The sequence below is a fragment of the Erigeron canadensis genome, chromosome 5 (assembly GCF_010389155.1).
Source record: "Erigeron canadensis isolate Cc75 chromosome 5, C_canadensis_v1, whole genome shotgun sequence".
NCBI classification, from domain to species: domain Eukaryota; kingdom Viridiplantae; phylum Streptophyta; class Magnoliopsida; order Asterales; family Asteraceae; genus Erigeron; species Erigeron canadensis.
Window position 1 is genome coordinate 15,829,072 of NC_057765.1, and position 72,089 is coordinate 15,901,160.

Genomic DNA, 72,089 nt, shown 5'->3' on the forward strand with positions numbered 1-72,089 from the left:
GATCCCTCAGGATCTCCAAATGGCTTATTAAAACGACGTCCTTTTAAGAAGTCCTCACAGCCCAAGGACATTAGAACCGAAGCACACCCTTCTGGTTCTTCCTAACAAGAACCAAAAGAATCGAGTCCAAAGGGAAACCCACAAGCAACCGTCCCCGAAAGTTCTTTAGGTTGGGGTGGTGAAGGTAATTTGAGTGACCCCGCCCAACTCACATTAGAGTTTGAGTCTACACGAACACCCCTGTAACTTCACAAATCTTACACTCATCTCTTGCACAAACTATTGATATTTCTCAAGTGACACCAAGAGAAACTGAAGTTTCAAACTCTGCGGCCAATGAAGAGGTTCTTGATGATAGCACAAGGATCACTGAGGCATCTCCCGTGTCTGATGTTGCTGGAGAAGAAGCTTCGGCTAAGCCAAATCTTTCTGAAACTGGTAATGATGCATTTGTTTCTGAAGAAGTTGTTGAACCAGTAGCAGGTTTAGGTACCAGTGATCTGAACCTGTGCATGTCTGACCAAACTGCAGTTTTGACTGACCTTTGGGAAGAAGATGAGCCACTTCAGGGGAATTTTGATTCCTTTGCTGACTTTGAGTTTGATGAGGACCTCTTGGAGGAGAATCAGTCGTCTGATTCTGAGCCAACCTTCAACCTCGCAAACGCCCCTCCTCCCCCAGAAATCCAAAATCTTGATCAATTATATCACCTACCGCCAACATCTCGTAAACATCCTTACTTTCCACTAGGCTCAACACCAACTTACATCACCTCACCAACTTTTCAACCACAACTTCAACACCTTCATCCCCAAATTCATCAAATACCCAAGTCCATCAACTATGATGAACCACAAGAAAAGGAGTTGGACTCTTCCACTGAATTTGAGAGTCCAACTGCCAGACAAATTGAAAAAGCTTTAGATGGACTTGGTAATATTCCATTTGTTGCTTATGTTTCTACACAACCGCCCCCTCCTTTGAGTGTAGAAGCACAGTTAGATGAGGGTGGAGAATCAGTCGTCCAAAGTTCAAAACCTTGTTTTCAGGGTGGAGAACTTATCTCAGTCTCTAACTGCCAACATGTTAGAAATCCAAAAATAGTGATAAGTTGTTATTTAGAATAGTGGACTTACTTGTAGTTAAGTTATAGATAAATGATCACTAAGGTTGAGGGGCTAAATGTGATATTTAGCATATGTGAGTATTTAGACTATAAATACCCCTCATACCTTAGAGATTGAGAGTCCAACTGCCAGACAAATTGAAAAAGCTTTAGATGGACTTGGTAATATTCCATTTGTTGCTTATGTTTCTACACAACCGCCCCTCCTTTGAGTGTAGAAGCACAGTTAGATGAGGGTGGAGAATCAGTCGTCCGAAGTTCAAAACCTTGTTTTCAGGGTGGAGAACTTATCTCAGTCTCTAATTGCCAACATGTTAGAAATCCAAAAATAGTGATAAGTTGTAATTTAGAATAGTGGACTTACTTGTAGTTAAGTCATAGATAAATGATCACTAAGGTTGAGGGGCTAAATGTGATATTTAGCATATGTGAGTATTTAGACTATAAATACCCCTCACACCTTAGAAATCATAACCTTGAAAAACTTTTAACACACATTGATTCCAATCAGCCAATTTCCAATCACACACACTTTCTCTGAAAACACACACTCACATTAAGAACACACACACCTCAAATCTGCCATTGATGATGTGAGTTCGGTGAAGAAATCATGATATGACATGTGGTATCATAGCATAATATCATTCTGATATCGATCCATTACTGAATTCAATCACAAATTCATCAAAATTAATAAAAAAAAATTTGTTCGTAAAACGGTCTTCATCTTTCTTCAATTTTCACCTTTCAAATCACATAAAATCACCTTTCAAATCACATAAAAACACAGTTATTTGTTCACTAATAGATTCGTATTAGTTAATAACATAATCCTGTCAAGTCTCAAGTTCTAATTCGATATAAATCTCGAGTTTGAATATTGGCTTTTTAGCGTGAAACTTGGGATTCGAATCTGTTTTGTTTTGGGTTGAATTTTGTTCGTAGATGTGTAGCTGAAGTGAAAACGAGCAATTTGCAATTAATTTCAAGTTCTAATTCCAAGTAATTCGAAAGTTATTGAAGCTTTTTGAAGTCGTTAATGGAGTTTTTTTTGTATAAATCTGCTTTGCTGATGAAGAAGATGATCTCAGGACGATTTGGACTAGGACGATCTCTTTTAGATCGTCTCAGTCATTGAAAGCTTAATTTACATACTTGTGCTTTGTAGCTTGTAGGACGATCGTCTCAAGATCGCTCTAACAAGTGAGATTGTGTGTGGTGAAGTGTTTGTTTATGAATTTTGGTTGGGAACCAAATTCACTATGGCTAACTAATCCGTAAGGATTGGTTTGGTCAATTCAGATACTTGGAAAGTATTTTACACTTGAAAGTTTTGTGACAGAAAGTTAGGACGATCTCTTTAAGATCGTCTCAGATCATTGAACTTAGGACGATCCTCTCAAGATCGTCTCAGTTTCTTTGATAGTTGGTGTGTTTGGTTGTTCATTTGAAGTTGTTGTGATTGGGAATCACACACTTCTTGGGTAACTGATCTTATAGATTGGTTTTGCTCAGATTTTCATTCCTTCCATTACATACTATTACTCTGTCCGATTCTTTCCAAACTACTTAGAAAATTCTTCAAATCAACAATCACCAAGACGATCTTCTCAAGATAGTCTCATTTCTCAAAATCCAAAAACAAACTTCAATTTCAGTTTCATTCCTTACTTAGCCACATTCCACTAAATACTCCAAGACGATCTCTTTCAAATCGTCTCACCTTTCCTTCAATCTAAGACGATCTCCTCTAGGACGATCTCTTCTAAGACGATCCTCTTTAGATCATTTCAATTCCCGTTTTTTCTTCAACTCTTAATTCAATTCAATTTTCAAACCAAATCAATTTCAGATGGCTTCTCGTAAAGCATTGGCATTGGGTTCAGATACAAGACCTCCAGCTATCTACCGTGGTTCCTATGGACTATGGAAGAAAAGATTTATGGACTATGTGGAACGTCAAACAAATGGTCACATGCTTAAAGATTCCATCCTTAATGGACTTGCAGTTCATCGCCATCTAACTACTGGTGTAATACTCACTCTTGATCTTTTGAATGCTGAACAAAAAGATCAAACAACTTCAGATAACAGAGCTAGATCATGCTTATACCAAGATCTGCCAGATGAAATCTATGGCTCAGTTGATTCTTATGATACAGCCAAGGACATATGGGATGAGGTGGCCAGGCAATTGGAAGGAGCTGACATGACTTCGACAATAAGATTGACCAATGTTTCGACTGATTTTGACAACTTCAACAAATTGCCAAATGAATCTCTTGAGGCTGTTTACTATAGGTTCTGCAATGTCATAAATGAACTGAAGAACAACAATGTTAAGAAAACAGAGATTGAGTTAAACATCAAATTCATCTTGAACAGTTTGTTCTTGACCACTTTGTTCTTGAGTTTCATGACCCTCTCTGATATCTCTTATATTCTCCCCCTCGGGTTGATCATTAGGATCTTGATCATCCCGATTTCTGGAGATATCGGCCAGTCGACATTGTTGGTCAAGTTCTCGGATTCTCTTCTGAAGAGCTTCAACTTCAGCTCTATTCTCTTGTTGTGTACCTTGAAATGACATGTATGCAAGGAGTGATTGAAAGATTGATTGTTTATGGGAAGTGAGATGTGGTTCTTCGGATCTCAACCGATTCATGAGTGCAACAATGAGAGTATCGGTTGATAGACCACTGGTGGCAATTCGTCTTGGTGAGCAATCACTTAAGTATTTGGCAGAATCAGATGAGTCGGAAGAAGAGCTGGAAGAATGATGCGGTGAACTAGGATCGGGAAATGATTGAGTAATTGGTGTTGGTGTTGTTGTTGGTGGAATAGTTGGAATTATCGGTGTTGTTTGAATTGGTGATGATGGAATTGTGTTACACGGGGTGGTAATGAAGATGCTACTGGAGTACCAATACGTAAAGCACATCCAGTAAGCAATCTCGGTGGCAGGAAGTTTTCCGGTTAAGATATTTCTAAAAACAAGCAATTCACTTCTTTGACCTTCTTCAACTCCTTCAACAAATTGAGATAACAATCTTTGTGCTTCAATCGGTAATGGAATAGCAGAATCTGGCACATCAGTAGTCTCAAGTGATTCTACTAAGTGACCCGAGGACATCATTACTGTCTCAGGATTTCCTGTTTGTTCAAAATTATGAACAACAGTTGATGATTCGGCTTCACAACCAAAATCTTTTGGGAAATGAAGGTGAATAACTCCGGAGTCACTTAGACTTACCGTTAAGCCTAAAGCACGAAGAGTTGACGCAACTGATTGAGCTTGAAGGAACTCAGACTGTCGCACAGCTAATCTAGCTACTAAGGCGCCTTCGTTCAAAGCTGGCGTGATGTTAGCAATGGAAGGACTTCCAAACAATCCTCGAGAGGGCACAATAGCCAATCTCTCTATGTTTGTTCCGGCAGCATCACGTAGATGTGCAAATGGTATCACAATCGGTGTCATTGGTGTCCTAAGTGGGGTTCTAGACACACGTGCAGAAATGAAGTTCAAGAGAGGAGCAGATGTCTCTTGTGTTTCAACATTCACAGACTCAGAAGGAGAATGGAATGGAGTACGTGGATTTTGCTCATGCAGAAATGAGACGTCAGTCTGTTGAGAGACTTCCGAATGGCTTGCGGAGGTTTGATCTTGCGAGAGTTGGGAGCTCTCGGCTTCTATCCTAGGGCGAACCCGGCGTTTAAAGACGTTTGTAACTACGCGGAGGCCAACGTTTTCTTTTTTCCTTTCTCCTAGCCCGGACCTCTCATCCTCTCTGGTATTTTCAACCCCTCCCTCATTTCCTCCTTGTCCCTCCAGGATGTCCATGACATCATCAGCAAACTTATTTGCATTCTCAGAATCGGACTCATCATCACTTGAGTCATTTGCATCTTCTTGATATGTTGTTTGAAATCGATCATACTCAAATCGAGATCTCTTGAAAGTTTTTCGAATATTCACTGGGATTGATTTCTTTTGGCCTTGAAAGAATATCGGTTGAGGTGATCGAGGAAATGATGAAGATGAAGGAATTTGTGATACAATGGTTTGAGGTTGTGATTGTTCCTTTGTTGGTGGTATTGGTGAAATGATTTCGGGAAGTGGTAAAGATTGATGAATAGGTGTTTTAGGTGATTTGGGAGAAGATGGAGATGATAATCTTTGAGGTGACGGTGTTTTGGGTGATGAAGATGATCTCAAAGTAGTTGTTTTAGGAGGTGGAGATCTGATTGGTTTTGGAGACCTAGTAACAGAAATTATCTCCTCAGAAGATGCAGGTGAAGAAGGTTCAGCTGGAGTTTTTCTCTTCAATTTCTTTGACGAACCCCCCTTCTTCTTTCTTTGAAACACTTGTTGACTTATTTTCAACACAAATCTTTGGTTTTTCATAATCTTTCTTCTCTTAGGCTCACTGAAACTGGATGCACCCTCACTCTCTTTTCTTTTCCTCTTAGACCCTTCACTTGGTGTCCTATGTACAACTTGGGCAGGAACCAAGAGGCTTTCCGGTGCCAGAGTTGTTCAAATCCAGTCCAGGTAAGCTTTCAAATCATCATTAGACTCAGAAACCAAATCCAGCAAATGTGATGGAATTAAGTATGTATAACTTGCAATTCCAGAGTCTCTAACATACTTAACTGTTGGAGTGTAACTTTTGTATCATCATGAAGTCTCGAAATGTTTTTCTCATGTCTGACTGCAGCATAGACAATTACTGTCAGAAATCTGATGAATGGAATATACTTCTTGGGAGCTGAGATTTTTCCATTAACCAATACTATCAGTTGGTCCCACAGAAGTTGAGCGATGTCATAATGTCTATCAAAGACAAGACCATAAAAGATATGCAGCATAGGCTGAGTCAGACTATCCATCCTTCTTGTGTACGGAGTCAAGCAGTTGCTGAGGATGGAGTATACATAATACCATATCTTGGGTAGATTCTTCAGCTTGAAGTCTCTAGTCTTGGTCAAAGGACCTTCATACCCAAGTGAAATCAATGCAGCAAACATTATATCATTGGACTCAAACTTATCAAAATTAACATGTCCATTAGAATTAGCTTCATGAAGCATCGGAATTCTTCTGAAGTCAACAAGATTGAACTCAAAGTCATATACTCTATCTCCAGAGCTCAATTGGTATTGAAAGAAGCCTTGACGACGATGTTCGGGAGATTTATGTATAGGTTTTGATCTTGAAGTAGATGGATCTTGAGGCTGAACAAAACTTATGGTTCTCCACATCTCAAACAGATAAACTTCAGGCAAGTCTCTTTCGACAGTAAGAACATAGGAGAGTGGATGATTGTGAAGAATTCTCGGGACAATTGGGAATCCCGGAGCAACAAATGGGTCAGATAAAGCTCTATTGTTTCTCATGTTCTTTGAGTTGCCAGCAACAAGAATTTCTTCAATGGATGCATTTTGAGCAATCTCTTCATCATGTTCAACTTGATCTTGATGTTCCATTTTTTATTTTTCTGATTTTAAGATATAAAACAGTTTAACGCACACATAAAGTAATGTTTGAATAGCAAATGACAAGTTTCATACAAGTGATTTATCTAAAATACAAAGAGGTTCACAAAGGCGATCAACTCAGTGTATTCCATATAAATAACTTGATATGAGAAAATAAACACAGAATAGCTAGATACATATTTCCATATATAAACATAGTAAGGAAGTACACAAAGGCGTTCAATTCCTTATATTTTTATATATAGAAATATATATATATAACTTTGAAAATACAGTAGAATCATATAAGTACACGATATTTGCGAATAGTAAGGAAGTAGACAAAGGCGTTCAATTCCTCATATTTCAAATATATTGCAATTATATGACAATACAAATCACTTTGTCACACCACACAACAAAATAAAAACTAAAGAAAAAAAAATTTGAACAAACTTGAAAAATTTTCTAAGTATAGAAAACTAGGACGATCTTGAAGAAGATCATCCTGAGGTGAACTCAGGTTTATAAACAAGACGATTATGGAATGGATCATCTTAATATTTGAATTGGTGAAAAAGTTTGAGTATAGTAAAATAAAAGGTGAGACGATCTTGATGAAGATCGTCTTGACATTTGGAAAAATGTTAAGTCTTGAAAAAGCAGTGGGACGATCTAGTTAAGATCGTTTCAAAGTTTATGTTTGAAAAAGGTTTAAGTATAGAAAGGAAAATGAGACGATCTTGGTGAAGATCGTCTTGAGGTTTGTTCTTTGAAAAACTTTTGAAGTGAAGGAATATTGAGATGATCTTGACAAGATCGTCTTGGAAACCAAGTTGTAAATCACTTCACTTCATTTTTGAAAAATTCTAATACTTAGAAATGTAAATTGAAATTATGTCAATTTCTGGAAAAATTGAGCATAATCTCCCCTTATATTTGAAAGTATTAGTTTTGAGCAAAACCGATCTCTTACGAGATCAGTTACCCATTCAATTGAAAATTTTCCATCAACCACACAGCGTACAGACCCTAAGACGATCCTGACAAGATCATCTTGGTCTTGGTCTCAGGGGTTACAAAGGAAAAACACATAAGTGGAACTAAGACGGTCTTGGCAAGATCGTCTTATTTCCAAGTCGTTTTGGAACCAAGACGATCTTGGTCAAGATCGTCTCAGAACCAACCCAGACTTGAAATTAAGAAGACTTTGCCTAGATCATTTTAAATCCAATCAGTTAACATACACCACAAACATTAACAAACTAATCATCTAAGCATAATACATACTCTAAATTAAAGCAATGTAAGCAGGATATAACAACTCAAATCCCAAAAATCAACAAAAATGACCTAGAAGCTTTAGAAGACCGTCCTAGGTCGTCTTCTTCATTGAAACAGGGGTTTGACATTTTTGAACTTCCTAAATCACAACTTTGAGTATTTAAACATGTAAAAATCATTCACACATAACCTAAACATGCTTCTAAATCATTCCACATTCACAGAAACATTAATAGATGCAAGAATTTCGAATAAAATTGATTAAATGAGATCTACATTTGAGTTCGAATTCTTACTTGAAGATGGAATTATTTGATGATGATGTTATGGAATGAAATGATTAGTTCGAAAAACGCAACACAACCCTTAATTTGTTTCAATGATCAATACAAATTGGTTTTGAAGTGATTTTGTGAGAGAGAGAGAGAGAGAGAGAGAGAGAGATTGAGTGTTTGTTTTACAGGTAAAAGAAATGAGGATAAAGAAAAAAATAATTCTTCCCTACAACTTGTTGTAGAAGACTCGGGTCGGGTCGAATGGGTATTGACCCGATTTGAAAAGGTTTGGGCTCAAATGTAACAATTAGGCTTTAGAACTGGGCTTCATGTTTTTAGGAAAAAATTTGGGTTCACAGAATTTATCAAGGAAAATTAGAAAATGGATTCAAAAACTAAACATATCATTAAGACAAATGATAAACAACTAACCAAAACAAATAAAAAATATAGCAAAACAAATAATGAAACAACTTAATCAAAACAAATTTTGGTTTTTGATTTTATCATTTTTATGGATTTTTCATTTTTTAATTTTTATTTGTTTTTCTAAAATAAATTAACAATAAGTTTCTCTTCAAATAGTACAAATACACAAACTCCCCCTAGATTCATGAATTATCCTTTTTCTCCCCTTCAAATATTGCATGATATTTAAGCACATTGCACATAAACATAGCATGAATGTTTGACAGATAATGAATGACAAATAAAGAGATGAAGGATTTGTACAGAACATTCAGAGGCAAGTAAGTGCATTGGTAATGAGCACTTATTCGAGATTGTTTCCAGGATCATGTGTTGAAAAACATCCAGAATTGAAATGCTAAACACAGACCTTTATTACCTGCAAAACAGAATTAAGTCTTTTTAGGTACCCACTTTTCAATGGGTCCTTTTGGGTTAGTGAAATCAAGAAAGGTATACAAATGAGGTTTTCGAACAAGAGGTTTATTCTTAAAATTCATCACAATCCCATTTGCATCAATAATCAGAGGTTTAGAAATCACAGTAGAAGATTTAGAATTTATTATAGACCATGGTTAGCTAAGTTACACAAATTTGAATCAACTTAACTATTAGGAACTTTCTGCTTGTAATCATTAGCTATCCAACTTCTTCTAACTGGTTATTTAGTATACCCTTGTGTTTTAGCATAGCTAGTAGATTTTATCAATGATGATTTAGAAATCCACTTATAGTTACTTGCTCAGCTCTTCTCTCCTGTAGTACTTATCTTCTTAGAATTAGTTCGAGGAGTTAAAAACACATTCTGATTTTTGCCTTGCTTGGTGAAAGATTTGACATTCTGTTTCTTTGGAGTTGCAATAGTAAACCAACCATACTGATCTCTATATCTAGTTGTACCATTAGATGTATCTTTTGTTAGCAAAGCTTGGCTAGACTTAGACATCTTAGATAAAGAACTAGATTGAGAGATAGCTTTATGAGCAGAGGTTCTAGAAACAGATGAAATATCAATCTTGAACTTTGAGGTAGGAGGAATGGTCTTTTTACCTTTGACAGCTGGGGCATGTTGACCTTTGGGTGAATAAAATGAAGTTGGAGCAAACTTAGACCTAGATTCCTTCTTTGATTCAATTTTAGGCTTTTTAGGTGAAAGTTTTGCAAGTTCTTTCTCAATTTCTGGTGCAAAAACATGATTAGTTTCTAAATATTTATCAAATTCTTTAACTGAAAAGTCTGGAAAAGAAAATGGTAAATCTTTTGATTGAACTTCAGGTTTGAATACATCTTTGTTAGTCAACTTTTCAATTAATGCTTTTGCTTTAGCCTTAAGATCTTTAGGAATCTCAATCTTGTGCTCTAAATTCACTCTATTTTGGTCACCTAGGGTGATCATAGGAGTATCAAAAGAAAGTATCTTCTTGACAAAAGCAAGATTTTTTGCTTTCAAAGTTTGAACTTTCTCTTCAATTTGGAAGAATGATGATAGCATTGAGGTAAACATATCATGAATCTCTTGAGGAGAAATGCTATCACTCTGCATATCTTTAGAATTCTCATACCCATGGGATGGTGTGGAGCAATTAACAGAATTAAGATCATGCAACATTTGGGTAGGGATGGTCTTACTTACCTTTGGAGAATGATCTTGAGTTTTCAGATGTTCAATGACTTTTTGTTGAGACTCGATTTTTTGTTTTAAACCTTCAATTTCCTTTTCCAATATGGTAGTTGGAATATAAGCTCTTTGTGAAATTGGTTTTGAACAAACTTTTTGAGAATCATTTTCAGGAATTGAAATGTTGTCTATTTCTTCTAACTCATAGATGGATCTAGTATGAGTTTTGTTGTATGTGTCATTTAGAGCAACATAATCAATACCAATCTAATTTGTTTTTGGTCTTTCAACATCATCTGACTCAAAGTCATCCTCAGATGGTCTGATGAATTCTTGAATCATGCCAAGTCTAAGGCATTTTTCATCATAAAGTGGATCGAGGTCTTCTTTTTGAATTTTTTCCAAATGTGCTGGGTTCTCATAACCCAAACCAAGAAGAAGTTCTGATTTATCAATCTTTGACTTGTTATAATAAGCAGTGAAATTCAGAAGAGGATTTTGTTCAATTTTATAGATTTTTTCTTGATAGAACAAAACATTTGCTTTCAACTCCTCAACCTGTTTTTGAAGAGTATCAATTTCAATTCCTTTGAGAAAACAAGTACTGTTCAGATCAAAAATCTGTCATTCATGTTTTTCACAGTTGGGTCTAAAATCTTTCATTTTATTGGTGAGAAACTCAACATCAGCTTGTCTTGCATTTGCTCTTATCCACTCATTGGTTTTCTCAAGCTTTAAGGTCTCAATGGTTTGCTTGAGTGAATGGACAGTCTCTTCAAGGTCTTGACATTTGTTAGTCAAATGAGCATTAGGAGAAACAACTTGGGAACTGGTATTGAGAGTTTTGAAAAATTTTCATTGATTTTATCAAACTCTTGTTTAGCCATTTTCAAATTGTTTTTCAAAGTAATATTTTGCTTTGTCAAAGTATCAGCAGTTGTTTGGATAGAAAAGGAATCATCTTTGGAAATTAAATCTACCACACTTGTTGTTGCTTGTGAAGTAGTTTGTGAAGAAATGGTTGTTGAAGTCATCAAGCATTTGAAATCTTCAGATTCAGCAAACTTTGGTAAATCATCCCATATCTCTTTGGCATTGTAATCATGATTAACAGCAGAAAAAATCTCATCAGGAAGAGATTGATAGATATAGATTTAGCTTGCTTGTCAGCTTGAATTCTTGCTCTTTGAACTTCAGTCAGTTGGTCATTGGTAAGAATAACTCCATTGGAATCTTTGAAATGAATTGGACCTTCAAGAATTTATTCTTTAATGAAGACACCATTTGGTTTGGTATCAAGAAAATCCATGAATTCATTTTGCCATTTGACAAAAGAATTTTTGTGAAGTATTGGAGGTCTGATGATTGACATTATTGGATCAATGTTGGTTGTTGTCATTGAAATGAATGAACAATGATTTGGAAATTGTTTTTGTTGGTTTTGAATTTTGGAAGACAAAACGATCTTGAGGAGATCGTATTGAAGAAGGAAAGATAGGACGATCTTGGGTAAGATCGTCTTAGAAAAATAACTCGAAAAAAAAATTCTAATTACGAAAGACAGGAAGATAAGACGGTCTTGGGGAAGATCGTCTTAGAAAATTTGTTAAGGAAAAATAAGAAGGTCTTGAAGGAAGATCGTCTTAGCAGAACTTGAGTTAAATTTTCTTAAGTATGAAAAATTTAGGAAATTTGGACAGAATAATGGTTATGATTCCAAGATTGTTGAGCAAAACCAATCTCAAAGAGATTAGTTACCCATGAAGTGTGTGATTCCCAATCACAACAACTTCAAATGATCAAATCACCACTCACAGTTCACACAGAACTAAAAATGCTAGGACGATCTTGGCAAGATCGGCTTAACACCAAAAGCCAGAAAACCACTAGGACGATCTTGGGAGATCGTCTTAGAAACAATTAAGTGAAACGGTCTAAAAGAAGATCGTTTTAAAGTACTTTCCTCAAGAACACCAGAAACGACAAAATACTCGTGTTTGACACTAATTTGCTTTTTTCTCACTCAATTTTGAGAGTTAGAACTTGATTCAAAAACAGAAATGCTCAAAATTCAATCGCGCACAACCCTAGAAACAAATTCATAGCTCAAATCAACTCAAACTCGAAATCCAAAATCTAGTCAACTTTCTACAAATTTCGGATTATACTCAAAACTTTGAATTGGATTCTGAAATTTAACAGGTTGTTTTCAGAGGTGATTTAGAATGGATTTGTGAACAAAAACAGGTAAATTGAGTGAAAATTGATAGTGAATTGGTAAAGAGTAGAAACGGTTTTGAATGAACACGAATTGATGAAATTTGAACAAAATTAACACAAATCTGTATAGAATTTGTTTTAGATCTTCAACAGATTGTTGTTTTGCTCTGATACCACATGTAAAACTTGAATTTATTCTTGTTTTGATGCGGATGTAAGGTATTCAACAATGGTGGAATGTGTGTGTTAGTGTGTGTTCTTGAGAGAGAGAAAGATGTGTGAGTGGAATGATCTGATTTCATTCAATACGTAAAATGTGTGGAAAATGAGTTATCAGATTACAAGGAAAGAAGGTTTGAGGGGTATTTATACTCTAAGGAAACTTACAAAAGCTCCCCCTCTACCTTACAATAAGTACATAAACATACATTGTTTTTAACTACAACTAAGCACTATTTATATTTCTAACAAAGCGATGCACATCTTTACCTAACCACTCAAGTGTTTCTCAACAAATACTTGTTTCATTTCTCACGGAAATTTTCACATTTCTATTGACTCTTTATTTGGAAGATGTTGATATTGAAAAAGGGCGACACTCTGCTCCAGTCCCCGACTTCATTTGATCACATTGTGTCTAGAGCTATCTTGATTGGTCATTAATTTGATCATTATTCATTTCCTTAGGACACATTCGAGTCATATCTTTGTGATATTATTGCTTATCTTTGTGATATAGCCGGAACATTTGTAGTGATATCTTAATTGATATTCCACGATGATCAAATGGAAATCCTACCAATGCTAACATCTTTTCCAATGTTGAAAGTAGGTCTCATAATTACATTTATGTAGTTATTGAGTTAACGAGAAGTCTAAACGTGACCTCGGTTTTTTTTCTTAAAAATCTTTAAGGATAATAGTTTGTGGTTATTGAACGCTTCGGTTGTATTAACCATGATTTATATTCTTTGAAGCAATCTCGTGGTTGAAAAGCCGTAGACCGAACTATGTTAGAGTATTGCTTTGTGCAAATCTCAATGATATATGGAAATCCGAAAAATGTTATACATTTCTATCGGTCATTTAATTAATCCTTTCGATTTTTGAACATGCTAACGGATCATTCTTATCCGGTTTCATTTCTCATCTCACAAACACAAAAAACACCAACACCATGCTATAACGTTTGTACCAACAACTTCAACCTTACATTTTAGTCACCTCTAGGATTCTTTGGGTTGGGCTAATGGTTTGGGTTGATGTTTTGATGGTCGACATTTCTCCATGTGCACAAAATCTAGTTTTGGATCATGTTATTTCTTCTGACATTTTATCAATCAATGTTTGCATAATGATATTGGTTCCCAACTTTGTCATTATGAGGGGGAGAAAATATTATGATTGTTTGGGGAAGAAATAAGAATGATTGATAAGGACATCAAGGAGAAAAGTTTGTGTTTGGTTGTTTCAAAAGGTTTAGGTTTATCTTTCAAAGATGAGAAGATCAAGATATTCATCCTAAAGATCTAAATGGAGGATTCATGGAACTTTGATGGATGATAACTTGAAGTTGATGAAACAATAAAAGTCTTCATGATAACAAAGATTTTCACTAATATTTCAGTCAATTGAGCTCAGATTTTCACTAGATCTTAGTTGATTGAGATCTTGGCTTGAAAAAGAAAATCTAAATTGATTTCAAAGATAAGAATGAGACCAAAGATGAAAGGATATTCACTCAAGATGTTACAAAAGTTCAAAGATGCTCCAAAAATGTTTATACTCTTGAATTGAGGGGGAGCATGATTACTTCATAAGAGACTTATCCAAACTTCATTCAAATGCTTACTCTCCAAAGTGTTCAAGTTTATGTGACAAAGATCGAAGCTTCAAAAAGTTGAAAGATTGGTTAGAAGATTCAAGTCATAGAAGTAAAGCTCCAAAAGAGTCTTTATCAACATACTTCATTTAAGATCTTCAAGTCATACAATAACACTTTATCAAGAAGCTCCAATGCACACATCAAGGGGGAGAGTACATATTCATGAAACTTCATTTCAAAAAGTTGAATTTCACTCAAGAATCAAAGATTGAAGAATCAAATCCAAGTTCATACCTTCCGCATCTCCAAAGATAACTCTGATTCATGATTCAACAATCTTCAAAGATTCAAGACACACACACACACACATGTTATTCTCTGTTCAAAAAGAACATTGAGAATCACTACATGATTTAACTTCAAGAAGTCCAAGACCAAGACTGAATCAGGTTCCAAAGACAAAAGAGAAAGCTTTGAAGACTTGTTTCAACACACCAATTGTCTTCACCACCGAGCTCATCAGATTCATTCCTACAAGACAACATAACACGTACTCCATTCATCCAAAAATAGTGATAAAATTTAATTTAGAATAGTGGACTTACTTGTAGTTAAGTCATAGATAAATGATCACTAAGGTTGAGGGGCTAAATGTGATATTTAGCATATGTGAGTATTTAGACTATAAATACCCCCTCACACCTTAGAGATCATAACCTTGGAAAACTTTTAACACACATTAATTCCAATAAGCCAATTTCCAATCACACACACTTTTCTCTCAAAACACACACTCACACCAAGAACACACACACCTCAAATTCGCCATTGATGACGTGAATTCGGTGCAGAAATCGTGTTATCACAAAAACTTGATAATATGATATGAAAATTTTGTCAGTCATATGGTTTGGATATTTTGAAATGTAATAGTAATCTGTTTTCCAAGTATTAAAATGGTTATGTACCAAGATTTATATAAAAACCTATGCACTCACCAACTATGTTTTGGTAGTTGACACTTTTTCTTCATGCTTTTCAGGAATTAGCATAAGCTTTGAGGATTTATATGCATCATGATTGTTTGCATTGCACTTTGGAGTCAAAGATCAAACCTTGTGATGGGCAATGGAATCCGCCTTGATCATTTTAGTATAATATTTCATGTGCTTGTTATTTGTTTAGTGGACTTAATGCCCAAGTGCGATAGACGTATTGTACTTGGGGATTGGTTCACATGCTTGTACATTTGTAAAACTCTTCTATCAAATAGAGCTGTGTTGAATGTTATTTATAATCCTTTATTTTGAATGCTCGACTTTCTGTACATCTCATTATTCCGCCTTAGTTGGGGTGTTACACCACCCTTGGATCATTGCCCGAGAAATTAATCACATCTTGCTTTACCGGCATATAATAGAGAAGTTGAATTTTCAACAATCAGCATCAAATCAATCAGCTCCCACAAAGATAAGAAACTCTGCAATCCAAATCACAAAAATGTAGTACCATAAACCTTGTCTCAACTAGCAGTGTCTCACTCTGTCTCGTACTTTCACAACTCTACCAATCACCCGAAGTCTTTCCTATCAGATCTCCCCTTCTGTTATATAAACCGCCAAACTATATAAAGATCTTAATCTCGCAACCGATCCAGAGAAATTGCCTGATTATCATCTCTACATATTTGGAATATAAATAGGTTCGATCTTCAAATACTCAACAACAAATAACCAGCTTCATTGCTCCAATAGTTCGAAAGAGTTTCCACAGCCACTATATATAGAACATCCTTTGTTGTATAGTCTCAATTAAATCAGAAAACACTATGATCTTCATTACTCGAGCATTCTGAAAGTATACACATCGTCAATTGTTAATCCGGACAGAATAACACTTTGACCACCAATTAAACCTGAGTATAACATAGTTTTGCTTCTAACATCTGGGTTTTATCCCCCCAATTTCTCTGCAAAAACTCTAAATAGTAGCCCATCATCTGTCTTCGGTTTCAGCTATCTTCAAATCTTTATCTTTCTTTCAAACAGGTTCATAAATAAAACCTATCTCATTAGCAAGTTCATATGAACTTAAAATGCCTTAGGTTAAATTTGGTTAACATTTTGAAACCCATGTATGTGTGAATATAGTATATGATAAGGTAGTATAGGAAAAGGTAGTATACGAACGTGTAAGGAAATTAAGGTTGTATAGGAACAAGGTCTTATAGGGAGGGTTTATAGGTAATGTCTTATAGGAAGGATAGGAACGAAAAGTAATGGCTAATATCTTATAAAATATTGTCTAATACGAAAAGGTTTAATGTCTTAGAGGAGAAGGTTTAATGTCTTATAGGAGAGGTTATTGTAGTATCAGGAATCACGTATTTGATCTTTAACAACGCATTTGACCTTCATCTTCATCAACTACATCGAATCAAATAGCCTCTAAAAACCATAATTCGTTCCAACCCAAATCAGATTCAAACTTGAATCTGTGAAACATTTTTAAGATCTCAAATCTTGAGACAAAAAGCCTCCCTTGCTCTGATACCACTATGAGGTCCCGTTGACCCATTAACATCGAGATCTATACAAATCCAGGTGTGCGAAATCCACCCAAATCCGTTCTTGAGGCTTTAAACATAATCACACATATACATACAAATATATGATAAGAACAAGAGATATAAATGAAGAATTCCTTTGTTATTTCAGTCATATGATTACAATTTGTATTGATTACATCAAAACATGAACGAATTACACCCTATCAAGATGACTCTGATAACAATGAATAATATGGTGGACTTACGGACTGAGGTTTGTGCATACCTCAGCCTACCGTGAATGAAATATGTCTAGACTCAAATCATTAACTGAAACCCTAGACCTATAACACATATATATACTAACAGATAATATGAATGGGCTTAGGCTTAAAGTCGTATACTACATGTCACGTATACTTCAATAATGTCTTATAGGCATTGTAGTATAGACATTATAGTATAGACAATGTAGTATAGATAACATCTCATACAACTAATGTCACGTATATCAGCCTCTTAAAGCATTATCTTATAGACATCATCACATAGAGCTTTGTAGTATACGTTAACATCATATAGTCCATCTCATGAATTGCATTGCAACGGAGGTGTACAGAAACTGCACTAACACCATTGCATACGCTTATACACACGAAGGAGGGCAAAAAAAACACAAAGGACTATCACATGTAGCCAATGGCATCGTCATACCATCACTTGCATACTTACCTTTGCACTAAGAACACATACATGGATCCATATACGCTAAACAATAATCTCAAGAGGTTCTTAGGCCTCAAAGGTTCTTAGGCCTTATCTCAATTCAACAATAGGTTCTTAGGCCTCATCTCAATTCAACTATGGGATTTTTAGGTCCCGATCTCTAATTAGGCCCTAACACCAAATCGATTACCACACACGGAATACACCATCATATGGTAATCGACCCAACGTACATATAACCGTATGCAAGAGTACACACCTCCTTCGCGACAACCAAATCCATGATAACTATCTAACAATCATATTGCTTTCCACCTAGCAATAATTCACAATTTGCACATATAAGGTCATCAAGCTCAATTACTTCATACACAAGGCTAACAAGCCATACTTTACTATCTTTACTAGCATTTCAATGCCCAAACCAACTTTTACAAAATTCACATTCTCATCATTCTCTAAAGTTGGCTTCTTTCAAAATCTCAATTTACTTTTACAACATCATGGCCATAAAATCACTAAAAACTCTTTTATCAAAATATTCATGCAACCACATATCAATATGCTCCATTACAACATAGCCATCTCACTTAAAAATCTCCAATTTATCGATTTTCGTGAACCTCGTTTGATTTTAAGTAAATAATTCATTTTAAGAAAAACCCCCAATTCTTATCAATTCAAAAACCCTAAATTGAAATTAATCTAAATGACCCATTTCATCAAAACCCAAATTAATTACTTGCATGAACCCTAGAATAAAAATTATACCTTTGAGCAATGACAACTAGAATGTAAGAATTACAATCTCCTTATTCTCCTTTCTTATAATTTTTGTCATATACACATATATGCATGACACCATCTCCCAATTTTAACTTGATAGAATTCTTGGATGTTATTATCATCACTGGGAAAGTTTCTTTGATTCAAGTGTATACAAGAATCTCAAAGAAATGAAGAATTGGAATGAGGAAGAAATTAAGAAAATGGTGAAGTTAGTTGAAGTGAGAAATGACTCAAGCAAAAGAGAGTGGTGGCTGGCATCTCATCCTTATGCCACGTCCCCTTTGAGTTTTGGCAGGTAAAATACCCGTTATCCACTAAAATTCCAACCAAATTAACCCCGTATCTCAAATTTAATTACTAGAAAATTATTTTAATGTTAAAACTATAATAATAATTCATTTAATTTACTTTTTAAGTTTTTGGGATGTTATAATATTATAGAAATTTATGGAGCAGAAACTGACCCATCACGAAGTAGTACTTGATCTTCGTACGCAATGCAACTTCTTTATTTTTTAATTATTAATATATGTTTATGTTTATTGATTGATATATAGTTTAATATAAAAGTAATCTTTTTTCAACGACATGTATGATAGTGACGAATCCAATGATGAAAGTGAATAGAACTATTCAGATGAATCAGAAGATGATCCTACGTTTGATATTGATTATTCAGATAATGAGTATGATTCCGATATTTATGATAAGCTTCCCCGAAAGATTAGTTTATTACGCATTACTTCTTCAATTTTTTACCATATTTGAACTGTTTTATGTTTTATTTTTAGGTATTTTAATTTTATTCGGATTCTATTTTATATACTTCAATTCCAATTTTTTAGCATTGATTAATATATATTCAAACTACCCTTCCATTAGACGGGCCTGAGCACTAATATATATATATATAAGAACAGTACCCGCGCGTTGCGGCGTTGATGGAGTTGATGGCCAGGTGGTGATGTAATAGCGGCAGCGCTGATGGTGTCATCTACCTGACGGGCTCCGCCCTTAGCCGTACGGGCTCAGCTTTCGTATTTTAATATTGGTCGAAAGTATATTGATTGACCACTCTAATGAAAGAGCATGAAATTTTAACAACACCCATATAACTTTTATAATTTATCGATGTACGGTTTTTAAGATAAAAGATTTTGAATGAATTAAAAGAATAAAATGATTCATGAATGAGAAAGAAAAAAATTATTGGTTGAGATTTAATGTAACATCCTAAACTTTTCTATCATTGCTTTGACTTTGAGCGTTAGTTGACTTTGACATCGCTAGTTTCTTAAATGCTTAAGTAATTAACTATTGGTGTTTGAATGATAAATGTAATACTTGAGCTAGTTACTAATGGTCATAAGATGTTATTATAGTTGTCGGATAGTAATTAAGGTGCTTCATCGGTCGTTTGAGTTCCCGGTTCGTTAGTTTGAGGGGGACTTTAGTCATTTTGCAAAGAGGGGGACGGTTTTGATAGGTTTTAGGCAGCCCTAATCCTTCATTATCTTCAGAAGTATGTGCGTTTTTCTTGGTATGAGCCTCCATAACCTCCATAGCTTGGTTTTCATTGATTTCGAGTTGAATCGGAGTGATTAAACGCTTGTAGATCGAATTTCTAATCATATTTAAGGTAAGGATAGTAATACCTACTGACTTTTGGTTATATTCATCTATTCAATTCGTTCATATATGGTCTTGATGAATTGAATATGTTTTATTGATAGAATCGGTGATTTCAGGTCGTTCGGTAATCCTTATTTCGATCAATTGAGGTTTAGTGATTTCCTACAGGTAAGAAAGTGATATTGATGATGTTTTGATGATACTATGTATTTCATATGAGTGTCACATCTATTCTTGAAGTTTGATTTGGATTCGATTGCGTTTGTGAGTCGATTTAGGTCATTCGGGTGTCGATTGAAAAATGAGTATAATCAATCCATGAATCAATTGAAGATTTCATAATGATAAATAAGTCTTAATTTGATGTGTATGAACTATAGAGGTCGTGGTGGCTTGACATGAATATTTGGTGGTGGAAATTGTTTGCAAAACAAAGGGTTTATTAGGTCTGAAACTTCAATCATACCCCAAAAATCATATCTTCTTTGTATGAACGAATTAGGAGATGAATCTTACATTTCTGAAAACCTCTATGTGTCCCCTAAATTCGATATGAACAATTGTTTCTGTAATTTTTCACAGAGATATGCGTAAAATGTCGATTTTCAAAAATGGTCAGGTTTCGGACGAATTCTGCAGACTTATCTAGCAAATTTCATAAATCATTCAGTAGAGAATTTCAAGAGTCAAACTTTATATTTCTGGAAAGGTATTTGAATTCCCTACATTTCATAAGAACTAAGTTTTGACTCATTTGGTCGTCTAGAGGTCAGAGAATTGCCTGCAAGTGAAGGGCGCGAGTTAGTCTTTCGACCAGCACCCCATATGCGGCGCATATAATTTATGTGCGGCGCATATCGGGGCCTGGGAGGATTCTGGGTGATTTTTGAAGCAAATATGCGATGCATATTCAAAGCATGCGCCGCATATAGTGCCTGTAAGTCCAGTTGAGGTCTAAAACAAGCGTTTAAGGGTCCTATAAGTGTACCTAAGTTAATAGATGGTTTTGTAACCTTATCAGGAAGGGTTTATGCAAGTTTAATGACTATGAACTCAATATAGGTCACTCAAGATAATTGTGAAGCTTGTTAACTTGTGTTTGGTGTATCATTGTGCTCGTCATCAGGTAAGATACATTACTTTGACACGCTGAGGGTTCAACAAAAACATAGTTTTCATATAATAAATTCCCCAAATGGTATCTTGTTTGCTTATGGGTATTCGGGATTATACGGGAGGTGATATGGGCTATGTATATGAATATTGAAGCCTGAGATGCTACCCAATGATATGAGATGATATGTATTGTTATGATATGTTGATATGATGGAATAAAGTATGTGATGACATGAAAAGTCTATGATATAAACATAAATTGACATGATACTGATATGATAAGATATTATGTTAATAAAATGATACGATGCTACAATGCAATTGATGATATGATGACGCATTACCACGATGATATGACGAAATGATTATGAAACGATATGATAAAGCGTTCTCTCATGTTAAGATGAAATGATGCTGATATAACATGATGATATGATGTAATTATGCTATACCAATATGATGATATCAGTGACATGTTGATACGGATTTTTATGATTTGACGATGTGATGTTAATATGTGATGACGATATGTTGATGCTTATATGTCTTATGATTGGTTGCATGGCTTGAACACCTAGTCACTAGACTTTTATAGGTTTGCCATGACACGTGCACGATTAAGGGCCCTAAAGTAAAGAAAAATGTATGCGATTAGTTTAGGTGAAAGTGTAGTCTAAGCTAATATAAAGTAAAGAAAAAATACACGTGATTAGTTTAGGTGAAAGTGTAGCCTAAGCTAATATAATAAAGAAGTCTCGAACATATGCAAAGTCTTGTGTTAAGCTTAACTCATATTAGTTCTTCGGAGCTAGTGTGTACGTGTTAGAATATAAGAACATAAACACATAACAAATCACGAGTACACAGAGGAAAATAAACGTTTATGCAATCATATTAATTAACAAAGTAATGAATAGAATATGTGTACCTTTATGCAAAGTTTCCAATAATGTTGATAATAATAATAATTATTATTGTAGGGTCTAAACTAAAACCCCTCTTTGATCGAACACTTGACACCCCTATATCGTATGCTAGTACCCGATCACGAACTCACAAACCCGTTGTGTTTTTCCCCTTGATGTCGAACCCCAAAACCGAAAACCCTTTGGGTTTTTGCTCACGGCCGAACGAGAGAGAGAAGAGAGAAAAAGAGATTTGTTTAGGGTTTTCAAAACTAATTGTCTTGAATGAATGAAAAACCCTTAACCCTTGATCTCTATTTAAAGGGATTAATTAGAAGGGTTCTCTGACTTGGTGAACAAGTTAGAGTGAGATTAGGAAACTCCCTAAGGAATTTCGCCCCCCCCCCCTCCATATACAATTAGGAAACTTCTAATTTACAATTTAATCCTTCCTCTTTAATTAATTAAATACTATTAAACCTTTAACATAGTTTAATTAATAATTCAAGTGATCGTTTAATTAATATATTACTATAATATACTAATTAAATATATAAAGTTAATGTGTCATTTTGTATAACCCCGTAGGCTTAAGTAAAGACCGGACATGTGTTTATTATAACGTGATCATATTCCAACAATACGTGGTCACGTGGTGAGGGAATCTAGATACCTCCCCGTGGCATAGTTATGTTTGAGTGTATCCGGGTGGAGTAACTAACCACTCACGCAAAGGTTAAACGATATACTCAGTTGGATCGACTTTGTCTTTCCTTAACAACAATGATGTACAGCCGTAAGGTTTGTCCATCTAGTCGGGTGTGACTTATGTTACACATACAAAGATGTATATGTTATATGTGAAGCATGACGTATGTCACAACTACAAAGATGTTCAGATGTTATATGTGGGATGCAAAGATGACTAGGCACATTTAGGATGGACCATCCTATATGAAAGATGTGTAATGCAAGATGTGATATGATATATCTGATGACTTGTGATGATATGTGCCTTAAAGACGAAATATGACTTTTCTATAATGTTTTAAATGGACAAATGTTTTATAAACTTTGTGTTATCTTACTTAGCTAATACTTTAGCTAACACTTGCTCTTTTAAAAATGTGTTGTGCCCTCAGGTCCAACAATAGTGAGTAAGTAGATATGACAAAATGTGAGACATGGGTAGATGATCTTGAAGCTGGCTATAGTTTACCCATAGTGGTTGCTCGCATTAGACGTTGATTTATGTTTAGATATTTATGACTTGTACTTACTATAATATTGGTTGTTTAATGTTGGGCAACCGATGGATTTCCATTTAAACTTGTTTTAATGATATGGCTAGTAACACCATTTAATGAATAAACCAAACAGATTTTGCTGGTTTGGACTTTTAAAGTTTAATTTCGCTCTCTTTTAACGTCGTTTGGCGAAAGTTTTGGAAATCCATATTTTTAACGACGGGTGTTACATTTAGGAAGAGAGAAAGGGTATTATAATTATTATTATTTTTAGATGAATATAGAATAGATAAGAGGGACATTTTAGGGAGGTACTTACAATCAATATTGAAAATTTAAGTTTAATATTGAAAATTTAAAGAAAATCTGTTTTATAATATAGTAAAGATATATACTCATATGTTGTACGAGGCTCACTGAAAACGTAGATAAAAAGTAATTAACAATTATAGTATTTTTCATAGTTTATGCTAATATAAAAAAACTATTGGATTATGAAGCTATGATGAATATATAATATATGTCAAATATGTTCTAACATGACTAATGAAACATAATATTTATAAATCATACTCTATTTATTATATATAAAATATAATAAACAACGTCATTTGAAATATGATAATCATCATTAAATTAATATAAGACAAGATTTAAATTATATTAACAGTGCTCATAATAATGTACAAATAATATATAAAGGATTAAAATAGTTATATAAAACAATCAATGAGACTATGATACAAAACATATAGAAATTCATTCTAAGAGAAAGTTATTTTAGTACCATTCTTAGATTAAGAACATTATGACTAAATCTTAACCGTTCATTTTTTTCTCTCTTTGAATCTCAACCATTCATTTTCTTTTTTCTCACTCTTTCTCCTCCCTCCTCTTTCCTCTCCGACCACTACCTTCATCTCCGGCCACCACCTCCTCCTTCTCCCTTCTTCCCAGGCAAGACAACTACCGCCACTACCATCATCTCCGACCACCCCAGCCACGGCGTCGGCGCTGGCAGCAAGGGCTACGCCCGTATGGTATCAAACTGTCACCATCTTTTGTATCGTCGCTCATCCAATCCATACCATTTTCATATATGTCCGGTGACAACCCCATTAGAATGGATGAGAGTAACGCCCATACCGTATCCTCCCGAAAATGAAACTGATTCTCGCCGGAGATGTCGCAGCCATCGCAAGAGATGTCGCCGAATTCTGGAAAACAGGATTTGAGATTTGAGGAGAGAAAAAAAATGAATGGTTGAGATTTGTATCTAATGGTCCTAATTAAAAGATAATCCTAAGATAACCCACCCATTTCATTCCAATAGTAATTATTTAAATTATTGAAAGATAGTTTTAACTAATAATGTAGTCCGACAAAAGATAAGAAGCTTGTGAGATTGACGGAGGTAACAAGAATAACTATATTTATGGGACATGTAAAATTTTAAAAAATATATATAAGTTTTAAATAATTAATGAAATTTTGAAAATATCAAAAGGTTCGGAATGTAACTTTTATAAAAAAATCATTTGCGCATCCATTTTGATTAATATGCATTTAAATATCTCGATTTTAACAGATTAATGTGTTGTTAAACACTTAAATAATGATAATTAGTTATACACCGTGTTAATATTATGGACTTTTAAAATAAGAACGGTGAGAACACTTGAAAACATCATTTTTATGCATTAAAAGTCCATAAAACTAACACAGTACATAACTAATTATCATTATTTAAGTGTTTAACAACACATTGATCTGTCAAAATTGAAAGAATCGCGTTTTTTGTTTTGTACATCCATTTTGGATGCAAATTTATCAAAATGATGCATCCATCAAAAAACATGATTTTTTCGATTTTGACGGATCAATGTGTTGTTAAACACTTAAATAATGATAATTAGTTATGCATTATGTCATTTTTATGGACTTTTAATACATTAAAATGTAGTTTTTAAGTGTTCTCATTTGTTCTCATTTTAATTTGGTTCTCATTTGATTGCCACCATATAATATATATATATATATATTATCAAATAAGAACCAAATTAAAATGAGAACACTTAAAAACTATATTTTGATGCTTTAAAAGTCTATAAAACTGACATAATGTATAACTAATTATCATTATTTAAGTGTTTAACAACACATTGATCCATCAAAATCGAAAAAAATCACGTTTTTTGTTGGATGCATCATTTTGATGAATATGCATCCAAGATGGATGCACAAAACAAAAAACGTGATTTTTTTTATTTTGACGGATCAATGTGTTATTAAACACTTAAATAATGATAATTAGTTATGCACTATATTAGTTTTATGAACTTTTAATGAACAAAATTATGTTTTTAAGTGTTCTCACCGTTCTTATTTTAAAAGTGTTCTCACCGGAGTGTTATATATATACATATATATGGGTTGGTTATTGTGAAACAAGTATTAAAGTAAAACAGATTGGATAAGATCTTGACCCTTAAATCCTGGTAAAATTGATGCACGAAGATTCATGCAGCACATGTATATATATATATATTGATACTCGATAATTTTCATGATGGACGGCAATTTTCAGTGAATAAAAACCTATTATTTTATTTGTTTTATATCAGTACTTGTGATATATGTAGATTTTCATAATGACTACCCTAAAATCGTCAAAGCACACCCCAACTATTATTATTATAATAATAAAAAGAAATTTTAAACTCATCTAATACACTTCAAAGTCTTTTAATAGTGGGATGACTAAGACAAAACGCAAGTGTAAAATGGACCCAGAACCTCCTTATAAATCCCCCTCGCCTTCAACTCCATTATATAATCCTCCAATCCACGTTGTCGAATCCAAGTCACTATCGTCATAATCATCCAAATATTTTGCAAATTTTGCTTTTTCCTGTGCACACTAATCAGCAACAATGAGGGATAGTGATGATAATATTCAAAATTACTACAGCAACTGGGTAGACAATAATGCCTCTTCCGATCATAATAATCGTTATCATGAAGGAAGCAGCACCAATGCGAGAATTTTTTCATGCTTAGACCAAACCACAGACAACAATTACAATCTCCATCTGCGTCCTCAGGTCTTTTACTTTCTTTATTTTTTTCTCATGTTCTACTTAATTATATCTTATAAACCAAAATAGATGAAAATGTAATTACATGCTTTCCTTAACTTTTTTCATTTAGACTAAAAAATTACTAATTACTCATGTCACCTTATTAACGTACGTAAAATTTTCTATCATGTTAGCTAACAAGGATCAAGAATGAAATATTGATCTCATTCGAAGTCTCAAAACAAACACGCATTAATTTGCAGGGTCGTTTGAAAGCAAATTTTCCAACGATGATTATAAAACAATTTGTAGTGATTGATTTTTTGAGTAAGAGAGTTTACCCCCTATTAAGCATATATGTTACCTCAAAACAATTGAGTACAAGTAATATGTCTAATGTCATACTAGTTCATAAATACGACACCACATATATTTGGATATGTAGGGGACTATAAAAATAGTGATTAACTTTGATTTCTTGCATAGATCCTGGTAGCATTATGTGGGTGAATCATTTATAAAGTTATCTTATGTCATCTTGTTGTAAATTTAATTTGTTTAGGGAGATAGTCCGATTGGTTTGAATTTAAGGAAGTCAAAGTCTCTACTAAACTTGGTAGAAATGACGTTATCTAAGGAAAAGGAAAAAAAGTCTCAGCCTACTACAACTCCTGAGAAATTGAAGGCTTCTAATTTCCCTGCTCTTCTCTTGCAGATCGGTTCTTGGAAGGTTTGTTTCCATTAGTTTTTTTTTCCATGATACAAAGTAATTGATTAAGGTGGAAACAGAAAAAGGAATGAGCATCTGACGTGTCATTCTATCAGATTATTTTGACACTTACACTAAAGTTATACTTTTGGAACGTGACCATTAAAAGATGTGTATTAAAATATTGAAAATGTGTATGAGTAAGGAGTTCAAAACTATCCCTACCGATCTTATTATCTAAAAATCGAAAAATTTAATCCAATTTTATTTGACAAGTTGGAAATTTGAAATTTCAGATACTCAAATTTTTGAAATCTGATTTTTCATAATTTTGGTTTGGATAATGATTTTTGAAATTTTGAATATTTCTCATATAAGGGTTGGGTATTGTAAAACAAGTATTAATGTAAAACAAATAAGACAAGATCTTTACTCTTAGATCATGGTTAGATTGATGCACGAAGATTCACGAAACAATTGATACACGATGATTTTCATGATGCACGGTGATTTTTAGTAAAAAGAAACCTATTGTTTTAGTTTAATACTTGTTTTATTTTACTTAAAACCTTCTCATATATCCGATAGTACGTACGTATTTGATTAGTCTATTTCGTTTTTTACTTTCAATATCTATAGGAAAATATATTACATCATTTGTATTTTTAAGATTATTACTTCAAATTCAAACTTGATTATACACATCTTTATGCAAATTGTGACTTGAAACTAGTGATCTTTTTATATAATTTACATTGTTTAAGTACATAGATATGTAATATTTTATATTTAGGTTTTTGAAAGTTTTTAAACAAGTATCTTAATCTTAATATATACCATAAGACAGTTAAACTAATGACTTATTAACCAATCAAATCGCTCAATTTTATCAAATTGGCTTTCGCTTATGTCATCATTTAGATTAACTATAAATTAAAAATCCTATTAATCATTATCCAAAATATATTATTATATTAGTATTTATATTATTTCGTAGAAAAAGTCTCATAAATTTTCACTTTTTTGTTTTCCATCAATAATTTATATTTTTTAGACCTAAACACTTAATTTATATTTATTTTTAACAATCAACTTGAGAAATTTTTATAAAACTTACAATCATTTAATTTGTTAAAAAAAATTTCAATATATTAAATATTGTCTACAAAAAATTATTTCAAAACCTAATGACTTATTAACAAACATTAGATTAGATTTTTATAAATTATAAATATTAATATTTAGTTTAATATTTAATATAAACACAATTTGAACTGTAGATACATATCCAAAACATAATAACAAATGACGATATACAACTTCCTTATCCTAAACATAATAGGAATCACAAAACATGAGATGGTCACAAAACAAAACATGATTACAACACAGGGTTACTTGAATACTAAATCAAAGTCAATATGAACTCTATTCAAAATTCATCATATCTCTCAAATAAAAAAGGTACATAATTTTTTTTTTTTGTATATTAGGTTTTGCGTATTAATGTTTAACATTACAATTGTCACTCAAATCAAGAAACCTAATTGTTATCAAAGAGTATGAAAACAATCTTAATTGTTATCTAATTATCATAGGACAGGTGATTGAAAATAAACCTATGTGTGTTATAGGTCCGCATCATGTTCACATACATATACTTGAATGTCGAATACATGATCAAAAGTATATTTATATTTTAATTCTTAATTATCTTTCATAATAATATCACATTATGAGTACAACTGATTTTAAAAAGTTATATAATAGAGAAATTATTATAACATATGCCTTGTAAAATGAATACGACAAACAATTTCATCAATATGTCTCAGCTAATAATGACAGTGACGAACATATGATTATTGTACTACAACTTGAAAAGTGTAACACTTAAAACCCTATATCTTCAAAATTATAAGCTTTTATGACTTAAATGTATGAATATCTAATATTGATAATGTCGTAAATCCCGTGTCCAGTGTCAGACACGGGTCTAAAATCTAGTGATTTTCTATAATAAAGGAGTTGAATGTGAACAGTAGCCTTTTATCCTTTTCTGCAGTTTCAGTATATATAATATGTTTAGCAATTATAATTCAGAAAAGTGAAATGGTGGAGTGGTTGAGGCCTCCCCCTTTATGTTTTTTCTTTTTTTTGTCTTTAGTTTTGTCTTTTTGGTAATTTGAACCCATTCTCTTTTCCTTTTTTTTTTCAGCCCCTCCTATTTTCTTTTTAAATTTTTTTATTCCCTCAAATTATGTATATAAATTTGGTTTTATATAATTAAACCCCAAAAATTTTTTTTTTTTTTGGTTTTTTGAATTTTTAAATTTTTATTTTTTGTTTATACCATTTATGTTTTAGGCTTTTGTATTTATTTTAAAATTAGGTTTTCTTTTACATTTTTTTTATTACTTTGTACCAATTTTGTTTTTTTGTTATTGTTATAACTTTTGTATTCTTTTTTTGTAACATTTTGTTTTTTTAACATATTTTTTACGACTTCTTTGTAATTTTATAATTTTTCTTTGAAATTTTTAAAAACATTTTGCATTCTTTTTAATGTCACCGTCAAAAACATCCGGCTAGATATGACTACACGCTTCAAACATCGACGCCGCCCAACAGGCGGCATGTGAACCACCTAGTTACAAATATACAATATGACAATTAAAGTATTAAGAAACCTAAATGGATATTTAAAGATTTTATAAATTTGAAGTATAATCCTTTTAAAAAATTCAGATATTTCGGATATCCGGTCTTCAATTCGAATAGTGAAAATCAGTTTCCGAAATTCTAGATATACAAAATTCAGATATTCAAAATTCGGATATCTAAATACTCTGGACACTTCTAATATACATTAATTAATATTTAATGTGTGTGTGTGTTTTGGGGGGGGGGGGGATGATGACGATGACGATTACATTTAAGTGGACATCGTTGACTGACGAGGGTGTAAAGGAGAAATTAATTAATTATATGGTGTATTTTGATTATAGATAAGAAAAAGGATGAGTCATAAGATGCATAATGCTTGGTAATAAGTATACGGGTAGAGAGCCAGATACAGGTGCATCGCACCAGCCCTTGGTGTGTCGCACCACCCATTTGGTGCGTTGCACCTAGGGTGCCGACCAGCAACTCAACTTTTAAACTTGCTCTAAACGATTCCCATTCGATCTCAAACCCTTAGCCCGACCTGGGGACATAAAATTGACCTTTTTAATGATACTTTTGATGACTCAAATCAATCATTGAAACCTTTAATCATTGGCTAACATATAGCAATCGTTTGATCACCCGAAAACATGAAATCGGTAAACGTTTAATCAATTAACCCAACCCAAACCCCATGGCCTGGATTGAATACTTATCTCTGACTCATGAGATCAGATTTCAAAGGGAAGATTACCTATATTACCTGTAGATGACTTAGGGAATTCAAGATCTTAACAAAACTTGCTCGAAACACCACGAAACGGAAGAATTCGATGAAGGATTGCTATGGAAGAGGGAAGGGGGCGACTATGGGGTCTCAATCACGTAATAGTGCAGAAGAATGACAATTAGGGATGCCTAATTGCCACTTAACCCCTGGCCATCAACTCCTAAAGTTCTACTTTAGATCCCTCGACTTATAAACATTACTTTCATAACCTAACTTTCTTACCGGGAGTCTTAACATTCTAACAAGCACTTAATTACTTAACTTTACTTCAATTACTTTCATTAATCATCACATTGATCATATCATAATAACCACATATGCATTTATTCACATAATCCCTTATAGGGTACATAAACATAACGGACCCAACGTTAACTAACGGAAAGTCAAATAGTCAAACATAAAATGTTTGGGATATTACAATTATTATTATTATTATTATTATTATTATTATTATTATTATTATGTTTTGTGTTAAGATCCACCCAAACGGGGACAATCAAATAAGAACAACATTAAAATAAAAACACGATGAGAAAACTTAAAAACTACATTTTAATGCATTAAAAGTCCATAAAACTAACATAGTGTATAACTATTTATCATTATCTAAGTGTTTAACAGCATATTGGTCCATCAAAATCGAGAAAAATCATGTTTTTTATTTTGCGCATCCATCTTGGATGCATATTCATCAAAATAATGCATCCAACAAAAAACGGAATTTTTTCGCTTTTGATGGATCAATGTATAGTTAAACACTTAAAAATGATAATTAGTTAAGCACTATGTTAGTTTAATGAACTTTTAATGCATGAAAATGATGTTTTTAAGTGTTCTCGCCATTTTTATTTTAAGAGTGTTCTTACCTAAATGCAGTGTCATCCCAGAGGAATTATGGACCTCGACCGAAGGGAAAAAAAAGCTTCAGAAGACAGGTGCAACAATTATAATTATATAAATTAAGATATAAAAATGACGATAAGTATTATATCAATAAACTTAACAAAAGTTATTGTTCAAAAAATTAAGAAAACAATACATAATCATACTATTGATATAACATTCCTTTTTTTTTAAAACAAATTGGTAATAGCTAGCCGATGATTCGTGTAGTTATCCTGACATTTTTCATAGAAAATTGGTTATCAACTCTTCATAGTTTATAATCATACAATTGATCGTAGATTCGTAGGCTTTAGCAGACAACATACATAGCAGCACAAATTTAGTTTTTTTAAGAGGTGTAATATTATTTTTTTTATCCATAAAAGATTGTAAGTGGGCTTCTTTTTTTTGGTTAAGTATCAAGGTATAATTTTTGGATAATTGTTAAGATTTGTGATTAACTTAGTTAAAAACATATATATCTATAAACATTATAAAACAATAGTTATCCTGACATTTTAAAGGCATCCACCTCAACTTAAACCTATTTTTAAACATTGACACGTAAGATTTTTCTTACATGGCATCCCCATATTTGTTTCCCACAATATGTTTATAATAATAATAACAAAATAATAATAATAATAATAATAATAATAATAATAATAATAGAATTTTTCTTATATGGCATCCCCATATTGGATTTTTCTTACACGGCATCCCCATATTTGTTTCCCATAATATGTTTATAAATAATAATAAAATAATAATAACAATAATAATAATATTTTATTTGCTATTGTTTTCAATATATTATTATCTTCTAATAGTGTTACCATAGTTATATAAATGCCTTCGTAGGTGATTGTTGCTTTTAAAAGTTTTTAAAAAGTGATTTTGCTTACTTCTTAAATGCTACTCTACAAATTTTGTTGTCAAATGATGTATTTTTTACTAATATATATTTTATTTGAATGAGTGCGGTGATACATATTGATTTACAAAAATAATGGGATGTTATAGTCTTAACTTTTATTACACCATAACTAATTTTATATCTATCAATAGTGCATAAGATATAATATCTAAATCTTTCATATCATTTGTTATTTGAAAGGTTTAATCTATTGGATATATAATTAGATAAAAAAAAATTAAGTATGATATTCATAAATAATTAAATAAAATCTCGAATATAATTAACTAACTATTTAATCAAATCAATCTAAAATGTTTCATTAAATCTCTTCATTTTCAGCTCTTCATGTCTTTGTCTTTTCACTGTGTCAATCAAAAGGCAAAGCGATAAAAAACAACCATGTTGGTATATACGTTTATTTTGGTTTTTGACCGTGCCAAACAAATATTGATCGAAACGACCATGTCAATTTATATGTTTATCGTGAACTAATAGTTGATCTTTATAAATTGGGTTGTTTAACTGAATTTTAAGAATTTTGTAACCTAACATATTCTCACTAAAATTTCGTATCTTATATGTTAATTATGCAATAAGTATTTTACTTTTTATTCATGTACTTTTAGAAAAATAAACATAAATATTACTCCATATAATAGTATGCTAACTATACAAAACTTAATTGATAATATTAAAACTTTAATAAAATTTAAATTAACAGCCGCACATCGTACGGGTAAAAAACCTTGTTTTATGTATATATACACAAAAAAAATAAAAAATCAGACCCCTTAAAAAATCAGACCTCAGTCAGTTGACCACCTCATACCATGTCTAAGCTGTCCTTACCAGAATGTTACCTTTAAATGGCATCATTCTTCATAATATGTTATCAAAACCCCGTCTTTTTGTGATTTCGTATATTGCACCAGAGCAACATGTTCGACCACAATCAATTCAAGAAAAATAAGATTAAAAAAAAAAGGAAAAGAAATAAAATCCAATCAATACACCTTTATGTGATTTCCATGTTGTTTTATTACTTTTATAAACTCATTTACCCCTTTTAACAATTTAAAATTTGACATTACTAATCATTGTGTCATCTTATCCTTCTTTACATTGTATACTCATAAATAGGGTTAATGTGAGAACACATATATGAAAAGAACTGTGAAAACCATTAGTTTTCCTTCCACTTTCTTCTTTTTTGTGTGATTTTTTTTTTTTTTTAATTTTAATTTTTCATTTTTTGAAAATTTTTTTGTTTTTTATTTTCTTTTAACAAAAACCCATTTCAAAAAAAAAAAAAATTTTTTTAAAAATTTTTTTTTTATAAAAACTCATATAGGTTACGTGTTAAAACGTATGTATACGGTACGGGCGTTGCCCTACATCCGTTCTAAAAGGGTTGTCACCGGACGCATATAGGAATGGTATAAATTTGATGGGCGGCGATCCAAGAGATACTGATGGTTGTTACGGTACGGGCATAACCCTTAATTCTAAGGGCAAGCCCATGGAGATGATTTTTCAATGGTTCTCACGGTTATCACCATATATGTTGGTTCTCACTTGATCCCTTCACTATATATATATATATATATATATAGTGGAACAATAAAATAAGAACAGTCTTAAATTAAGAACGCGGTGAGAACACTTAAAAACTACATTTTGATGCATTAAAAGTCCATAAAACTAACATAATGCATAACTAATTATCATTATTTAAGTGTTTAACAACACATTAGTCTCTCAAAATCGAGAAAATCATGTTTTTTTTTTGTGCATGGATGCATATTCATCAAAATGATGCATCCAACAAAAAACGTAAATTTTTTTATTTTGACGGATCAATGTGTTATAAAACACTTAGACTGTATTCTTTAGTTTTGGTTAATGAAGAAAGGAAAGGAAATGGGAGGGGAATAAATCATCCTAATTTTGATAGGAAAGATGTTGGAACAATTTCACTATAACTTCCCCTCCTTCTCCTCCCCTCTCCCCTCCTTTACAACTTTTAAAAAATTTTAAAAATGCAATTGATAAATTTTCCCTTCCCAATCTTTTCCTTTCTTCATTAAAAAATTCTTAATAATACAGTGTTAAATAATGATAATTAGTTATGCACCATGTTAGTTTTATGGACTTTTAATGCATGAAAATGATGTTTTTAAGTGTTCTCACCATTTTTATTTTCAACTTGTTCTCACTGGAGTGTTACCTTGGTTCCTTTGTTCCCCATATGTATTTCCTTACCACCAGAAAAGACGCATACACTTTGTTAACTTAGTTTATACATGTGCAGAGAATTTCAAGAAACGAAGGAGAATTAGTTGCCAAACTCTATTATGCAAAGAAAAAATTAGTTTGGGAATTTCTCGATGGACCTCTAAAGAATAAGATCGAAATACAATGGTCAGAAATCTCAGCCATTAGAGCCTATATATACGAAGGCCACCATGGACGTCTAGAAATCGAGGTTTTCTTCATATCTTTTATTAATTCGACTTATTTTGATTTTGTATATTACCGTTTGTGTGACAAAATTAACATATTTCGTAGTTAAACCAACCACCACAATTCGGTCGAGAGATCAATCCCCAACCACGAAAACATACACAATGGAAACAAACTACAGATTTTACTGAAGGCCAAGCATCGGTTTATAGGTACTCTACCAAGTTTTTTCTTATAAATATTGTCGCATACTACAGGTCCTAATTTCTAAAGATGTGTTTTAATGTTGTTTCCAGACGACATTCGGTCATTTTTCCAGCCGGTGTTCTCGATAAGCATTATGAGAAGCTTCTTCAATGTGACAACAGGCTTTTCGATTTGAGCAAGCATCCTTTTCCAATTAACAACTACCCATATTTTTATCATGACCCAAATCATTACGTACACTACTCATGTGCAAATGCTCATATTCATCCATACACTCACGCTGGAGATCCTGATTCCAATTCCGTAACATCAGGTAAAATACTAGGTTTTTTTTTCCAGGTTTCTTGGTTATCAAAAACCAAAGGTTCTCCTATAGGTCGGGTGAGCAGGAATCACTGGTTAATATTTTTTAAATAGATTTTTCTAATGACAGACTTAGAGATATACTAACATATAACAAAAAGAATGTCAGTCAAAACAATATCATCGCAGCAATACTTATATTTATAAATAAATAGATTACCTAACTATTAGAGATATAAGATAACTAATTAACGTTTTGAAATGGTCACCTCACCTCTACTTAAATTCATTTAATTGATCCATTAATTTTTATGATATATAGTAGCACCATTCCAGTATATCAAAGAAAGTTCAACAAGGCACACAAATAAAAACCACGAAAGAGGAAGCAATCAATTTGAATTGATTATTTCTGCAACTTCCACTGGAATAGAAGATCAATTCATACCATATCATCGGCAGGAACCATGGACTCAAGTTCGACAAACGACATCGTTACATGAGGAAATTTATTCAACTGGCAACGAAGTCAGCTATGGATACGGAACCGCAGAGTCCAATTCTTGGGTAGGTATGACAGATGTCTATGGACTTCCATGGGAGCGTGGGATGTACGAAAACCAAGACTATGATCCCAATTGGACATAGGCAAATCACTTGTTTTAACAAGTGTAAAAAAATGAGAGTGACATTAGATTCACGCTTCAAACTTTTCAGAGTGAGGATTGTCTATTTACTATTACTATTATTTTTCTTTTTTTGGTGGTGGTTTTCTCACTTTTTTCATTTTGTGGTTTGGTAACAAATAAAACTATGATAAAGGGGTGTTATTTTGACTTGACAACAGAACGTGTATCAAACAATTACTGACGTGAATAAACAAAAATAAATAAAAGAGAAAATGTCACAAATGGTCCCTGTGGTTATTCATATTTGCATTTTGCCCCTTGTGTTTTTTTTTCCATTGCTAATAGTCCCTTGGTTTTTTATTTTCGTTGCTAGTGGTCCCTGACACTAACATCGGTTAGTTTTTGACAGTCAAACCCCTCACGTGCATACCACGTGTCGTCTTTTTGCCAACTATAAGGACTATTTGTGATATAATAACTTATACATATGCCATCCTCATCCAACTTTCTTTTTCCTATCACCACCAAACTTCGATAAAATGTCTTTTTTTCATTTCTTTCTTGATCTAAACAAGTTCAATTAAGATGTATACATACATATATCTAATCATTAAATAATATACCTAATTCCATCACCACCACCAGTCCAATACCAGTGAAGAAAAAAAAGGGAATGGTAGTGATTTACATCCGATAAAATTAATTTACAAACAACAATATATGACGCTTCTATAGTTTTATATATGAAATCAATTTCACATCACACATAACTTGGCCTATAATTCCTTGGGAATAATGACCCCCATTAAGGCCCATATCCATTTGGTCATATAGATATACACATTGGTATCCCATTGACCGCACAGATAGTTGCATACACATTGTCAGAAAAACATTTGAAAAGGAAAAACAAAATAGCAGTCTACCAATAAATGAAGCCAGGAACAGGAATCACAAGCTTTATTGGAGTGAGTGAGTATATCTTTAGTGTACATATACATGTTTTTTTCCGTTCGATCATCCCCGTCTGAAGTGGGTTTTTTTTGAAGTTTTATTGTTTTTATCGGTTACGGTTTTTTTCACTCATTGATCTTGCTTTCCAAATACCCTGGACCCAAGGCTACCATCGTCAGTGTTAATTGCAGCTTTTTTTAACATCCAACGTCGACACGAGCCGCGGTGGTGGACGATTGTGGTTGCTTCCATTGTTTGCGGTGGAACTTTTTGTGAAATCGGGTTCACGATTCGAAATCCCTTTGTTGGGTAACTTCGGGCCACCCCCTGCCTAGTTGCTGGCACCCCCACCTGGTCGGCGACCACCCAAGGTATGGTGGTTGATGGCGGCGTTGTGGTGGTGCTTCTTGCTCTCCATTGTTAGTGGCATCGTAACTCGAAACTCTCACTTTGCCATTTTTTATTTTTGATTTTTATTACCATTTGGTGAGATGAGTGGAATGAGACTGATTTATTAATAAAATTGAATTGGTTGTAGTGGCTGATTGGTGTAGTGTATATTATATTGATAGTTTTTGGGATTTGTTGGTTTTATTGTTGTTGTTGATGATGAATAAGACAAAAAAGAAGATAGAGATAAAAGTGTATATATGGTGGTTGTAGGGCTTGAATGGACAATTATACCCTTATTAACGGTTCAAAACTAAAAGGTGTTAGAGCTAGGGACTGCTTGCAATAAAAATGAAAAACTAATGGATGATTAGCAATGAAAAAAAAACACAAGGGGCAAAATGCTAATATGAACAACCACAGGGACCATTTATGACATTTTCTCTGAATAAAGAAACACCTGATACTAAAGGGATGTTAACCACTTAATTACCATGTTACTAGAGAACTTGCTAAAATACAATTTGATTTTATGGAACTACACTTGGATTGTCTGTTTCACCCTTTTACTCTTTGATTTTAGGGAATTATCTTTCATTTATGAATTAAACTACTGGTAAATGATATCTAATCAAGTGACAGTTCTTTTGAGTCATACTACAAGAAGAAACGTAATCAGCACACAAATTCTGCTCCATTCTATTAATAATCCGACGGTTAAATTTCTCAAAGCAATTCAAATCAAGGGCAGAAAATCTGCATTACATTTCCCAATTGTTTCATATCCTATTATAAAAAAGGCCTAAAACTGTCACTAAAGCAAACAAAGTCTTGAAAAATGCTAATTGCTCGATAGCTCAGGATTCAAGTTATCTTCCCTCTATAGCTCATCCTGCACTCAAATTTACAGAAAAACAAAGGATGAGAAAGGGTGGTTTGAAAACAATGTTGCGATACAACAATGTTCACTTTAATCATATCTTTTACCTTGACATCACTTTCATCGGACTCATCCTCATCTTCTGCTTCGGCATCATCATTCTCAGCCTGAACCAAATGTTATCTCATCAATCATCACCCTTATGATTCAAAAACTTTCAATGTGGAATTTCTTTTATTTACAAAAAAGGCAGAGAGAATCCTTACATCAGATTCAGTCGGGTCATCCTTTGATTCCTGAAAATGATAAGAGTTGTAAGAAATGGTCCAACTAATGTACTATAGTATTTTTGTCTTCTGCCATTTATGGGGTTCTTATTACATATTTGGTAGTTGCCTATTTTTGGTAATTTATGACCCAATTTGGCAACATTTCAGCTGTTTTGGTATCTAAGTTTGATAAGCGGGTAAAAAAGGGTCATGTACTCATGTCAGGGGCTACTTGGGCTACTTATTACCCAAAAGTTTTTAGTTTTTTTCTAAAGTAGATATACTTGTGTTTTTTTTTCTTATTTTATTTCTTTTATAAAAGGCTTTTTTTATATAGTAAGTGTTGTTACATATATAATTACAAACTCCCAATTTAAATTATTTTTATCAAGCAATCTACAAATTGCAAACATTTGGATAGCTTTCGACTCATTCAATCCGTTTTCTCATTAGCTATCTTTTTTGGACCTATATGGCTCATTAGAGAGAAAACAGATCCAACAATTCATCCATTCAAAGCAAATAAAGCCTTGAGATTTGCATGAATTCCATCTACAAGGTATGTTGATTCACAAATAGCACTCACGGTATGAATGCTATTTAATAAACAAAACAAAGGGCAATATTAAGACCGTGAGAAGAGTTAAAAATATAACTACAAAATAATCATACCTCTTCCTCCTTCTTTTCTAGCTCTTCAAATGCTGCCTTTTCAGCCTAACAGATTCAAAATAATAATGAGTGTTAGAAAAAAGTAACATGAATTACTGTCGTAAGTTTATAAATAAATATAGAAATTACTTACATCTTTTTGTTTGCCCCATGTTTCTTCTGCCATTTGTTTGGCATATTCAGGATCATCACATATCAAGACATTGTCAAACAAAGTTCCAGATTTTACCTGAAAAGCATCACATTTGTTTTAGGATTTGACCATCAGGAGATGCATAACAATACATACTTTATGTAATTATGAAATGATTACCTGCCATAGCTCAATGCCAACATACTTCAACTTGGGAAAAACATAAAGTTCAGGGTCATCCTTAAAATCTACAGTTTAAAAGTAATACATTGGCGATTCAAAGTCGAAGAGTAAACTATAGGCAAGAAGATATCAGTAACGCCTTTATAGATAAATACCTGGGTTATCAATCATAGGTGCCTTCCATTTCCCTTGGTAGTTTGGGTTCTTGATTTTCTGTCAAGAAAAAAGAAACATGTTTAGAAAACATGGTTCTTATTAATACAAATAAATGACTGAAAATAGAAGTACACAAACCTTCGCCTTCCAAGGACCCTTGTACTCGGGGTTTGGAATAGTTGGAACCGTCCACTCACCATCTTCCTCATCATCCCAATCTTCAGGCTGTGAAATTTTATCTCAAACATCAGGAAATATATAATTCGAAATATGTTCACATTAACCAGAATGCAACAAGAATGATGCATACCTTTTTGGCTTCTGGGTCTGGGATTTCCTTTGGAATGTCATCATAACCCTGATTATTATCCGAAAAAACAGACATTTTAAATTCCCCTATTAAAAATAAAAAATAAAAAAGAATATCGGAAGCTATGGTTTTATACTACCTCAGGTTTCTTGTCTTCAGGGTCAGGAATGAACTCCTTGTCATCCCAATCTTCAGGCTATCATCATCAAAATAAAATAACGAAGTGAGGATTTCAAACATAAATATATAAATAATCTGTTAACATAAATAAACTAAGGGTAACACCTGGATGTTTGAATTTACCTTTTTGGCTTCGGGGTCCTTAATCTGCTTTGCAGGGAGAAGATCCCAGTCAGAGTACAAGCTTCCTGTTTGTTTCTCTACATTATCGATGAGGATAGTGTAGGTAGCATCAGGGCGAAGGATGAAAGTATATACATGCGAAAGCTGGTCAGTTTCACATGGAACATCTTTCTTGATCAATTTGTTTTCCCCGTTGTATGTGAGGATTGCGTGAACTTTCTTTGTAGCATACCCACAGATATCAGGTCCAAACATGATACTGCAGTTTAAAATTAACACTTGGATTTTAGCGTATATAAACAGACAAATATATATATATATATATGGGAAACCCTATATGAAAAAAGGGAATATAAGGTTGTCCGACACCTAAGCTTAGGTGTAGAACCCCTCACATACTAATATTTTATTATTTATTGTTTAATGAATAAATGTCTGTGCCCCCATGATTTTTATGGTTTAAAAAATTGGGATAAGTATTTTGTAATGTAACAAACTTTGAACGAATGTCTATAGTAGGAAATAACTAAAGTTGTGTGTATTGTATGTAAACAACTCGAAAATAATGTTTATTGTATGTAAGAAAATGTATTCGACCAATTAAAATCAGACAAGTGGCACCTTTATATGGTTGTCACGTATGTAAGCTTGCATACAATAAACATTTTTTAAAGTTGTTTACATACAATACACAAAACTTTAGTTATTTCCTACTATAGACATTCGTCCAAAGTTTGTTACATTCCAGAATGTTTATCCCTAAATAAATTTATATGTGAGTGTCCGGCATCTAAGCTTAGGTACCTAACAGCCTTATATTCTCATCCCCCTATATATATATATATGAGAATGTGATAATAACCTGTATGGGGTGTCACCGCCAAATTTGGTCTGGTCAACATCACCACTGAGCAATTTCATATAACCACCACCACAATCAAGTTTCTGCTCATGCTTAACAGAAAACTGAAAAACTAATGTTTTGTCTTTGTTGCTGAATTCAGGGTACTCAGCAGATATGGCATAAAATCTGTAGTCTTCACTTGTCTGAATACCTATAACAGTTAAAAGAAGGAAAAAAATAACATAGTTACATAACAAAGTTTGTATTAATAACAAACAATTAGTCCAGAATTTGTATAACGAAACGAAATGAATGAAGAATGTGGCATGGTTGTGTACCTTTATCATTGGCATCACCGTTCCATTTTCCGGAGGTGTAATTCCACTCCCCAGCCATGTTCTCATCTTTCTTCCAGTCAGATTTAACCCACCTGTTTTCCCATCCATCTGTCTCCCCATACACAAACAAACAAATAAATAAAACCAACCAACCAACCAAATATACATATCATATTCAACATTGTTAGTTCATACAAAAAAAAAAAGCAAGATCATGTAGTGTCCACAAATATTAGTTTCAACGTTACTACTCTAAAATGAAAACCGAAAAAAAAAAATGACATCCTGCATGCTGCTTCTGCTACTAAATGCTGATTATTATAAGTAAGAAAATATTATTTAGTCATTATCTCCTCCTGTGCCAGCAACAAGTGATATATCATTCAAATGAAACAAACAAACAGGCCATATGTTGCTGATTATCTATATCTATACCTATACCTACACAAACAGATGTAATTTAAGCAAAAATCAATCCGATCTATACAAATCAATCAGCTATGAAACAAATTCACTCTGATCTACTGTTATTATCATCTTAGCTTTAACAGATTCAAGATATTAACAGGCCATATGCTGCTGATTTTATCTATATATCTATACCTACACCTATACATATACAAACAGATCTAACTTAAGCAAAAAATGATCTGATCTGTAACGATCAATGCGATGTTATCAATCTAAACTATAACAGATTGCCAGTAAATATATGTGGAAGAAGAAAATAACCTTCAAAACGTTCTTCGAAGAAGACTTTAGCTGAAACGATTGAACATAGTAGCAGTAGAGAAAGAATCGTAGGGTTTAATATCCTCATCCTATTCGCCATCTCTGTTTGTTTGTGTCAGTCAGTGTGTTTGTGAGGGAGCAATGGTAGTGGTGAGGGTTTTAATTATATATACTCGCAAGACTTTAGACTTTGTTTCCATCGAGGCGTTGAGTTTTATCAATTCCACGTGGAGATTTACGATAACATGGACCAATGAGAATCGGACATCTCAATGATTTGTGTCACGGATGCAACGTGGATGATGCTTATTGGATGTTACTACGAGCCGGCTGACCACACCTCATGTATATTTCAAGTTTAATAGATTACCGTTTTAGTCCAAATTATTTTGCCTCGTCAACACTTTTGGTCCTATATAGTAATGTCAGTTTAAAAATTCATTACTAGTCAGCCACTTAATGAGTATTTTCATCATTCCCTTAACACAGGACCAAAAGTGTAATTAACTAACAGGATTTTTTTATTGTATCAATAATGCATATTATCATGATCTATCTCATCAATTACTACAAATCTAATATAGATCAAATACAATCAATTACAAACATCACCTGATTTCATATCTAAAATCTCAATCACATTCATCATCAATCTAAACTCATCAATCTAAACACTTCAATTTTAATTATATATATATATAAAACACATCTGAACACAATATATTTTCTCAAATCTACAAATTCACAACTATCTGTTATATCAATATCTAACAACCCCTTTTTGTTTATATACATTAATGGAACATCAACATCAAATAGGAAAAAGATTTGGTAAAGTATGCAATACCTATCTTAAATAAAACAAGGGGAGATTATGTAAAGTTCAGGGGGGTTTATATAAAATTCAGGGAGGATTTTGTATGTTTATCAAATTCGAATGTTTAATTTGTAACTATTTTTAATGTGGCAATATCTAGGCTTTAGTAAAGTGATTCGGAAGCCAAATGTGTAACACCCCAACTAAGGCGGAACAATGAGATGTACAGAAAGTCGAGTATTCAAAACAAAGGATTATAAATAACATTCACCATAGTTTTATTTGATAAAAGAATTTACAAATGTACAAGCATGTGAACCAATTTCCAAGTACAAATGCGTCCACCGTACTTGAATATTAAGTTCGCAAAAGAAATAACAAGCACATGAAGTAGTATACTACAATGATCAAGGCGGATTCCATTGCCTATCACGAGGTTTGATCTTTGACTCCAAAGGGCAACGCAAATAATCATGAAGCATATAAATCCTCAATGCTTAAGCTTATTTCCTGAAAAGCATGAAGAAAAAGTGTCAACTACGAAAACGTAGTTGGTGAGTGCATAGGTTTTTATATAAATCTTGGTACATCACCGTTTTAATACTTAGAAAAACTGATTACTATTACATTTCGAAATATCCAAACCATATGATCGACAAAATTTTCATATCATGTTATCAAGTTTCCAAATACCATAATGTCATATCAAGACTTGGAGAATCTATAGTAAAATTTCAGGTTCTCATTTGTCAAATCATCATGAGAGAAAAAGTATATAAATCGATTAATCGTATATCATACCAAAATCATTCGGTTACCAAAATCATTTCAATATCACCAATTTTCATTATATTTCCAATTCATCCTTTGATAATCATTTGTTCAACTCATTATAACCCATGTAAATAAATCCTTGTCATATGACCACAAGGGTCTAATTCCATTATCTTAGATGAGTAAATGCTTGAGCCACTACTACTACCATTTTATTCAAGTCCGATTACAATCCAATAATTCAATTCATAGCACAAGCTGTCAATCAAGTGCCGTAATAATAATAACAATGATGATAATGGGTCGTGCCATGGAGACGCCCGATTATCTTAAGGTAGTTAGAACACCCGGGGGCCAGACTAGAAGTGGAGGTTGTCACGAAGGCAACCAACCTTCCAACGGTACGCTTTGGGTGCGCGGACGAAACCTAGTTGCGCAACTAACTAACTACAGGCCTCCACTTTCGGAGTAAATAGTAGTGTACCGAACGCCGCGGTTTGACAGAACTCAAGCTCATCACATAAATCCTTTATTTTCATGAACATATGAAACAATTTTATTTCATACTCATATATCAAGAATCATTTCATATAACAACTCTCTTTCAAGAAACATTACATATATAGAAAGTAGTTTCATTTATCATGCTTTTCACCCCGAAAGTAAAACACGTAAAAGAGTTTGAAAGGGGGCTATGACTCACCTTGATATGCCGCATATTATATTCACTTATCCAAAATGGGTACTTCCCATCAATCGCTCCATCATACATCCGTCACGTTTCTCAATCACATTTGAAAGCCAAGACTATCCCTACGATAGGACTAATACATGTAAGTTCCTATCTTAAGCCATCACTTAGAAATGCCACTTTCATTATATTGCTATCAATTGTGGAATCCAAGTATATTGCCAACATTCGCATTGTTTTGGTTGTAGCGATTGATGGTGTAAAATGTTACTTTAATTACATGCGTAGTTATAAGTTGTTAGATTTTTGGTAACTTGGCTTCATTTGTGGTTTCACTTGGCATCTTAGGTCATCATGTAGAAATATCGTATTAAGTTATGTTATCCTTGTTCATCATTTGTTGTGTAATCGATTTTAGCGTGAATTAACATTTGTGATATCAATATATAGCTTGGTTAACATAATTACTTATGTCAATCTCACTTAATTATCTTTGTTTTATTTTGATTACACTTATCTCATGAGATTCGTTTAAGTGTTATGGGCCATTATCAATTGGGCCTTAGGTGTCATGGGCTTTTAAATGTTTTGGGCTTACATTAGTTATTGGGCTTTACCTTATTTGGGTTAGGTGCATAATGGGTTATAGTGGTTATTGGGATATAAGGCTTATTGGGCCAAGTGGGCCTACTGATTTGTGTTCCTTATGGGTTCATTATTTGGGCCGGGTTAGCCCATTATGGTTCTTAGTTCATTACATAGCCCATTATGCCATTTATAAGATTACTTACAAATTTTCTGTTTTATACTTTATTTTTAAGAAATGTTAGCTACTATTTTGGGGTCAAGACGAATTATTTGGACCTTCATGATTTTTACACAGTGACTTATATGTATCTAGTATTTTTGTGAATTTTTAGTGAATTTTTAGATGATGTTTGGTGTCCGTAAAAATTATCCAAACACGAACTGTCCCGAATGGGCACTGCTTGCGACATCAGAAGTTTTATAAAAGTTCTTGATGTTCTGATTGTTAGAAAAATCCCATGATTTTATTTTAAGTTCACAACACATTGAAATTACTTTCCACCAAGTATGACTTCCTGGAACTTTATGGATTAGGAGATAAAAATTGTTAAAGTTTATAAAATATTCATACAAAATTACAGTTTTGACCAGTTTCGGTAGAAAAATCATATATTTCGTTTGGTTCAGTATTTTTGAGTAATTCCAGTTGGAGGTTAATCTTAACTCATTTGTCTACAACTTTTATTATGATAGTCTTTCTTGAAAATGCCCTCACATGCCCAGTTTTCCCGTTCAAAGACAGAAGATGGATTCTGTCAGCTTACTTTGTTTGCCCAATGCATGCCTTTACTTTATGGCTTCACCCAATACTTATTTTGGCAAACCCAATACATTTTGTTCATCCTAATTCATCTATTCATCTTTCATTAGTGTTTTCTCTAGATTTTATTTCATATTTTATGGACAAATCATGTGATGAAGGTGATGAATTTATATTTGTGTTCTTGTGATTTCGGTTAGTGACTTTTATGCATTGTTTGGTCTTGAATTCTTATAAAATCCTTATTTCTTGTACTAACTTCATAAATCCCAGATTATTAACATGTATTTAATCATCAAAATATATATATGAAATCATCAATTAAAGACCCATCTCAAATCTCAAATCAAAACAACTTAAACTAGTGCAAATCCAAGCATGCATGTAATCATCTCATCATTTTAACAACAAATCTTTATCCAACTTCAATTTAACAACTTAAAAACATATTTTTATGAAAAACTCCAGAAATATATTCATCAAGATATATAAAAATATGACCATATTTCAAAGGAAAAATCACTTTAAAAGTTATTTAATCTATAACAACACTTTTGGGTCTTAAACTTGTTGAATCCTTGAATCTTTTTTCTAGATCTTGACATGCAATATCATGAAAGAAAAGATTCTATCAACTTGCTCTCATCAAGTGTATATTCAAAAGAAAACTTGAAGATTCATAAAGAAAACATGAGTTTTTGATAAAACCTTTAAGCATAAACATAAGCAAGATTTAATCTAGTGAAAGGAGGGAAGATTATACCCTTGAAGAACACTTTTTGATGATGAGAATATGCAGATTTTCGTGACCCTTAATGCCTCCAACAACCCTTGTTTCAACCTTAATATAACCCTTAAACTATGCTTGAATTAATCCTTTGTTAATCTAGCCTATAACCCTTATTATTAAAATGTGTTTAGATGGATTTTTCTTCCTCTATCTTCCTTGAGGGCTGCCAAAAATGAAGAGAGAAAGAGAGGAGAGAAAGTAGTTGTTTGAGTGTAAGAATGTGTTTGTGTGTGTGTTGGAAGAATAAGTGTTGGAGTGTTAATTGTATGGGGAGTATAAGGGAGGATGAATTTTGATTGGAGGTGTTGTATGGGGAGTGGGGAGGGCTGGCCATCAAGGGGGTTTTGAAGGGATTTTCTTATTTTTTTTTGTATAAAAATAGTGTATATATATTGTAGTGTAAGTATAGGTTAAGTGGGTATTTATTTTGTAAGTGTTATGTTAGTTAAATGTAGGTAATTAGTTGTTTTGGTTAAAAAATATATAAGTGTATGTATATGTCATGTATATATGTATGTATGGATATATTCTTGTATTTTTAGTTGGTTACATAAGCTATTAGTTGTAAACTTGTATTTATTTTTAAGCATATATATATATACTTACTCATTATTTAAGCACTTTATATACATATAACTTACAAATATTTTCGAGATGGAAATTTTTATTTTCATGGCCATATTTACTTAAATTTGGTTTGGTGTTTAATTTGTTGGACAATTTATAGGAAATTTGGATTGTTATCTCAACTTGTGAGTCTTACATTATTGTTTATATAACTTAATTGGTTAACAATAAAAATTTTGTTCAAAGGTATTTTATGAAGTTCATTTAAAACTAGTTTATTGCTTGAGATTATCTCGAATGATTCTAGTTATTGTTTATGGCATTTCTAAGGCATTTCACCGTACTAGAGGGCAATTGTCAATATGCCTAAATGTCTAGAAGGTCAATTTCCCTAACAAACCTCTAGGGATAGATACCTAGATAAATATAAGTACGTTGTCTTAGTCGGAAAATGAGGGTTGTCACAAAATGAAGACGCAAAAGCATGAACAACAGCCACCAGTGTCGCTCCCTGAAGACCAGCGCCGCTGGTAAGCCACCAGCGCCGCTCCCTGAAGACCAGCACCGCTGGCCCACTATAGCCCACCAGCGCTACTGGTTTAGGTCGGTCAGATTTAGGGTTTTGCCTAAAACCTATAAATACCCCCCTAAACCCTAAGATTGAAAACACACTTTCACTAAGCGCCTTGTAGGTCGTTTCTAGGGTATTTTCACCAGATCTAAACCCTCCTAACACCTCCAAATCATCCGATAATCAAACATCAATCCATAACAACAACAATTCACAAATCAATCATAAATAATTCAAGGAGCGACAGAGCATCAAAACAAATAATAGGAGGATTCTGGGTGTTGAATAGAATGAGTGGCCAAGAAGGATACGGACCGCGCAACTTCACCCTATTATTAGTTTGATCTTTCTTTACTCTTTGATTATTATTGTTACTAGGGTTACAATTGCAAGATTATTGTTTGACAATTATTCTTATGGATTTATTTATGATTGTTAGGTTTATTTGTCTTGTCATGAGTAACTAAATAATTATGCATCTGCTTGGATAATGTGATCATGTCTTTATAGTGATATTAATTATATATAATTGTTAACTGTTTTATGCTTGACCGTTGATCCATAATTGTTTAGGTTTCATTACTTGAATGAATATGAAATTATAGTTAAAGTAGGTTAGGGACTTGATCGGAATCCAAACTGCTTAGGTGACTTGACAGGAATCCGTTAAACTATAAAGGTTAGGTCATAAAAACAGGCTTAGGTCATAATCTTAATTAAGGGACTTGATAGAAAACTTAATTAAAGGGTTAGGTGACTTGATAGGAATCTTGACCACTTAGACCGGGTGACTTGATAAGAAACTTGGTCGTGATTAGTCATTCAACAGTTATAAGTATTTTGGTAGATGATCTATGTGGCATATGAACTGTTTCCAAGTGGATGTATCCTTTCCATTATTATTATCATCTTTGTTTTATAAATCAAATCATTAAGTGTTTCCTCGCTAGACCAAGCGGTTGGAAACTTTTGCTTTCAGTTTTAGTTAATTAAGTAGTGACAAAACCCCCAACAATCTTAGAATTACACCTAGCTGCATTTCTAGAACATAGTCCCTGAGAACGATCTTACCGATTTGCTATACTATAAACGAACGGGTCCACTGCCCGTGAGTGAGTATAGTAAAGGAGTTAACCTTGTAATAAATAAATTTAAAACTTGTTAGGAAAAATAGTTAACAAATATGCTCATCAAGTTTTTGGCGTCGTTGCCGGGGACTATTCACTTAGGAATATAGTTAGGTTAGGGTAATTCGACCTCTTACGTGTTTACACAGAAGAGTTAGATTTAGTTTCTTTTAGGATTAGTTTATTTTCTTGTTAATTTAGTTTAGGTTGTTTTTACTTTCTCTTTAAAATTTAAAAAACCATAAAAATTTGAAAATTTTTAAAAAAATACAAAAAGATTTTATTTTCTTAGATAAGTTTTAGATAGTCTTTCTTTTTTGTCCTGTTATTAGTTGGTACTACTTTAGGGTAGATTCAGACAGAGTTCGATAGATTCTTGCCTTAGATGGCGAAAAAGTTAGGATTCGACGAACCAATAACGGAGGCGGCAAGAAAGGTGGCTGCAACACCGAGACCTACAATCCGTATACCCAAGACAAATGTCCCTATTAATATCAAGAAGCATCACTTGGAGCGTGTAGAGAGACTTGCATTTGACGGGGAGAGACTTAAGGACCCCCACATCCATATCTCCAGTTTTGCCGAAGTCTCTGGGCTGTTTAACTATGGAAAAGGAACTGAAGAGGTGGCGAAGTTGATGATGTTTCCATTCTCCATAATGGGAGCCGCTAAAGATTGGTATGATAACCTAGATTCAGATAGTATCACCACTTGGGAAGAATTTAGACAAATCTTTTGCAACAGATTCTTTCCGAGGAACCTTAGGATAAATCATAGAAAGGATATATACCTTCAAGCAAGCGGAAAACGAAAGCATCGGACTAGCATGGCGAAGGATGAAGAAGATGGTCAAGGAATGCCATGGTCACAATAAAACCGATGAGGACATTTTAGAGTACTTTTACTTTGGAGCAACGAGTAAAACTAGAAAGGAGTTGGATATCATAGGAGGTGGCATTTTTGAGTATATGAAGGCAAGGGACGCTGTTGGAGTTTTGAATGATTTGGATTGAAGAGAGCTAGAGAAGAGCCTGGAGAATGAAGAGCTACCAAAACCAAAGGAGTATGTTCTGAAAGAAGATATGGTCAAGTGGGCTGAGAAGAATGCAAAGGACATGGAAAATATGTTAGCAAAAATGTCCAGCAGCTTGTGTGAAACGGTGGTAGCGCTAGTAAAGGGAGATAGAGATAAGCGGGACGAAAAAGTGAAAGGAATCACAACCCGATCGGGGAAGGCAACAAAATCACCAAGGAACCCTCTGGAGACTGAAGAAGAGAATGATGAAGAAGAACCAACAGAGGAAGAAGAGGAAACTGAGACGGTGAGGCAAAATAGCAAGGAGACGAATGCTGGATAGAAGAACCAGCGCCGCTGGAACACAACCTGAAGGAACCAGTGCCACTGATTACCCAACCAGCGCCGCTCCTCATCCAGAAAAGGCCACCAGCGCCGCTGGTCATAGCCCCAGTGCCGCTCCCCGTCCAGAAAACTCAACCAGCGTCGTTGGTGACCCAACCAGCGCCGCTGGTGCACCCAGATCAACACCCAGCATCGCTGGCGCATCACCAGCGCCGCTGGCACCTCTGAAGGCAGACTCCATGATGTGTATTTTCTAGTCTTAAATTTATAAACACGAAATACCTAGCTACTTACTACTACACACTTGCGGGCAGTGGACCCGTTCGTATGCAATATAGTTGACTTGGTAAACTGAGGTCGAACACAAGGACTTAATAAGCAATTGTTACAATAAAATGATTCAGATTAAAAGGGGGGTTTTGTGACCGAATTGTCACGTTGCAAAGTTAGTGAAGAAAGTCAGTAATCCCGTAGGATTAATCGCAAAGAGTATTTGATTGGTTGAATCTTAACACTGATTTAAAAGGAACACCTACTTGGGTCAGCTCACATGCCAATCATCGGGTCTTAATATTACTTGCATTTGTTGAACGACTCAAAATGTAGACAAGTTGAACTCCCGTTATACTTGAAACATTAACTGCTTAAAACATGATTATTGCTCCCGCACTTAATTTCTACTCTAAACAGTTAAGCATTAAATACATGAGTTGATTTTATGATCCAATCTTTTGAAAGCTTTCTCCCGAACTGCTTATTCGCTTAATCAGATCCCTCTATCATAAGCGTTTACACACTCAAAATGAATTTAATTGTTTTTAATCTTGATCGTTGATTTCTCCCGAACTCCAACGATTTTAGGTTAATTAAAGACCGATTAACTATTTCATGAATCAATTGATAATGACATAGATTTCTCCCGAACTTCTAATTACATTTATCAATCAATTAATATAAAAGTTGAAAACAAAATTTAAATCCAAATAAATGTGGATCTTCGATTAAACATACAAACCTTGTTCAACATTCACAAGCAATATTAATTCGACCCTATGACATGCTTACTACCCAAGCGGGTGCTAAGGATTTAGCTACTCATATTAAAAACACAAGAACAAACAAATAGAGAAGAAATCATATTATACCAAATGAATGAAGATAATCCGGTAGCAATTATGATTACAATCCAAAGCTGAAAATATGTGAAACCCTAACCACTTGTTTGCTCCCAAGTATTCAAAGCTATGAGAAAACTAATAAAATTGTGCCAAAGATTCGTGCAAAGTGCAGAACCCTAACTGAACCCATATACAAAATACGCGTGTAACGGCCGTTACTGGGCTAACTGGCCGTTACACTTATACTTGACCACTACGGGCGTTACTGGAGTAATGGCCGTTACTCGCTAGTTTATTGCTAACGGCCGTTAGTCCACTAACTGCCAGTTACAGGAGAAACCAGAAACTCCCTTTATAACGGCCGTTAGTCAAGTAACGGCAGTTACAACTTCCAGAATTCATTTTCTTCGTCTTTCGCTTGATTTCAACCGAATCCTTCTCCCATTTCTTCCATAACTCATCAAAATCGACCAATTCATTCGTCTAATCAATTTCCAACCTGAAAACACTTAACACACCTTCAAAGCATCGAAAGTTGGATATAAAACTATCAAAATGACGAATAATTAGTTCTAAAATCACGTGGGAAATGGTATAAAATATGACACATCAAATCCCCCCACACTTAAGCTTTGCTTGTCCTCAAGGAAATCCAAACTGAAAATCATAAAATTCCTTGGCACATCATGGAACCACATTTCAGTAATCAAAAAGAAGCTCAACCACAATCAAGAATGAGAATAAATGGTTATGCAGTTTTAATCTTAAATGAAAACCGGAATGTTTGACAATACTTGACCGATACACAAGCCTTAATAACATGACTAAGCACAAAGGAAATGATTAAGTGACAAATCGCCTATCCTACTCCAACTAACTTACTCTTGGGATTGAATATTTAAATAATCACTCAATGCCAAGTCAAGATGCATAATCTTTTAACCATAGGCTTGTACAAGGATCGTTCCTAAGTCGCCAAGGCGCATGCGCCCTATAATGTCTATCAGAAGAGGACTTTAAAGGTTGTATCATTCATGAGGCTTAACTGGGTAATTGAACAGGGTATGGAAATTTGGGTAAACAAATGGTGTTAACAAAGAACTAACACAACATTCAACAAAATTTTCACAAATAGTCTAGTCCAAACAAACCCGTGTCATTAGTTGCCAACGGTCCACATCCCAAAAGTTCTCCATCAAACAACTTATCAACCAAACCTAACCAATGTTGACTTCAAACAAACTTGCCAACTCCAACCACTCTAACCATTTATATATTAAACTTCAGCGCACTTTGTTGGTAATAATGACAAACCAACTTACATAAAATGATTTGACAGAAAGGAAGAATACCAACTGACAACCCAAGCTCAAATTTTTTATTTTTATTTTTTATGAGCTACTTTTACTCTGACTCATTGGTATTCTCTTACATAATTTAAGAAATAGTGACAAATCATATCAAAATATGCTAAGATGAACAGTTTAGATTTTATCCAAGAACCATGACGAAATCAAACTACCCCCAAATGATGAGAATATCCCGTCCCGACATAATAAGGCAAAACCCAAACCATCCAATCTAGCAAAGGCAACCAATGATCCACCAGGATTTTGACTATCGGTATGGCGAAGAAAGGTTTATATTTAGGTAGATTTAACAAAGAACAGGCTAGTGACAAAATGTTTTCTATTTTTATTTCTTGCACTAAAAGTGAGTACAACATACGGGTTTCCAACGGGTGGTTCACTAACCAGTGTAGTTAGCTACTAAGCACATCACAAAACATGCACATAACAGATTTTTACGAAACAAAAGGTGAATGAACAAAGAATAAAGGTATTAATCTAGATTTGCCTCTTCATCATATAGCAAAATAACGGAACGATCAACAAGGAGAAGTTCTAAAATCAACGCAATCACCGACATACTCATAGCAAATGAAATAATTCGGAGAGGGACAAATTTGCACATCTTAGTTCAGAGCTCTAAAAGAGACCCTTACTTCCGGATAAATCCAAAAGCCTAAGAGAGGGACAAATTTACAAGGCTAAAGGTTCCAAAACCGTAACACCTATCATATCTAGGAATGAATTAATAATATCTCACAATTTTGGTGTTTTGGTGCTATAAGCATGCTAGTAATGTTATTAATCCAGAAGGGATGCCACGTTAATCAGTCAAAACACATTCCACATATTAAAATTTTTGCCAAGGGTGTAGTTACATTGCTCAATTATATGTATAATTAGGTAACAAAAGCAATTAACTACAAGGACAAGCAAGCAAAAGTTTCAAAATTCCTCTAAAATACCCGACGACTTTTCCTATTTACCATCCCCCCCACACTTAAGTTGGACAATGTCCTCAATGTCTAATAAACTAAGCCAATCTAAGGGAAATAGGGAAAAGTAAACTAAGAAGCAAAAATAAGGAATAAGAAAAACTTGCCGGGTATGAAAGGTGTTCCATGCGTGAATGATGCCAACAAGAAACATGAGCGCTGAACTTACTGCCAGCATATGCATATGACAATCAACGTGCTATCACCACGAACACAATAAAACGTTAACGTATATATAAAAAGAAAACCCTGCAATGTAGAATTCCATGCAATCAAACCAACATGCAAGGGAAGGAAAATAGTCTCATCACCTCACAAAGGTGGACACAAACAATTAAATACACATCCAAAGATAAACTAAAAATGTAAAAATGTTTCAATGATAATAACCAAAACCATCAATGCTCAAAACTCAGGAGGAGGAAAAGCTGAAGGAGCGCCATCACCGTCACCATCACGTCGCCCACCAAATATACCATAGAAATCAAAGGCATTACCAGAGTACCTATCACCACTGTAGGGAGGCGGTTGAGAACTACTGGTACCTGCATCAGATGGCGCCGCCTGACCGTACTGAGGATAGTAGTGATCAAAAGCATTCTGGCTGATGGGGTAAATCGACGGTGGCATAAACGGCTGCTGAGGAGGGAACTGCTGGGGAGGTACCTACAATGGCACAGAAGGAACCTGTGGAGGAGACCCGGAAGCAATCCAACTCTGCATGTATGGCTGGAAGTACTCCTGCTGATACGCCATTCGGTTAACCTGACTACCGGCAAAACGCGACCAATAATCCTGGCGGTCCAACCGGTCGTTAATCCCAGTGATCCCATGAAAGATCTCGTCCACACGCTGCCCTAAACCTGAAAAATCAAAAGCATGTGAGCTAGAGGTAGCACCTCTAGTTGGCGCAGAAGCACCAACACCAGTATCCTGCTCCTCATCCATCTCATCCTCATCATCCTCAGCATCCATATCCTCTTCTTCATCCTCCGAGTCCTCATTCTGGCTAACCATACCCATTCTAATCATTGTTGCCCTATCCAGTACCCCACTGCGACAATAAGCTTGAAAACTGTAACAACCGCCTTAGAAATAATTTAAATAAATCCATGATATGTTCTAGTTTCAAATATGTGCTCACATGAAGGTCTAGTCAATCTTAAATCTTGAATTATAAGACGAGTCTATGGTCTATTGTGATAAGAGTATTAGGTTTCAAGACGTAAGCGATTGTATTCAAGAAATTCTAGTCCGAAAATGTTTCATTTAGACCCTACATTTATTAGAATCATTAATTAAGGGAAAACTATAAAAGGGTTAGAAAACCCCATTTTTCCACTTCTTCACCATTTTCTCCCCATCTCACCTCTCTCTCTCTCTAAAAACACACACATACATTCACCATCTTCACCCACAAAAATTCATCATTTGATTTTGAGTTGTTAAACCAAGATTTCTTGCATTTTTAGCTTCCTTGTGATAATCAAAACATATTTCTAGCATCGATTTTCAGGTAACCACAACAAAATTTGGGGATTTTCATCAAAATAAAAGTTTACTTTTCAAGTGTATGTTCTTGATGATTTGGTCCATTTTTGGTGTAAAAATCATGTTAAAAGTTAGTGGGGTTTGTGTCTAAAAATGGTTAGTAACCTTTTCGTGATCAAATTTGGGTCGTAAACATGTCTTAATCTTCAAAACCCTCGTTTTTGTTTGAACAGTCCCAAATTCGTCCTAAAAACACTTAAAACGAATTTAGTATCCTAGAAACGAATTTAAGTCTTCCAAAACAAAGTTAAGCTTCAAAACGAACTTAGCAAACGAACTTAAGCTCCAAACAAACTTAAGTCCTCAAACGAATTTAAGGTCTATCTTCGTTCAGATACACCTTACGAATTTAAGGTCTATCTTCGTTCAGATACACCTTACGAATTTAAAGTCTATCTTCGTTCAGATACACCTTACGAATTTAAAGTCTATTTTCGTTAGTTGTAGAAATCAGATTTTATACTTAGTTGTAATCCAAATCTATCATGTACAAGGAAACCCTAATTAAGGTATAATCTTCGTTCAGATACACATATTCGATCTTGTTTATCAAAGTGCGAGTTCAAAGACGTTCATTACGAGTCTAGTGTATGAAAAACACTGTTGAGTCAAACGTTTAAAGATCTTTAGTGAACCAAATCATCAGTACATCAAGGACACTTAGTGAATAAATAGTCACGAGAACTAATACATGTATCCATCTATGCTCAATGGTTTGTGATTAGGTTGACATCAAGACATACTTGGATTCGAGTAGATATATTTTACTATATCTGTGCTTATACTCTGTGCTCGCAGAACTACGTTGTAGCAGATCACTGTGAGTCTTCGTAGCCCCTTTTTCTTTACTTATTTTGGGGTGAAAGGAATACTACTCATGCTTTTATACATGCCGTAACTACTTTTACTACTCTTCGGCTATTTGACTACTTGATACTACTAGCCGGTCCTATTGAGGATTGTGTGTGCTCTATTGATACTATTAGCCGGTCCTATTGAGGATTGTGTGTGCTCTATTGATACTATTAGCCGGTCCTATTGAGGATTGTGTGTGCTCTATTGATACTATTAGCCGGTCCTATTGAGGATTGTGTGTGCTCTATTGGTACTATTAGCCGGTCCTATCGAGGATTGTGTGTGCTCGCTTACTTATGTGCAAGTTGGTCACTAGCCACTACATACTACTTTACACTTGAGATCTATTGACGGCATAAAATGCTTTTATACTACTTGTTTATACTCAAACCTACGAACTCACCAACCTTTGTGTTGACTCTTTTAAGTATTCCTTTCAGGTAATCAGGCTAATCGTGGCTAGGAGTGGTAGCATGGGACTATTAGCAGACTTCAGGATTTAAGGTTGGAGTTTGCATGCTTGTACTTTGTGGTTGGTGGTAATATGCCCAATCGTATCCCCTGCGTGGGACTTTTCATACTTGATTTGATCATCTTTGTTGAACTTGCGTGTAATAACTACTACTATGCTTGTTTGGTTATGAAATTGACTATTTATGTTTATTCTAAGCACTAATTTAGTATTCCTATGTAACATCCATGTGCGCGTGTGCTTTATCTTACATCCCGAGTTTTCCGCCGCTGTTGGGGTGTTACAAAAACTCGGTAAAAGACCAAATTGATCAGTCTGGACCAATCCCATCCGCCTTGCCAAATGACAAACAAGGAAACCACCGGCTACATGACCCTTAGCTTTACCATGCCCCTTTTCATACAAATATAAAGCCACGACCCTAGCTAAGTTGCAAGAGACCTTCCGAACCATGCAATACAAGAAAAATAGATCAGTGCTAGTAGCATTATTTGAACTACTATGCCTATTAGAAATGGTCTCGGCTATCATTCTCAAGAGCAACTTATACACCGGATTCCTAACAGCAGATTGTTTAACATTGTAATGGAATTCTTGGTCACTCAAATTTTCCTCCTCCCAAAACCTAGCTGCAGTCATAGATGCAGGCCATTGAACAATCCCCTTAGTAAAAGCCACCCTCTGAACATCATCCTCACTATAAAAACCCAAATGGACCCCAAACTCTTGGTAGGACATACAATGAATTTGACCTCCTAGATGGAAAGTCATAACCGTTTTCTTACAACTTCCTTCGTCCGTATTCAACCTAAACGAACTAAAGAATTCATTGCACAAATGTCTCTAGATGTTAGTGTTAATGGAGAACAAGGCCCTCCAAAGGGTGTCAACAATCCGTTCAATTCCTCAACATTTACCCCTAACTCCCCCAGGTTATCGAAATCTAACCTACGATTAGCGATCATAGGCTTACGCCTCACAGCATCTAAAGTAATCTTAGGTTGGTACTTTGCGGGTACCTCCTCGGGAGTACGGATGACGGGGGCTTGAGCTTCTGGTTGTCTAGCTTTTGAGGCTGAAGTTTCAACTGTGGCAGCAGCCCTCTGCATATCACGCTGTCTCTTGGTAGCCATCTACAAAATCAAGCATAAGCATATATAAGGTTACAAAATAATGTAATGACTTCCAAGTCTACAAAAACTTATACCAAAAATTAAATCACAGAAATCATCTAATTAAAATCTTTCTCTAAATAATAGAACAAAAACCTTAATTTCGACAAAATCAATTTAAGTGATTTTTCATACAAATAAACCCTCCATCATTATCCTTTCCAATTCTCGAAACTCATATTTGTCAATCACAGAAATCATCACATTAAAATTCATCCTTTAATTAAAGAAAAATTTAACTCTAATTACGACAAGATCAATTTAAGTGACTAATAACAAACGTCATCCATGACTTTTAGTTCAACAAACTTTAATCTTCCCCCACACTTAAACAAAATCATGGGGAAGAACAAACAATAACCTCAACAATAATCTTAATCAAAAAATTAACGACCATGGCTAACAAATATATTATTGATAAAATAACCATACCCATTAAACATAAACACTACACACACAATCTCTTCAAGAACAACAAGTATCATCAATTTGTTGAATAAAGGAAAATTAAAGGGAAAGATTGAAGAATAATACCTGAAGAACTTGAAGATTGAACAAAGAGATTGGAGATTAATGTGAGAAAGAAGGAAAAGACTCAAAGACTAGAAACCCCCTTTTTTTTCCAGCTGTTCTACGTGTGTGTGTATATGTGTGAAGATTAGATATATTTTTTTTAGATTTTCCTGACAGAAATCGACCTATCTTATCCTGCAAAAACGCGTGTAACAGCCGTTATTGGCCTAACAGGCGTTACAGTTCAATAGAAAGACTAACGGCCGTTATCCCAGTAACAGGCGTTACTAAACAAAAGGGAACTAACGGCCGTTTGGGATCTAACTGGCCGTTACAGAGGAAATCACAAACCACCCTTCTAACGGCCGTTTTGGGAGTAATGGGCGTTACACGCGTCCTGAAAAGTCAATATTTAACGACTTTTGAAACTTAACGGACGACAGGACCTGAAGCGACAACTTTCTAACAACACGTTTACTTACCTCTTCACAGCACTTACCTCAACGCACGAGACGACCTTCGGACCTGCAATTCTTGATACAAAGACATTAAAAACATGAAAAATAATTGAAACTAACGGAAATAAACAAAATCTTTTTGGCTTTTTATAAATTTTAAACTTTTTATGGATTTTTCGATTTTAGAAAAAGAAAATGACAAGATAAAAATGAAAAATATGATGCAACAAATTCGGGTTGCCTCCCGAGAAGCACTTAATTTATTAACGAGTCCTTAGCTTGACTCGATCACCTTTTACTTTCACTTGTTGATGGCATAAAAGCCAATTTCGAACACCTCCGCATTTTCTTCATCTTCTTCATGATAATGCTTCAAGCGTTGTCCATTTACAATAAAGCTCTCATCATTGCCATACAACTCCACATATCCGGACGAATAACTTCTTTTCACCACATACGGTCCAATCCATCTTGACTTGAGCTTCGGTGCTTTGATTTTGTACTTTGATTGAAACAAAAGTACCTTGTCACCGGCTTTAAATTCCTTCCTCTTGATCTTCTTATCATGCCAAGCTTTTGTACGCTCCTTGTATAGCATGGAGTTGTCATAAGCTTGCAACCTCATTTCATCCAACTCGTGCAACTGCAAAAACCTTTTCTCACCAGCCAAGATTAGATCCATATTACAATTTTGCAAAGCCCAATAGGCTTTGTGTTCAATCTCAATCCGGAGATGACAAGTTTTTCCATAAAGAAGCTTATAAGGAGTAGTACCAATAGGGGTCTTATAGGCGGTTCGAAACGCCCACAAGGCATCATAAAGCCTCTTGGCCCAAATCTTTGGGTTATCCTGCACGGTCTTTTCAAGGATCCTTTTCAAAGCCCTATTTGTGTTTTCAACTTGGCCGCTTGTTTGAGGGTGATAAGAGGTGGAGAACCTATGGGTGACCCCATACCTCTTTAAAACCTTAGCAAGCTGGTGATTCGCGAAATGGGACCCGCGATCACTAATTAAGGCCTTTGGTACACCAAAACGACTAAACAACTTTTTCAAGAATTCAGTCACAACTTTAGCGTCATTAGTCGGAAGGGCTTTAGCCTCGGCCCACTTGGACACATAATCAACGGCTACCAAAATATAAAGAAACTTATGTGACAGAGGAAAAGGACCCATAAAGTCAATCCCCCATACATCAAAAACCTCACATACCTGTATCATTTGTTGAGGCATTTCGTCTCTCTTAGTGATATTACCTTGACGTTGACATGCATCGCAAACTTCTACCAACGTCTTTGCTTCCCTGAAGATGGTGGGCCAATAGAACCCTGCATCATATACCTTCTTACCCGTCATAGATGGTCCGTAATGACCACCGGTAGGACCATGGTGGCATGCATCCAAAATCACACGGGTTTCAGGACCGGAAACACATCTCTTGATCATTCCATCTGCACACATTCTAAACAAATACGGTTCCTCCCAAAAATAATGCTTAATCTCAGAAAAGAATTTCTTCTTTTGTTGAGATGTCATTTCTTCAGGAAGAACGTTAGCACAAAGATAATTAGCAATGTCTGCAAACCATGGTTCTTCTTCTCCTTGTACCTGCATCAAATCTTCATCAGGAAAATAATCATTAATCTCATGCTCTTGCAACTCCTCAAGGCGAGGGTTTTCGAGCCTACTCAAATGGTCGGCCGCCACATTTTCCGCCCCCTTTTTATCCTTGATCTCTATGTCGAATTCTTGCAAAAGCAAAACCAACGAATGAGACGGGGTTTGGCATCTTGTTTGGAAAACAAGTACCTCAATGCGGAATGGTCGGTGTAAACAATAGTCTTATTCAAAACCAAGTAGGGACGAAATTTGTCAAAAGCATACACAACGGCCAACAATTCTTTCTCGGTCACGGTGTAATTTTGTTGGGCCGGATTCAAAGTCTTGCTAGCATAAGAAATGGGACGGAAATGTTTATCCCCCCTTTGGCCTAAAACTACCCCTAAGGCATAATCACTAGCATCACACATTAACTCAAAAGGTAATGACCAATCGGGTGAAATCATAATTGGTGCATTAATCAACTCTTTCTTTAACAAGTTAAATGCGTTAAGACAATCATCATCAAACACAAACGGGACATCTTTTTCCAACAACTTGGTCATTGGCCGGGTTATTTTTGAAAAATCTTTTATGAACCTACGATAAAAACCGGCATGACCCAAAAAGCTTCTAATTGACTTGACATTAGTAGGTAGAGGTAACTTAGCGATAACATCAATTTTTGCTTTATCAACCTCTAGACCTGCTTTAGAAACTTTATGTCCTAACACAATCCTCTCCTTTACCATAAAATGGCATTTCTCCCAATTTAAAACCAAATGTGCCTTTTCACATCTTTCAAGCATTTTATCAACACTCTCTAAACAACTCTCAAACGAACTACCAAAAACAGAAAAATCATCCATGAAAACTTCCATGGAGGTTTCGATCATGTCTTGAAAAATGGCAATCATACATCTTTGAAAAGTTCCAGAAGCATTGCAAAGACCAAATGGCATCCTCCTATAAGCATAAGTGCCATAGGGACAAATAAACGTGGTCTTTTCTTGGTCTTTGGGGTCAATAGGTATTTGGAAGTACCCGGAGAACCCATCCAAAAAGCAAAAATACTCGTTTCCGGCTAACCGTTCGAGCATTTGATCAATAAAGGGTAAGGAAAAGTGATCTTTGCGGGTTGCATCATTCAATTTCCGATAATCAATACATACCCTCCATCCCGTGACAGTTCTAGTAGGAATCAATTCGTTCTTTTCATTCAAAACTACGGTCATCCCACCCTTTTTCGGTACACAATGCACCGGACTTACCCATGAACTATCCGAAATGGGGAATATGATTCCCGCATCAAGTAATTTTATTATCTCCTTTTTTACCAGATCTTTCATGTTCAGGTTCAATCTACGTTGCCTTTGCACAACCGGTTTAAAATCATCAATAAAATTTATGGTGTGCTTACAAAATTCTGGACTTATACCCGGAATATCAGAAATTTTCCATGCAAAGGCCTTTTTATGGGCCTTTAGGACGGTCATAAGTCTAGATTTTTCATCCTCCAAAAGTGAGGAGGAAATGACAACGGGCAAGAAAGATGTACCTTCAAGATAAGCATACTCTAGATGGTCCGGAAGTGGCCTGAGTTCTAAATCGGTAGGAGGATTCTCTACCGAAGTTAGCACTCATCTTCTATCATTAACGGTGATTTCTTCAAATGTTTCATCTTCCGGTGGCGTTTCATCAACACTCGATGCCATGATCTCTTGCACCATATCACCAACCATTTCTTGTTCTTCTTCACTACAAGCTAGAAATGCTTCATCTCCCTCCATATCCAGAAAATCCATGAGCTCCTTTTCCAAAACATCTTCTTCCTCGACTACATCGATCCTGAAACAAGATTCATCACATGAGTAAGGATGCTTAAGAGCTCTATCAATATTAAAAACAACCCGGTCATCGCCAACCCCTAAGGAAATCTCCTTAGCTTTAACACGGATGATAGCATCCGCGGTCATGAGGAACGGTCGGCCAAGAATTAGAGGGACATTAATATCCGCCTCCATTTCAAGAACAACAAAATCTACCGGGAATATCATGTGACCTACCCTACTTTGCAAATTTTCCGCTATCCCTTGGGATATTGGAATGAACGATCCGCTAGCCTAATGCTCATGCGGGTAGGGGTCAAATCACCTAAAGACAATCTTTTGTACACAGAATAAGGCATTAAATTTATGCTAGCCCCTAAATCGGCTAATGCCTTGTACAATACAGCACCAAAAGCACAAGAGATAAGAAAACTCCCTGGGTCTTCTAACTTAGGAGGAATCTCATTCTTGATGATAGCTGACACCTCGGCACTCAGTACAGTTGTCTTTGCCTCTTCTAACTTCTTCCTATCCGAAACAAGATCTTTGAGAAACTTTGCATAATTTGGCATACCTGCAAGAAGATCAACTAAAGGAACAGTTATGTTAACATTTTGAATCAAATCAACAAACTTTTTAAAATTTTCCTTGATCTTCGCTTTCCTTAATCGTTGAGGAAAAGGTATCTTTGGCTGATACGGTTTAACCGGTGGTTTCTCAACAAGAGTCTTCTCAGCAGCCTTGGATGGAACGGCCGGTGTCTTCACGGCGGGTTCCGGTTCCATCTCAACCTCATCATCAACGGTTCCATCGGCATCAACCTGTACAAGAGGAGTAACATCATTAGGCAATGGGTTTGCAGAATTATAAGTGTTACCTGCTCTTGTTGTGATTGCGTTGACTTGCTCGTTTCTGGCGTTCGGGTGGCTATACTTGGCTCTTGATCCTTGGCTATTTTGCTGAGGCTTAGGATTCTGCTGGGTATTGCTCGGTAATGTACCGGGCTGCCTATTTGATGTTCCTAGCCTTTCAAGCTTAGCCTCGATATCCTGAAACGTTGCTTGAGTACTCTTCGAACTTTGCTCAAGCTTATTTGCCTATCCATCCAACCTAGTAGTCATAGCATCCCATTGAGAGGCCATCTTCTCATTGGTAGCTTTCTGAGCTCCCACCAAATCCTTCAAGATATCTCTCAATTCAGCATTCGCATTCTGCTGACTGTTGAACCTGCTAAACCTGCTTCCACTAAAACCAGAATTATTAGCATTAAAATTAGATGAAGGAAAAGAAGTACCTGATGACCGATTTTGATAACCGGTACCCTGATTGAAGTTCCCTTGCTGATTCTGGACATAGTTAACTTCCTGAGCTGGCTTATCCGGACAATCTTCTGAATAATGCATGTCCCTACAATAATCACACCCATCAGCAATCACCTGAACATCCCTTTCAATGCTTTTGAATCTTACATCTTGGTTGTCAAACCTCTCGTTCATCTGCTTTGTGAGGGCTTTGACTTCAGCAACCAAGCTTGATTCTTCACCACTCTCCACCTTCGCCACAATCTTACCACTAGTTCTCTTGCTTACAAGCTCATCGCGATCAGAGAACTCCTTGGCCATATCATCTAAGATGTTGTACCCTTCAGCCGGGGTGACATTGTTCAAACTACCTCCAAATGCCCCGGCTAATTCCCTTCGAGTTCTCTTTAGCAACCCATCATAGAAGATCTCAACCACTGTTTCTGTGTTCAGATTGTTTCCTGGGCAATTCCTAATCATCTCCTTATATCGTTTCCAGGCATCTACTACATCTTCCCCTGGATCTTGAGTGAATGATCGGATCTTATTCTCCAACTGTCTCTGAGTCCTTATAGAATAGAACTCATCAATAAACCCAACACGAAGCTCATCCCAAGTTGTATACAGATCATCTGGTTGCTCCTTTAACCATGCCTTAGCTCATCCACATAAAGTGAGTGGAAAAAGCTCAAGCTTCACATTATCATCTTGGTTCGCGCCATAGTGGTAAAACCTGCAAATTTTCTCAAACCTTTCCAAATGGCCATACGGATCATTGTTTGTCACCTCATCAAACTTCTCTTCCTCCACACTTTTCAAATGACTTCCTTTAAGCGAAAAGTTTACTCCGGTGGTTGGAAGGCGAATAGGAGTGCCCCTATTGGTGGGGACATTTCTCCTACGGTCACTGTAAAGACGGTTATTGGGGTTTACCGGTTCTTGATCACCCATTCTCCTAGCTCTAACTGGTTGAGTTGCTTGAAGATTTTCTCTAGGAATCTCGGTTAACTCCGGTTGACGAGTTTTATCCCGATTATCTTCTTCCTCTGAGCTATCACCAGTTTTGAACAAACCACTACCTTCGGAGAATTTAGGACTTAAGTGCACCTCGGACGTTGAACCTTTCTTTGAGTAATATTGATCCAAATCTACGTCTGGGTGATCACGGTTTTCGGTGTTTGAATCTATGTTTTCGGTGTTTGAGGGCTCCGTGTTGTTTGATCTAAGTAAGCGTCGTCTGGCTCTCCCTGGATTAGATTTAGGACTAAGCAAAGGTCTACCAGAGGCTCTTGTGTTCATCAACTAGAAAGCACCTGCACACTCACCACAAGAAATACCGTTAACCGCACCAGAAAGTAACAAAATAACACTAAAACAAAAATAAAATCTATCTATTAAAAACAAATAACTTCCTCACAAATGAATGCAAGGAAGGATCGAATCACAAAACTAAACAACTACTTAAACTAAGTCCCCGGCAGCGGCGCCAAAAACTTGATGTGTATTTTCTAGTCTAAAATTTATAAACACGAAATACCTAGCTACTTACTACTACACACTTGCGGGCAGTGGACCCGTTCGTATGCAATATAGTTGATTTGGTAAACCGAGGTCGAACACAAGGACTTAATAAGCAATTGTTACAATAAAATGACTCAGATTAAAAGGGGGGCTTTTGTGACCGAATTGTCACTTTGCAAAGTTAGTGAAGAAAGTCAGTAATCCCGTAGGATTAATCGCAAAGAGTATTTGATTGGTTGAATCTTAACACTGATTTAAAAGGAACACCTACTTGGATCAGCTCACATGCCAATCATCGGGTCTTAATATTACTTGCATTTGTTGAACGACTCAAAATGTAGACAAGTTGAACTCCCGTTATACTTGAAACTTTAACTGCTTAAAACATGATTATTGCTCCCGCACTTAATTTCTACTCTAAACAGTTAAGCATTAAATACATGAGTTGATTTTATGATTCAATCTTTTGAAAGCTTTCTCCCGAACTGCTTATTCGCCTAATCAGATCCTTCTATCATAAGCGTTTACACACTCAAAATGAATTTAATTGTTTTTAATCTTGATCGTTGATTTCTCCCGAACTCCAACGATTTTAGGTTAATTAAAGACCGATTAACCATTTCATGAATCAATTGATAATGACATAGATTTCTCCCGAACTTCTACTTACATTTATCAATCAATTAATATAAAAGTTGAAAACAAAATTTAAATCCAAATAAATGTGGATCTTCGATTAAACATACAAACCTTGTTCAACATTCACAAGCAATATTAATTCGACCCTATGACATGCTTACTACCCAAGCGGGTGCTAAGGATTTAGCTACTCATATTAAAAACACAAGAACAAACAAATAGAGAAGAAATCATATTATACCAAATGAATGAAGATAATCCGGTAGCAATTATGATTACAATCCAAAGTTGAAAATATGTGAAACCCTAACCACTTGTTTGCTCCCAAGTATTCAAAGCTATGAGAAAACTAATAAAACTGTGCCAAAGATTCGTGCAAAGTGCAGAACCCTAACTGAACCCATATACAAAATACGCGTGTAACGGCCGTTACTGGGCTAACTGGCCGTTACACTTATACTTGACCACTAACGGGCGTTACTGGAGTAATGGCCGTTACTCGCTAGTTTATTGCTAACGGCCGTTAGTCCACTAACTGCCAGTTACAGGAGAAACCACAAACTCCCTTTATAATGGCCGTTAGTCAAGTAACGGCAGTTACAACTTCTAGAATTCGTTTTTTTCGTCTTTCGCTTGATTTCAACCGAATCCTTCTCCCATTTCTTCCATAACTCATCAAAATCGACCAATTCATTCGTCTAATCAATTTCCAACCTGAAAACACTTAACACACCTTCAAAGCATCGAAAGTTGGATATAAAACTAACAATATGACGAATAATTGGTTCTAAACTTACGTGGGAAATGGTATAAAATATGACACATCACTCCCAAACGCGATCGAAGCCGTACAGCCGGATAGTTCCATACCTACAGAAGCTAAGGAAGAGTCGAGTAAAGCAGAGAGGAGAGATCTTCAAGGACACGTTGTACGGGACGAAGGTGACGATACCGTTTACTGAGTTGGTTAGGCTTACACCGGGGTATGCTAGGTATATCATGGACATGATCAAGGAAGACAGAATCCCAAAGGACGTGCATGGAATCGAGAAAGTCAAGGGAATTCTGGAGAAAGGAGACGAGTTCAGCACCCCTAAGTTAGAGGATCCAAGTAGTTTCGTTATACCATGTAAGATAGGAAATAAGATTAGTTGTGATTGTCTAGCCGACATAGGAGCTAGTATTAACCTGATGCCTTGGAGCATGAACACTAAGTTAAGTAACGTTGCACTAGATACCACCATGATGACTATTAAGTTAGCAGACCAGACCTTCCAACGTCGTTTGGGAAAGACCCAAGTAGTGATAGTTACCGTTGGAGACCTACATTTTCACGCAAAATTCGTAGTTATGAACATACCGGGAGATAAGAAGGTACCTATAATTTTAGGAAGACCTTTCCTTAACACAACCAAAGCAGTAATAGAAGTAGCTGAACGTAGTATTACCATAGGAAATGATAGGAGGAAGCTTAGCTTGACCATGGAAGGAGACCCAGATCTAGGTAAGGATGATATAGGAATTTGTGCTGAAGAAGTTGAATTAGTAGATGCAGAAAATAGAACAAATCAGGAAATTGAGGAAGTATTAGGAATAGGATCGCCAGATCATCCATGGGATTTAGGAGAGTTAGAAGAAGATGGGTTCGATGGGACCTTAGTGCAAACACCAAATAACCTCATCACCTCATTAGAAGAACCGCCAACCGATCTTGAGATGAAATCGTTACCATAAGGATTGGAGTATGCCTACCTGCAAGGGATGTCACAACTCCCGGTTATCATTTCATCAAGGCTGAGTAAGAAAGAGAAGGAAGCTTTGAGGAAGGTTCTTAGGTCTCATAAGAAGGCGTTTGCTTGGAAGATATCAGATATCAAAGGTATAGACTCATCGTACTGTAACCATAGGATCCACATAGAAGCAAACTCGAAGCCAGTAGTTTAGAGACATAGACGTGTAAACCCTAATATGAAGGAAGTAGTGAAGAAGGAGGTGATTTAAGTTATTAAATGCAGGAATTATCTCTCCCATCTCGGATAGCGAGTGGGTAAGCCCTATTCATTGCGTACCAAAGAAGGGAGGAATGACAGTAGTGGCTAACGAGGACAATGAGATGATAGCAACTAGGACTGTGACGGGGTGGAGAGTTTGCATAGATTATAGGAAGCTTAATGAGGCTACTAGGAAAGACCATTACCCCTTACCCTTTATGGACCAGATGTTAGAACGCTTAGCAGGGAACGAGTACTTTTGTTTTCTCGATGGATTTTCAGGGTATCTTCAGATTCCCATTCATACGGAAGACCAATCGAAGACAACATTTACTTGCCCATATGGAACTTATGCCTATAGGAAGATGCCCTTTGGACTTTGTAATGCCCTGACTACTTTTCAGAGGTATATGTGTAACAACCGCCATAGAAATAATTTAAATAAATCCATGATATGTTCTAGTTTCGAATATGTGCTCACATGAAGATCTATTCACTCTTAAATCTTAAATTATAAGACGCGTCTATGGTCTATTATGATAAGAATGTTAGGTTTCAAGACGTAAGCTATTGTATTCAAGAAATTCTAGTCCAAAAATGTTTTATTTAGACCCTACAATTATTAGAATCATTAATTAAGGGAAAACTATAAAAGGGTTAGAAAACCCCATTTTTCTACTTCTTCACCATTTCCCCCCCCCCCCACCATCTCACCTCTCTCTTTCTCTCTAAAAACACACACATACATTCACCATCTTCACCCACAAAAATTCATCATTTGATTTTGAGTTGTTAACCCAAGATTTCTTGCATTTTTAGCTTCCTTGTGATAATCAAAACATATTTCTAGTATCGATTTTCAGGTAATGACAGCAAGTTTTGAGATTTTCATCAAAATAAAAGCTTACTTTTCAAGTGTATGTTCTTGATGATTTGGTCCATTTTTGGTGTAAAAATCGTGTTAAAAGTTAGTGGGTTTGTGTCTAAAAGTGTTTAGTAACCTTTTCGTGATCAAATTTGGGTCGTAAACATGTTTTAGTCTTCAAAACCCTCGTTTTTGTTTGAACAGTCCCAAATTCGTCCTAAAAACACTTAAAACGAATTTAGTATCCCAGAAACGAATTTAAGTCTTCCAAAACGAAGTTAAGCTTCAAAACGAACTTAGCAAACAAACTTAAGTCCTCAAACGAATTTAAGGTCTATCTTCGTTCAGATACACCTTACGAATTTAATCTTCGTTCAGATACACCTTACGAATTTAATCTTCGTTCAGCTACACCTTACGAATTTAAACCCTATTTTCGTTAGTTGTAGAAATCAGGTTTTATACTTAGTTGTAATCCAAGTCTATCATGTACAAGGAAACCCTAATTAAGGTATAATCAAGACATATTCGATCTTGTTTATCAAAGTGCGAGTTCAAAGACGTTCATTACGAGTCTAGTGTATGAAAAACACTGTTGAGTCAAACGTTTAAAGATCTTTAGTGATCCAAATCATCAGTACATCAAGGACACTTAGTAAATAAATAATCACGAGAACTAATACATGTATCCATTTATGCTCACTGGTTTGTGATTAGGTTGACATCAAGACATACTTGGATTCGAGTAGATCTATTTTACTATATCTGTGCTTATACCCTGTGCTTGTAGAACTACGCTTGTAGCAGATCACTGTGAGTCTTCGTAGCCCCTTTTTCTTTACTTATTTCGGGGTGAAAGGAATACTACTTAAGCTTTTATACATGCCGTAACTACTTTTACTACTCTTTGGCTATTTGACTACTTGTTACATATTAGCCGGTCCTATTGAGGATTGTGTGTGCTTTTGATACTATTAGCCGGTCCTATTGAGGATTGTGTGTGCTCTATTGATACTATTAGCCGGTCCTATTGAGGATTGTGTGTGCTCTATTGATACTATTAGCCGGTCCTATTGAGGATTGTGTGTGCTCTATTGATACTATTAGCCGGTCCTATTGAGGATTGTGTGTGCTCTATTGATACTATTAGCCGGTCCTTTTGAGGATTGTGTGTGCTCTATTGATACTATTAGCCGGTCCTATTGAGGATTGTGTGTGCTCTATTGATACTATTAGCCGGTCCTATTGAGGATTGTGTGTGCTCGCTTACTTATGTGCAAGTTGGTCACTAGCCACTACATACTACTTAATACTTGAGATCTATTGGCGGTATAAAATGCTTTTATACTACTTGTTTATACTCAAACCTACGAACTCACCAACCTTTGTGTTGACTCTTTTAAGTATTCCTTTCAGGTAATCAGGCTAATCGTGGCTAGGAGTGGTAGCATGGGACTATTAGCAGACTTCAGGATTTAGGGTTGGAGTTTGCATGCTTGTACTTTGTGTTAGGTGGCAATATGCCCAATCGTATCCCCTGCGTGGGAACCTTTCGTACTTGATTTGATCATCTTTGTTGAACTGTGTGTGTAATAACTACTACTATGCTTGTTGGGTTATGAAATTGACTATTTATGTTTATCCTAAGCACTCATTTAGTATTCCTATGTAACATCCATGTGCGCGTGTGCTTTATCTTACATCCCGAGTTTTCCGCCGCTGTCGGGGTGTTACAGATTGGTATCAGAGCCGTGGTTATAGTGAATTAGGTGGTTTTGCCTAGACTATAACTTAGGAACCGCACGTAGCATGCATGATAGGAATTATGTGTGCATTCAAACTCTATGGATTTTATCTATATCTGCGATATTCATGTTATTATACTCATTCATGCGCAGATCCTAGAACCATGCTACCTTGCCACGTGTACTCATGCTATTGGTATTCGATCTATGAGATGTGTTAAATTTAAATAATAATAATAAGTTAGCGATATGAAGTGTTGTTAGCAAGGAGGTATGGCGATATATCATCACAGAAAAGCCTGATCAACTTTTCGTGTGTGGTATATTTACTATGGACTTGATGGCAACATGGATTGTGCCTTAGATGGTTAGAGTGCGGTAGCAACTCTGGCATGTACAATAGGTATTGGTCGGGTGGAGGGTTAGCCGCTGGTACACCCTGTATACATACCTTTGCCAATATCTAGAGAGCATGTCAGTACCGTGAGCCGACCTTGCATTAGATGTACTAGAGGTGTGGAGGGTTAGCCGCTGGTACACCCTGTATACATACACCGCTAGTGCGACGGATGTAGGTGTTAGATCCGGACCACACTTTGGCTGTCGGAAAGTAATCGGAATTAAAATTTTCATTTAAGTTGAAATGGTTGTAGTATCCATCTTGCAAACTATCTTGCATGAAACGAAGATTCTATTGTAATATTACTCTGTGCTGCATGATTGATATTGATGATAATGTTCACTTTTCAGACATAATGCTCAACCTCTTGAATTACATGCGATATTGAAAGTAAAATGTTTAGGATTCTAGAAAACTAACACGAGTGTGTTGAGAGTGCGTAATTGACGTCACGAATGACTATTCCTTCATTCTAACGCCGAACCCGTCTTTTCCTAATATAGGAAAAATGGTGCGCACAAGAGCAAACCTGAATGTCGAAGCACAAGATAATGGTGTTGGTCGTGGTAACCCTGGAGGTGGTCGTGGCAACCCGAGAGGAGGTCGTGGAGGGCAGCAAGGAAGAGGCCGTGGTGGAGGTCGTGGTGGTCGTGGTGATGGCATGGGTCATGGTGAGAACCCTGATTTAGCTACTATCATTGCAGAACAGTTGGCAGCTTCAATGCCTACTATCATCGAACAAGTGACTGCTGCCTTGGGTGTTGTCCCGAACCAGAACCGAAGAGCACCTGAAGTTGAAGCTGAATCTGTAAGAGTTGCACCGCAACAAGTGAATCAAGAACCAGAGAACTCTGACCCCGAAGTGGAGTTTGTTGATGATGGTGTGTATGTGGGCCCTGGACCCAGAAGAATTCCTAGAAATGATGAGTATGCTATGGGGAGAAGAGGTTGCAGTTACACCGAGTTTAAGAAGTGTGGTCCCCCAGATTATAACGGGAAAGGAGGAGCTGGTGTGTTTATGAAGTGGTTGGAGAAGTTGGAAGCAGTCATGGACATAAGTGAATGTCCATCTCATCAGAGGGTAAGATTCACTGGAGGTTCATTCACCGATGATGCACTGTCATGGTGGAATACTTTGTTAAGAGCCCGTGGAAGAACTACTACTTTCGAGACACCATGGGATCAGTTTAAAGAGATGATGAAGGACCGATTTTGTCCACTAAATGAGATGCAGAAGATTGAGCAAGAGTTTTGGCACCACACCATGGTGGGATCTGGCCATGCAGAGTATACTAGCAAGTTTCAAGAGTTGGCTAGATTGGTACCACATTTGGTGACTCCTGAGTCAAAGTTGATTGAGAGATACATCTATGGTCTCATTCCTCAGATCCGTAACACCCTGACTGGCATTCCTCCTTACTCGATTGAAGAAGCAATTCGAAGAACCAGTGCCATGACTGATGACTTGGTTAGGGCGGGACACTGACAAGGTCTGCAGAGAAGAAGAGAGACTTTGGTGAACCCAGTAAAAGAAGGGACTTCAGAGCTGACAAGAGGGTCAGAGTTGGAAAGGTGTTTGCAGCAGTTGAGCCGG

At 35.1% G+C, this 72,089-nt stretch overlaps 3 protein-coding genes across 4 annotated transcripts; 2 read left to right on the plus strand and 1 right to left on the minus strand.

Moving 5' to 3' along the window:
* Positions 1 to 26,193: 26,193 nt before the first annotated feature.
* LOC122601239 lies at positions 26,194 to 36,122 on the plus strand. Its single transcript, XM_043773998.1, has 6 exons — positions 26,194 to 26,364; positions 26,903 to 27,070; positions 34,625 to 34,798; positions 34,882 to 34,988; positions 35,073 to 35,296; positions 35,609 to 36,122. The coding sequence occupies exons 1-6, from the start codon at positions 26,194 to 26,196 to the stop codon at positions 35,932 to 35,934; spliced, it is 1,170 nt and encodes a 389-aa protein (XP_043629933.1). The 3' UTR covers positions 35,935 to 36,122.
* Positions 36,123 to 37,931: 1,809 nt separating this feature from the next.
* Positions 37,932 to 42,229, minus strand: LOC122599209 (calreticulin). 2 transcript variants are annotated; one of them, XM_043771672.1, is made up of 14 exons: positions 42,080 to 42,228; positions 41,348 to 41,455; positions 41,028 to 41,220; positions 40,166 to 40,424; positions 40,002 to 40,058; positions 39,863 to 39,910; positions 39,691 to 39,777; positions 39,552 to 39,609; positions 39,394 to 39,461; positions 39,214 to 39,309; positions 39,081 to 39,125; positions 38,406 to 38,435; positions 38,247 to 38,306; positions 37,932 to 38,151 (listed from the first exon to the last, which is right to left on the minus strand). In XM_043771672.1, the coding sequence occupies exons 1-14, from the start codon at positions 42,177 to 42,179 to the stop codon at positions 38,140 to 38,142; spliced, it is 1,221 nt and encodes a 406-aa protein (XP_043627607.1). In that variant the 5' UTR covers positions 42,180 to 42,228; the 3' UTR covers positions 37,932 to 38,139. The 2 variants fall into 2 exon arrangements, with proteins under 2 accessions (XP_043627607.1, XP_043627608.1); XM_043771673.1 differs by lacking the exons at positions 39,863 to 39,910; positions 40,002 to 40,058 and having other exon boundaries at positions 42,080 to 42,229.
* A 24,081-nt stretch (positions 42,230 to 66,310) lies between these two features.
* LOC122601240 lies at positions 66,311 to 67,228 on the plus strand. The gene has a single exon (XM_043774000.1). The coding sequence runs from the start codon at positions 66,311 to 66,313 to the stop codon at positions 67,226 to 67,228; it is 918 nt and encodes a 305-aa protein (XP_043629935.1).
* The last annotated feature ends 4,861 nt before the right edge of the window (positions 67,229 to 72,089 follow it).

What these genes read in the sequence shown, in the direction of transcription:
- LOC122601239 (XM_043773998.1), top strand. Translation starts at nt 26,194, where the DNA reads ATGAGGGATAGTGATGATAATATTCAAAATTACTACAGCAACTGGGTA. An exon ending in GGCCAAGCATCGGTTTATAG is followed by an intron (nt 34,989 to 35,072) that starts GTACTCTACCAA and finishes TGTTGTTTCCAG; the next exon opens with ACGACATTCGGTCATTTTTC. An exon ending in TTCCAATTCCGTAACATCAG is followed by an intron (nt 35,297 to 35,608) that starts GTAAAATACTAG and finishes TATGATATATAG; the next exon opens with TAGCACCATTCCAGTATATC.
- LOC122599209 (XM_043771672.1), bottom strand. Translation starts at nt 42,179, where the DNA reads ATGGCGAATAGGATGAGGATATTAAACCCTACGATTCTTTCTCTACTG. An exon ending in CGGTGATGCCAATGATAAAG is followed by an intron (nt 41,221 to 41,347) that starts GTACACAACCAT and finishes TAACTGTTATAG; the next exon opens with GTATTCAGACAAGTGAAGAC. An exon ending in CAGACCCAGAAGCCAAAAAG is followed by an intron (nt 39,778 to 39,862) that starts GTATGCATCATT and finishes AAAATTTCACAG; the next exon opens with CCTGAAGATTGGGATGATGA.
- LOC122601240 (XM_043774000.1), top strand. Translation starts at nt 66,311, where the DNA reads ATGACACATCACTCCCAAACGCGATCGAAGCCGTACAGCCGGATAGTT.